The sequence below is a fragment of the Lygodium microphyllum genome, chromosome 22 (genome assembly GCF_053477565.2).
Source record: "Lygodium microphyllum isolate KBCC chromosome 22, Lygodium_microphyllum_v1.1.10, whole genome shotgun sequence".
Classification (NCBI taxonomy): Eukaryota; Viridiplantae; Streptophyta; class Polypodiopsida; order Schizaeales; family Lygodiaceae; genus Lygodium; species Lygodium microphyllum.
In genome coordinates, this window is record NC_141156.1 from 75,993,702 (window position 1) to 76,065,790 (window position 72,089).

The window sequence follows — 72,089 nt, forward strand, 5'->3', positions numbered from 1 at the left end:
ACCCCAGATGTTGTCAACTAGCAACAGGCTCTAGCATCTCCCAAAATGGTTAAAAATAAGTCAAAACAGGGTTTTGGACAACTTATTCAAGTCCCAAACTCGGTCATCGAAGTCACAGATTTGGTTGTTCGAGTGGACTCTTCAAGGTATCTAGCTGTCCGAGTGACCAAACTCAGAATCGGATGAGGGCTCCCCATCCAATCATCCAAGTGGCTATATGAGGCCCCAATTTTGGCCGTCCAAGGTTGAGTGATTAGACACTTGTCCGAGTTAAACATCCTACTGGGTCTACTTAAGTGACTTGGGCATCCAAGGCCTATAGTCATCATTCGAGTGGTGCTCAAAAGCCCCTAGATGGCACAAAAATCATTTTTTTCGGCTTAATGCTCACTATATTAATGCACAAGGATTCCAAAACAATGCAACAATCAATAATAAGGAGTTAGACATACCTAGAAGGGTTGAATGTGTCAATGGCAAGGGTCGTAGGTGTTGTAGCCTGTAGACCTGTCACTCCCCTTGTCTCTCTTCACAAGCTCTCTCTCAATCTCATTGAATGCAAATGAGCTCTCTCTTCCCCTTTTTTCACCTTTTTTGTTCTCTCTTTCTCCCTCCCACTCTGTTTTCCTCCTTGGACATAAAAAACCTCTTTCCGTTCTTCCCCAGTTTCCATGTTTCCTAGTTATCCACAAAGTTATCTTTTCCCTCTTAATCCTTATTTTCAAAACCTTAATGTCTCTGTTGGGGGTAAAGGTGCCTCTGCCTAGCCACCCATGTATTACTACACTGACAATACCCTCACCTGCACACTGCATACGGTGGGTACCCATCATTGTCACTTCGTTCTTAATTCTTTTAGTGACATTTGAATAAAGGTAAGGCTGGTCACACATTGTGATTGTTGGAGTTCCCACATTGTGTGTGTCTCTCTCTCTCGTGCTCTTGCTCCTTCCACCATAGCTCTTACTTCTGCTTGTACTTCCACTTCAAGTCTTACCTCCCTTCAATTGGTATTAAAGCCTTCTTCATCAAGCTCTTGAGCTTGGTTGGGCACACATTTAGCATTCATTCGAACACCTATAGCTTGGTCTTCACTCTTGGCAACCATAGCCACACCTTCGAGCTTCCGATCAATCTCATCCTTCTCGAGCTCGCATTGGGTCTTATTGGGAACCCTCATGGAATTCATTTGAAGGTATTGGAGCTCTCTTTTGTTACTTTACTTTAGTTCACGTGGTATGAACAATAGGGCAGTCATTCCTCTTTGCTTCTTGTGAAGCATACACCTTCCCATTGCATTTACCCTTAATCAAGAGGAGGGAGCTTCACTGGGTCCTTGGGGACCCCCCACACCTAGCCAAAGCTTTGTTGCAACTCCCTAGCCCCTCCAAGATTAAAGGCACCATCAAGGTGGTTGATCACATGTCACTTCTTAGCTTCACTTTGGTCCATAGCAACTCTCCCTAAGCCTTGAGCACCTCAAAAGGGTTCATCAAACACATATAAGCATGCCTAGAGCTTAGCATTGAAGGCTTTGATCATTATCATTGGGTTTAGACTGGTATACATCAATTCCAAGACTATTATAATAGTCCATAGGTAGTTTATAGGTAGTGCTACATTAGCATTTGATGTTTATGCTTGGTTGGCACTAGTTGTTAATGCCATTTGGTACCTAATTAATGCCCAAATGTCAGGGAATGCTATGCATATGTTATGGGAATGATTTGGACCTGATTTTGGTCCTATCTTATCTCAATGTAGTAGTGATTTTACTATTGTAATACACTAGGGCTGAAGCTTACTTGGTCACTTTATTCTTTGCCTATTGATCATGGGTGCTTCCCAAGTGATTCATATGACTACACGGATGTATACAGAGGTTGGCACATGTCTTGTATTGCTCCGAAATTCCTTTTGAAGTCAGAATTTGATTGACATTGGTCTACAGTGGCATGCTTTGTGACAGTCATTATGCATATGGTCTATGCTTGACCCTTTGGTACATGCTTTGAAGCATATGTCAGAAATGCATGCTCCTTACATTGTCTATGTTTGATTGCCACTTGGAGCTTCAATTGGGCTTTCATTTGCATACCTTTGGAGCTCTTGGATGCTTATTTGGGTTGTTAAAGATTTGACATTGATTGTTACATGATGTCTTATGTATTCATGTGCTATCTTTGAGCTTGGTTGCTTGATTGACATTGATCTTTCTGCCAAGTGGGAGCTTCATGCTATCTCTCGATATTACAAAGCTTGTGGGTTATGTAGTTGAGCTTCTTGAGTATATGAGACTAGGATCTCTTACATGTCTATGTTCTTGATAGATACTTGTCTCGATTGGATGATTTTGGGATAATTTGATCCTCTTTGAGCATACACCGACCTTTTTCAGGTCCTCTCAGTTAGGCATACACCCATAGGCATACACCCAGCTGGCTTACTCTCTGCATTCTTTATGCTAGGGGTTGTATCTTGCTACTAACATCGATTGCTTTAACACTTTTAGGTATTTGGCTCATGTTTCTTGGGGCTGCTACAGTGTTTATTGCATGCTATTGCATGCCCACTTTATGCAGGATCTGACCTAGCAGTCATAATTGACTTTGGATCACTATATTAGCTCATTGTTTGCTCTCTCCCTATTGTGATTTATTATAGCAAGCTAATTTATGCAGACTGTGATGTATTTATTGCGCTTAATCATGTCATTTTGATATACTTTTGGTATTATTTTGTGGATAGCTAGTGATTTAGTAGTTTCTCTTATTTTCAACTTGTTTTGGCAATGGTTTTGGCTTGTTCACTACTAATGACAGCAGCCTATTTTCTGCATAGTCTGCCTTTTTTTGACTCATTATGGCTAGTCATCTCAAAGATACGGCTTTGTTTAATATTGCCAAGTTGGATGGCACCAAATATGGCTACTAATAGTATCAAATATAGCAGGTTTTGGTGCAAAAAATGCATATTAAGCCACTAAGAAACAATGGTATCAAACTTGAGAACGTGGATGATGATGACTAGGCCAATTTAGATGCACTATGCAAGTCCACTATCATTTTATCACTCTCTGAAGAAGTCCACAATAATGTTGTTGAAGATGAAGATCGAGGTGCATGGAATCTCTAGGAAAAGATTCAAGGACTTTATGCAAAATAGAGCCTTGCTTTACAAATGTATTGGCATGGATCTCCACATGAAGGAGGGGACCCCATTGTCTACTCACTTTACCCAATTTCATTCTATCGTGAAGAATCTGCTTCAACACGGTATTGAGTTTCAGGATAATCTGCATCCTTTGTTTCTACTTGGCACTTTACTTGAGTCTTGGGATGTATTTTGCATTGTAATCTGTGCCAACAAACTTGATGGGATGAAATTGAAAGATGTAGAGAGTGCTCTTTTGATGATTGAAGACATTAACATAAAAAACAATTATGCTTCCCGCAGTTCACATGCTTTATCCGTTAACTGTGGCAAGAAAGATAATTATCGTCATGGGATGGACTCTCAGAAGTCTCCGTCTAAGTCAAGTGGACATAGCAAGTCCTGTGGACGTAAGTCTTACATTATGCCATTATTGTGGGAAAGAAGAACACATACGGCCTCAATGCCATAAGATACGCAATGACAAGCGCAAAGAATAGGGGAAAGAGAAAGTGCTAGAGAAATCCAATGATCACAGTATTATACCTACAAAGTCCAACATGTAAAAAGAGAGGAGATAAATGTCAAGCAACTTGAGGAGTACAATAGTGACTACATATTAGCAACCTCTTCATGTGATACCTCTTAGTTGGCGGAGGCTTGTAAAATATTACACGGCGCAATGAACAGAATCTGAGAAAGAGATAGAGAGTACACAACAGATAAGAGGAGAATCAGTAAATTCTTTAACTCCAAACAACTGATACAAAGATGACTTTGTCCACCCGTGCGCTTCCACTGTGTGAAGCTTAGATGGCGATCTAGACAGAAGATAGGTGAAGAGCTTAAGGCTAGTTGGAACAACAACTCTGACTGGGTGAAATATGAGTGATAGATGGCTGTGAAGGGGTTTAGCTTTTATAGCCTACGAAGGTCGTGAGGTTGGCCTGACCGACCTACCATATAAGCCTCCACTAGTCGGCCAGGGAATATTCCCTTTACCATCGGGCCGGGGGCGCTGCCCCCGGACCCTCGCCAGGGGGGGCCCCTGGACCCCAAAATAGGGGCCCCTTTTAACTCCCTTACCCCACAACTCGATGCAATGCGCCTCGAGTTGCTACCAGCTTAACCACTCCGTCTAACCCAAAGATTAGACCCACAGCGGTCACCTTTTTGCCATCCGGTCACATTGACCTCATCTGATATACAAGTCAGGAATCAACCAATGTCCGGGCTCACATTTGGCTTCTCCTCATAATGGGGGCCTTACAACTTTGAGCACCATGAATCATTGGTAGCACCTAATGAGGGTGGGGCATTGATCATATCTAACATCCCCCCTCAATGTCCACCCATAGGTGAACTATCTCCTCGGCCCAATGCCGAGTCTCTGAAGATGAACTTGAAGCAGATCCTTCGTAAGTGCTTTGGTGAAGATATCTGCTCCATTCTCCTCTGTTGGACAGTAGACCAGTTCCACTATCCCATCCTCCATCAAATCACGCACATAGTGATACTGGATCTCTATATGTTTGGTGCATGCATGAAACACTGGATGTTTGGTAATGGCGATGCAACTCTGATTGTCACATCTCAGCACAGTTGGTTCTTCATCCTGCACTCCCATATGCCATAGAATCCTTCTCAACCATACGGCTTCACATGCAGCAAAACAAGCTGCCTTGTACTCTGCTTCGGTAGAAGACAATGCCACTGTTGGTTGCTTCTTACTAATCCAAGAGAAAATTCCTGAACCCAAAGAGAGACAATAACCAGAAATTGACTTCCTGGAATCAATGTCTCCTGCCCAATCTGAGTCACAGTTTCCCACAAGAGAAGTTCCGAAACTATATGTGATGCCATAGTCAAGAGTTTCCTTCAAGTATCTAAGCACCCGCATCCCAGCCTTCCAATGACTCTCATGAGGTTTGTTTGAGAACCTGCTCAAAATACCAACAGCAAAACTGATATCTGGTCTGGTGTTGCACAAGTAGATCAGACTGCCCACCAACCTCCTATACCTCCCAATGTCTGCTAGTGCTGATGTTAGAAAATTCCTGAACCCAAAGAGAGACAATAACCAGAAACTGACTTCCTGGAATCAATGTCTCCTGCCCAATCTGAGTCACAGTTTCCCACAAGAGAAGTTCCGAAACTATATGTGATGCCATAGTCAAGAGTTTCCTTCAAGTATCTAATCACCCGCATCCCAGCCTTCCAATGACTCTCATGAGGTTTGTTTGAGAACCTGCTCAAAATACCAACAGCAAAACTGATATCTGGTCTGGTGTTGCACAAGTAGATCAGACTGCCGACCAACCTCCTATACCTCCCAATGTCTGCTAGTGCTGATGTATCCTCGACGGATAACTTTGCATTCACCTCCATGGGTGTAGCTATCTCCTTGCACTCGATCATGCCAAATGCCTTCAAGATCTCCCATGCATACTTCTTCTGAGAGATGAAGATCTTTCCTGGCTCTTGCCAGACTTCAATCCCCAAACAATAGTGCAGCAAGCCTAAGTCTATCATTTCAAACTCAGAACTCAAAGTCTTTCGAGTTTGGTTGATCATATCTTCATAGTCACCTGTAATAAGAAGGTCGTCCACATATAGGACAATCACTACAGACTTTTTACCATCCCTGTAAACATACAAGTTAGAATCTGAGACACATCTTTTGAAGTTTAGGTTTAAAAAGAACCTATCTATCCGTTACCATGCTCTATGGGCTTGTTTCAGCCCATACAATGCCTTCTTTAGCTTACACACTTTGTTCTCAGAATGGGGGGCCTCAAACCCTGGTGGCTGAGCCACGTACACCTCCTCCTTGAGGTCACCATTTAAGAACGCTGACTTAACATCCATTTGGTACACTGGCCACTTCTTGTGGGCAGCCACTGCAAGTATCGTGTGAATAGTGGTCATTCTGGCAGTTGGAGCAAATGACTCTTAAAAATCAAACCCTTCAACTTGTGAAAATCCTTGGGCAACCAGTCTAGCTTTGTACTTTTCTAAGGTACCATCAGCCTTGTACTTTACTTTCCAGATCCACTTGGTGCCAATAATCTTCCGCTTTGCTGGTCGATCCACTAGCTCCCAAGTGTCATTCTTCATTATGCTGTCATACTCCGCCTGCATAGCAGCCTTCCATGATGGATCTTGCAAATGCTTCTTCTAAGTTAGTTGGCTCCTTTACTTCTCTCATAATCTCAACCATCAAGGCCATATTGACTATGTGAGCAGAAGCCCTCCTTTGCTCCTCTATTCTCTGAGACCTCCTTGGTCCGTCCACCTTCTCCTCAACAGATGCAGGCATAGGATTATTGTGGTCATAGAGCTACTTCACCCAGCGCGGCAATGGCTTTTTCGGTGGGGTGATGTCAGGTTGGTGAATTTTTTCCTCATCATTTGAAGATGATGCTTCCTCCTCCTTAAGGATAGGGATAACTCTCGGGACAGGTTCATAGTGGACTACTTCTTCGCTTGATGATAAAGTGGAAGAACTTGCCTTCTCCTCCTCCACTGTATGCGGCTCCTCCTTGAACACCACATCATGGCTCGTGATGATCTTCTTTGCCTCTTGGTCATATAATTTGTAAGCCTTCTGCTCATCACTATAACCCAAGAAGATACATTTTCTGCTTTTTGGTTTTAACTTGTTTCTCTTCTCATCTGGAACATGTGCATAACATTCACATCCAAAAATTCTAAAATGTGAGACAGATGGTTTCTTACCAGTGTAAGCCTCATGAGGTGTTTTTCCCTTGAGAGCCTTTGTGTAGCTCCGATTTAGAATGTAGACTACAGTATTAACAGCTTCAGCCCAAAAATGGTTAGGCAATCCCTTGCCCTTTAGCATGCATCTTGCCATCTCCACAATGGTGCGATTCCTACATTCCACAACACCGTTCTGCTGAGGTGTGTGAGGTGTCGTCAATTGACGCTTGATCCCTTTGCTCTTGCAAAAGCCTTCAACAAACTCCTTTGAGTTGAACTCACCACCACCATCTGTTCTAAATTTCTTCACACTTTTCCCTGTTTCATTCTCAACAAGTTTTAGCCATTCTTTAAACTTACCAAAAGCTTGAGCCTTACCACGAAGGAAGTACACCCACATCTTCCTACTGTAGTCGTCGACAATCAACATAAAATAAGAAGATCCCCCCAAGGCCTGTGTAGGCATCTTACAACACAAGTCAGCATGCACCAACTGTAGAGGACCTGTGCTCTATTCTTGCTTTCTTGTGGAAATGCCTTTCTCTATTGCTTGCCCATCATACAAGCTTCACATGGTTTCTTCAATTCAGTTATTGTAGGTAGGTGAGCAACCATACCTTGCTTTTGCATCTCCTTCAATACTGCAAATCCGATGTGTCCAAACCTTTCATGCCAAAGCTTACTTGTGCCCACTCCAGCGGTGGCTGTAAGAGCACTTAGCTCATACAGGTTGTTCCTTCTTTCTCCTTTGCCAACAATTGTGCCAGCACTATCAATAATTTCTGCACCTGTCTTTTTGAACCTCACTTCATGACCAAGATCGGTTATGGCACCAAAACTGATAATAGATTTCTCCTGATTTAGGGAACATACAACACATTTGAAAGCTTTTTGACTTCACCATTTGCAGCAACAAAAGAAATAGTACTTGTGCCCGCAACAGGGCATTTAGCATCATTTCTAACCATCACAGTGATGGATTCTTGTAGAGGCTGCATAGAACTGTATAGACCTTTCTTGTTGGTCATGTGACGGGAGGTCCCACTATCCAACACCCATGAGTCAGTGGTAGATTCTTCTTGCACTAAGGAGCACACTTCCTCAATGGTCGCCATGAATAATTCCAGCTCTGCTTCAGCCGTATTGGCTGTCTCTTTCCCTTTACTTTTAAGGGTACCATTCTTTTCATCTGCCTTCTTGACACGACAATCTGCAATTGCATGTCCTTTCTTCTTGCAGTAGAAGCACTCTCCTTGAAACTTCTTCTTTCCGCCCTTCTTCTTTTTGTCACCATCATTTTTTGTGAAGGAACCACCTTTGCCTTTTGCATTGGCAGAGAATGCAGCATCTCCAACAATGCTTCCTTCTCGGGCTTTCAGCCTCAACTCCTCCTCCATTAATAATGCACAAAACTCCTCAAAAGTCAAAGCTTGAGGTCTCACCTGAGTATTAAGGGCAGTTACTAGTCCATCAAACTTTTGTGGACAAATTCGAAGACACCTCCGAGCTAGCTCTTCGCTAGTCTTTTGTATCCCAGCGCCAGCCATCTGGTCACACAGATTCTTAATCCGAGTGATGAATGCTTCAACCGTCTCTCCTTCAACAAACTTCTCTGCTGCTAGTTGATTCTCCAAGTTTTGAATCCTTGTTTGGTTTCGTATTTCATATTGACTCCTTAGTACATTCCAAGCCTCTGACGCTTTGGTTGTATGCTGAATCAAAGTCAGAACACTGTCAAAACAGCTTGTAACTAAGGCACACAATGCATCTGCATTCCTTCGTTTCCAAGCTCGTAGAAGATCTGCATTCAGAGGAATCATCACACTAGGATTTGATGGGTCGGGGGTAGGCTGTGGTTCTGCGTCAGTCCCCAACACAGTCTCCAAAAGCTCATAAGAATCAAGGATAGTTGTAATTTTGAACTTCCACAAGGTGTAGTTTGTACCATCTAACTTGCCTTCGCTGAAGGTTGGTGGACGAATCCTCAGTGTTTGAATAGCCGGTACAGCAGCACCATCTCCTGCACCGCTTCCTGATGCGCCAGAACCGCTTCCGAAAGTCGACATAGTTCCTCTTTGCTGTTGAAGTCTTTGCCTCTTGCACACTCTTCGATCTCTAGAGCCCCCTGGGCTCTGATACCATGTAAAATATTACACGGCGCAGCGAACAGAATCTGAGAAAGAGATAGAGAGTACACAATAGATAAGAGGAGAATCAGTAAATTCTTTAACTCCAAACAACGGATACAAAGATGACTTTGTCCACCTATGCGCCTCCACTGTGTGAAGCTTAAATGGTGATCTAGACAGAAGATAGGTGAAGAGCTTAAGGCTAGCTGGAACAACAACTCTGACTGGGTGAAAGATGAGTGATAGATAGCTATGAAGGGGTTTAGCTTTTATAGCCTACGAAGGTTGTGAGGTTGGCCTGACCGACCTACCATATAAACCTCCACTAGTCGGCTAGGGAATATTCCCTTTACCATCAGGCCGGGGGCACTGCCCTCGGACCCCCCCAGCCAGGGGCCGCTTCCGCGGCCCCCGGACCCCACAATAGGGGCCCCTTTTAACTCCCTTACCCCGCAACTCGATGCAATGCGCCTCGAGTTGCTACCAGCTTAACCACTCCATCTAACCCAAAGATTAGACCCACAGCGATCACCTTTTTGCCATCCGGTCACATAGATCTCATCTGATATACAAGTCAGGACTCAACCAATGTTCGGGCTCACATTTGGCTTCTCCTCATAATGGGGGCCTTACAACTTTGAGCACCATGAATCATTGGTAGCACCTAATGAGGGTGGGGCATTGATCATATCTAACAAGGCTAAGCCTCTATGCATGCATAGTGTTGGCTCTTGGATTCGAGTGTATATTTTCATGTGACCCCCTACCATGAGTGATTTTATACCTATCGCAATGTATCTTGTTCTGCGCACTTAGGTGATGATCGGTCTCTTGCTATTGTTGGCATTGGTGATGTCACTCTATAATTTTCCTCTAGTATCACTTTTGTTCAACATAATATACATCATCTACCTGCATTGACTAAAATCCTTATGTCTGCTCTAGGAAGCTTGATGATACAGGTTAGAATATATGCTTTGGTGATTCTACATGGAAGATTACTCATGGTTGGCAGGCTTGTTCTTGCAAGAGGTGCCAGCTCTGGCAGCCTCTACTCCTTAGTTGTATCTGGTACTATTGACCATGTTTTGTCAGTGGGTTCTATCCCACATGTATCTCTCTAGCATACTCGTCTTAGGCATATGTCGCTTAATGGAATGAAAATGTTTAGTGCTTTGCAATATATTCCACCTCTTTTGACTGCTCACATTTTGAGGCATATGATCACTATTTATATGGCAAGCGGACTAGGAATTCACATAAAAAGTTTGGTATTCCACGCATGGGTGAGCCTTTGGCTCTTGTGCATTCAGATGTATGTGGACTTATGCCCTGTCAATCATTAAGGGATATGAAACGCTTTATCACATTTATTGACAATTATTCATGTCAGGTTTGGGATTATCCCATAAAGCCAAAATCTAATGTCTTGGCCATCTTTCAGTGTTGGCTTGCTCTCACAAAGAATCAATCTGGGCATACATTGAAATTCCTAAGCATCGATAATGGGGTTGAGTACATCTCACGTGCCTTTGAGCAGTTTTGTGACAAGCGGGGTATTAAGTGCCAGTCGACCACCCTTACACCCCTCCCCAGAATGGTATGGCTGAGCACATGAATAGGACTATCTAGGAGAGGGTCCACAGTATGCTTAGCCAAGCAAGCTTACCACATCATTTTTTAGATGAGGCAATCCCTACTATTGTGCATCTCATTAACAAGTTACCTTGCAGTGGTATTGACTTCCAGGTTGTAGAGGAGATATGGACATGAAAGCCTCCCTCATATGCTCATTTATGTGTCTTTGGATGTGAGGCCTTCTACCATGTGCCCAAGGACCAACACAATAAGATGGCTCCGAAAAGTGTGAAATGCATTTTCCTTGGCTATGGAGATGCAGGTGAGATGGGTTAGCATCTTTGGGATCTACATGCATGGAAAGACATTCGCATGATGTAGTCTTCCATGAAGACAAGATGCATAGGCAGCTTGAAAAAATGGTTGAGATACCCAGGGTTATCTTTCAAGAGGAGCCCCTTGCTCCCACACATCGCCAACTAGATAACTTGCACCAATAGCCAATGCTCATGGCCAAGATATTAGACAAGATGTTGGACAGGCAACACAGCCTGTGATGAGGTGTTCTACTAGAGATAGACAATCTCTTGACCGTTATATGCCCTCCATGGATTATTTATTGGTTATAGATGTAGAAAAGCCTCTCACCTATTATGAGACTATGCACAAGGGTGACTATCACTCCTCGGAGAGGGCTATGCACTCTGAGATTGACTCATTGCATAACAATCATATGTGGGACTTGGTTTCCTTGCCTAGTGGCAAGAAGGCTTTGCCTTACAAGTGGGTGTACAAGTTGAAGCACCCCTGGCCGCCCCAAGTTGACATACAAGGCTAGATTGGTTGCTAAGGGTTTTAAGCATGAACATGGTGTTGACTTTGATGAAGTCTTTTCTTCTATGGTCAAGATGACTATCATGTGCTTAATCTTGGCTTTGGTTACCCCACTTAACTTGGATCTTTATCAATTGGATGTCAAAATGGATTTCTTATATAGGGACTTGCATAATGAGATATACATGGTGTTAAAAATGCGGGATCTAGAGCATGACATAACCGGAAGCTATGGAGGATGGAAGGAGAAGTGTAGACTCATGATGGAATGGACACTGTTTGTTACACAAGTGAATTAGGTTCCAAGATTGAGACTTGGACTCATAAACACAATCTTGTGTATGTGGACAATGACATTGACACTTTACTGAAATGAAAAGAGTACTATCATTGCATTAAGAAAGGAAGCAAGTACAATGCTTTATAGGAAAGTAGGAAACTGCAGTAGGCACTATTGTGCATATGGGATAAGTTAGCCTGCATATCCTTGACCCTGAGATTCCATACAAAGAGGCTGTTTGAGTGTGATTGCTGATTCTCAACACCCCTCCTCAATCACAACTAGGAAAGGCACAAAGTGTGTAGAGGCTGTAATGAGAACCACCTGCAAAGTGTGGGCATACCACAGACATGGCAGAACACCAGAGGCTGTTGCAGAAAAAGCTAAGTGTGGGTATCATAAACATGGTGGACATCCAGAGGCTGTAACAGGGGCCTCACAAAGTGTACAGGGACTGTAATGCCAAGTTACATAAGGAGTTTACAAAGCTTATGGCAGGAAACATTAGGGCAAGGAAAATACAAGGCTATTAAAACAGTCTATCAGAATTATGAGAGTACAAGGACTGATGAGTCTTGTCCTTCCGATCCTGGTGGTCTTCATCTTCATCTTCCTTTGCTTCATTTTCTTCTTCTTCTTTGACTGCGACTAGATAGGCCTTTTGGGATCTCTTTCTTGCGTGGCAGAACTTCTCGATGTGTCCGGTCCTTTTGCAGAAGTCACAAAAGAGCTGATCTTTCTTGCCTTTGTACCTGTTGCCAACATATAATGCATGCTCATCTCTAGAGGTACTTGGTTCTTCTTTAGTTTTTAGCTTCTTTTCTTCTTCTAACAGTGATGCCTGGATATCAACAAGTTCAGGATTTGGCATGTTGATTAAAGTTGTTGACACGTTATTATATTCAGGAGGCAAGCTCTTAAGTAGAACACCGATGCAAACATCTTCATCCATTTTAATGTTGATTCCTGCAAGTTGGGTTAGGAGTCCTTCCATGTAATTAAGATGTGTGGCAAGTGATGTGCTGGACTTCATTTCAAGCCTGAAGAATTCAATTAGGAGACCATACTTTGATGATTTAGATTGTGCACCGAACAGGGTGTCAAGTCTTTTCCATGTATCCTGTGAGGTCTCACAGTTATCCACGTGATGGATATAACTGTCATCTAGCTCCAATTTGATAATGGCCTGGGCTCTGTCATCATTCTTTTGCCAAGTAGTTGCAAGGTCCGCGTCCCGAGGTTTCTTCTCTTTGCCATTTGTGATGGCCCAGAGACCCTTCTTCATCAGGATGAGCTTGATGCGGGTTTGCCAAGTGTGGAATCCGACTCCTTTGAATCGAGCATTTGGCGAGTCTTTGCCCATGTTAGATTTACGGGAACAGTAGCAAATCAACTTCAGACTTTATTAGATTTGAGCAATAGAAGAATTGATTGAGAGACACAAGTGCTAAAAAGCACTAACTGAGTGTCAATGAATACCAAATCTGCAAAAGTCTTTTACTCCAAGTGATCTTCCCCTTCTTGATTTGATGCTGATGTCGTCAGATCTGAGTGACAGTACTTTAACGAACTTCAGAGAGTATTGCTCAGTGATTAAAATCACTGTTGATAACTTCAGTGAGAGAAACAGTGAAAAATGTCAAGATTTTGAAGCTTTTGGCTATGGTGGATTTAGGGTTTCTGAGACAGGGGCCTGGTTTTTTGCTTATTGCAGGAGCTACAGTGCATCATTTTTAAAACTTTTAACATATCTAGGAAGCTTATGTCATGGGCTACCAAAGCCCCATGAAGATTGTGCAGATCGTGGTCAGTATAAGGTGCGCAGGTGCCGCGAACAGATTCGGCGCAGATCTGGACAGCGTGGTCAAATTTCTGCAATGCTGGAGCCAGGGAGCATCAATGTCATTGATTGTTGTGCCAAGATGAAACGCCTTGAGCAGAGGAACAACTCTCCAGAAGAAATCGTGGGCTGAAATGGCCTGGTTGAAGAGTTATGGAAGCTCCAAGCAAGGTAGGTCCTGTCTGGCTATGGCAGACACAGAACAGAGATTTGGGATTTTCACAATGCTGAGCTCCAGATGGTCCAATGTCCTGGATTGATGTGATACAGAGAAGCTTTATGAGTTGGGGAATACTTTTCCAGAAGGAAGCTGTAAGAGATTTGACCTGTGGAGTGAGATATAAGCAGTTCAATCTGATAGGGTGCTGCTGGCTATGGCTGCCATGGAAGCTTCAGTGAGAGTAGAGTTGGGAGATGAAGTCATGAGCTGACATTGAGCTGGATGGAGGTTCAGAAGAATCAAGAGAGGCTAGAGAAGCAATGCCATGCCCAACTGGGCTCTGATACCATGTTAAAAATGCGGGATCTAGAGCATGACATAACCGGAAGCTATGGAGGATGGAAGGAGAAGTGTAGACTCATGATGGAATGGACACTGTTTGTTACACAAGTGAATTAGGTTCCAAGATTGAGACTTGGACTCATAAACACAATCTTGTGTATGTGGACAATGACATTGACACTTTACTGAAATGAAAAGAGTACTATCATTGCATTAAGAAAGGAAGCAAGTACAATGCTTTATAGGAAAGTAGGAAACTGCAGTAGGCACTATTGTGCATATGGGATAAGTTAGCCTGCATATCCTTGACCCTGAGATTCCATACAAAGAGGCTGTTTGAGTGTGATTGCTGATTCTCAACACATGGAGCAACGTAAGGGTTTTGCAGAGCGTGGTAAGAAATACCTAGTGTGTAGACTGAGGAAGAGTATTCATGGTCTAAAGCAAGCACCTAGGGAATGGTACTGCAATTTCGATACTTTTATGCAGTCACAGGGCTACATCCATAGTGCTACGAATATGTTCTTGTACACGAAGAAAGCTCGTTATGGTTCATTATTGATTTTGGTGCTCTATGTGGATGAATGCTTTTGGCAAGGAAAGCTTATGATAAGCTAGATGCTCCTAAGGCTCATCTCAAAAAGAGCTTTGATATGAAAGATCTAGGACATGCCTCTCATATACTTGGTATGCACATTACATGTGACAGGTCTTAAGGACTACTCTATTTATCATAGAAGGAGTATATCCATAAAGTCCTTGAACACTTCCATATGCAGGATGTGAAGCCTATTGGCTGTCCATTGCCTTCTCATGTGAAGTTATCACAGGTCAATTGTCTGCAAACAAATGTGCAAAAGGTTGAGATGTCCAAGATTCCCTATGCATCCGCAGTGGGCAGTCTTATGTATGCCATGATAGCCACCTATCCATATATTGCTTTTTCAGTTGGTAGTATGGCACATTATATGGCTACACTTGGCAAGAGGCATTGGAATGTCGTAAAAGGTATCATGAGGTACCTGAAAGGCACTACTAATATGTGCTTTGTTATGGCAGCTAGGATATAGGAGTCATTGGGTACACTAACTCTGACTATGTAGGACATGTAGACAATAGTAGGAAGTCCACTTCTGGCTATGTGTTCACTTTTCCTAGAGGTGTTGTTTCATGGATGTCCAAGGTGCAAAAATGCACGGCCCTCTCTGCTACAGAGGCCGAGTATGTTGCAACCACCACTGAGTCGTGCTAGGAGGCCATCTAGTTATAGTCCATTTGGTTGATGGCCATGGTATGACAAATATTATCCCTATATTGGATTTAGATTCTCTAAGTGCTATCCAGTTAGCCAAGAATTCGGTCATCCATGCAAAGACAAAACACATTGAGGTGAGGTATCACTTCATTCGTGAGGTTGTTGAGGACAGGATTGTTGATCTTGTCAAGATCTCGATTGACCAGAATCCTACAGACTTGCTTAGAAAAGTCTCTCAGTGGAGCATTTCGCCTTCCTTAAGAAGATAATGGGCATAAGTGAGATGACGTCTTTCCTCACCCTATTGAACCTATGTATACTTGTTTTTTCTTTCTTTTTTCCCTCCTCACTAAGGGAGATTCACCTTTAAGTGGGAGGTTTTTGGGGTTAAAGGTGCCTCTACAACCACTCGTGTATTACTACACTGATAGTACCTGCACTTGCACATTGCAAGCAATGAGTGCCTATCATTGTCACTTTGTTCTTTATTCTTTTAGTGATATTTGAATAAAGGGAAGGCTAGTCACACATTGTAACTGTCGGAGTTTTCACATTCTCTCTCTCTCTCTCTCTCTCTCTCTCTCTCTCTCTCTCTCTCTCTCTCTCTCTCTCTCTCTCTCTCTCTCTCTCTCTCTCTCTCTCTCTCTCTCTCTCTCTCTCTCTCTCTCTCTCTCTCTCTCTCTCTCTCTCTCTCAAGCTCTTGCCCCTACCATACCATAGCTCTTGCTTCCGCTCATACTTCCACTTCAGGACTCACCTCCCTTCAATCTCAAATCTCATCAAAATGCATAACTCTTACTCTAACCAATGCACAGAAAGCTTCCTAAACCTAAACTAATCCACAAAAGGGATCAAATAACCTTCGACTCCCTTGCTTCCTACCTAAAATCGAGTGTCATTTTGGATATGATCTCTTACTTTGTCACTCAATTTGGAGCATGCAAGCACTCAATCTTGAATATGTCATCCCAACAACGAAATCAAAATGTCATCACCCTCATGGGCAAACCACCAAGGCCCACAAACCACTTATTGCTTCAAAGTGTTTCAAGTCAAGAGCTATGGCTACCTCTCACATAGTCATGCACACTCTTCCACACACCAATGTAGTGAGCTTACCTTTTAATCTAATTGAGTACCTCCTCCCATGAATCCACTGATGGCTCCATGATTCAAGATTCGACCTCAAGAAAAATCCATCCCCAAGCTCCAAGCTTCGACCTCCATAGCCATGTGTGCAAGAAGGGGAAAAGAGAAAAAGATGAAGATGAAGAGAGGAGAACAAGAGCTTCTCCATAGTCCCTCACACACTCTCTATCCCTCTCTCACACTCCCGCTCTCATCATGCACAATAAGAAGGTAAGAGCAAGAAGCAAGAAGAGAGCAAGTTTGGCCACACACAAGAATGAGATTCTTTATTTATTTCTTGACTTATATACATACCCTTATTCCTTCCTTAGACAGCCATCCCCTTTTTGTTCTTGTCCATTCCTCTTCTCTACTTTTTATTTATCATTCCTATTAGCATAGGCCTCAACCCGCGCCTCTCATTCTTTACAATTTGCATGGGAGAGAGCCTGGCACTCTTTTACAAAATGAATTGAAATGCACCGGACGCTTTTCTTGCTAGCATATCATGGTGTGCTTACTATTGTATATGCTTCCTTTTATGTTTGAGGCTTTTTCCTACAGTTCATGTCTTTATATTTTTCAGGACGCACCTTTCTCCTCTGTCTTCCTCTTTCCTTGGGATTGTCTTCCATCTATGATTTTTTGGCTTTTCCATTTTGGTCTTCCAAGGGTGTAAAATACTTTTCTCCGTGCACTATAACACGAACTCCCAAATGATAATACAGCCACCTCTTGATCAAAAATATTAGATCTAATGATGACAAGCTTTGTTCCAAGTCATCCCCACTATTAGGTAGACTCCTTGATCATGTATTGATCTATGAGCACTCATAAGATCACCACCACATAAAATACAAAATTGCTGCAACAACTCACGATTGAGGTCATCTTATTCTTCTGCTTCCTCTCATGATGAATAGCCCCTCAAATTTTGCTAAGAGGTTAGCGACCTCCATAATGCACACCAATAAGGTAACCACTTTTCCAAAAAATATGTACAAGCTAACAGTGACTAATAGCTCCTCCAATATTGCAGCTAACTTCCATCTATCAACAAGCTTCCTCAACTAGCTCATATATATACTAGTCATCTCCATTAGTCTTACCAAATCCCTCTACAACAAGAAATATCTTAATGCATCTATAAGCTTGCACAACCCTCCTTTCAAACTCCTGCTCTGTCTGCCCTTTTCTCTAGTCAACTCCCAAAACAACACCCCCCTCCCCCCAATTAATAGCCATCCTCTCAAATGATACCTAGGTCTATGTTTTAGATCTTTAAAAGATTTTTTTTATATTTTCAATAAGACTTAATAGCCTTAACCATAAATCTCAATGCTTTTCTACTTATAGACCTTTGCTTTTCCAATAGCTCAAAAAACATATATGCACTAGAGTGTATTTATGCCAATGTGGGCATCTTAAAGATTGAAACACTTTGTCCTTGAAAACCCTAGTCTTGACTATGTAGATAATGTCCTAATTTCTTGACTAGTGGCCAAGGATTTATTCTGCTTGAGAACTTGAGAATAAATCCTTGGCCACTAGGATGTCCTTGAAAACCCTAGTCTTGACATCTTAAAGAATAAATCCAGAATGATGAAAAAGACAATTCCTAATTTAGGCAAACACAAAAAATTGCTAGAAAGCAATAAGACAAACAGTCAGACAAACAATCAAGCACAAAAATTCCTATCACAAGATGCATTACTAGGGGTTTTTAGTTCACACAAAAATGTATGACATCAAATGTGTACCCTTCCACAAAGGACTATAAATGCTATAGCCCACATGATGAATGCGATGAATAATGTTTTGAGAGATTACATATTGTAGCTTACTATGCCATTTCTTGAGATGATGTGCCAATTAAGGGTCGTGCAATGGATGAAAAGAATGAGGAGTTGGATGAATATCATTGCAGGTTGTTTATTGTAATTCATATTGCTTATTGTGAAAATATTTTAACTTGGTTAGAGGAAATTCATTTAATGCTATATGGGTCAAAAGTCTATATTTGGTGCTGAGGAGGTTTTGATAATAGGACTCATATGTGGACCCTATGGCAAAAAGCCTTCACTAGCAAAGATTGATAGTACTCACACATGTTACAAAATACTTGCTCCAATGTGTAAAAGATCAAAAGGTTTTTCAGTGTATGTATTTTTTTATCTCATATGGATTCCTCACTTTGCACATGTGACTGATGATCTCTCTCAATTATTGAGGAAATGGCAAAAGTTTCATTGGGAAAATAAGCGCATTAAAGAGCTTGATCCATTTTCATGTAATAGGGATCCTCAATGATGTCCCATCCAACCCACTAAAAGAATAGATAGCATTGTCATGTACATGTCTCACAACATACAAACAAACCACTACTTCAAGATCTTTTGAATAGCACTGTGCTGATGCTCGAAACTATTGTCATGAATCAACACCCAATCACCTTTTTGCATTGCCCTTGGCCTGAGTCTGTGCGTCTTGTTAAACATTTACTTGTTTTGAAGCCTTGCTGTCTACAACCCTAAAACTGATGTCTCAATATCCTTCAACAAATTTTCTAATGCACAAAGTCAATAGTTTGTCATGACTTGACTCTTCTTACCAAGGTAACACACTCCATGTAATAGCCGATTCCTCAATTGACATAATAGGTTTTTGAACATACATCAACTCAGCAGGTGTAAAACCTGTCACTGTATTATGTGTCATCTTGTCAGCCCATAATGCATATAGTAACATCCATGGCCACTACTTTATCCTAACTCTACATGACTTTGCTAATGTTTTACTATGATCATGAGAGGCTATACCTCAAAAACCATTTCTTGGGAATGAATTTATAGTGAGTCCACCTAAAAATCTCCAAATATACACAATAGGAATGACAAGGGCATTGATAAGACATGTTTGTCAAGATGAAACATCAAGTGTCTATTCCTTATTCACGATCAAATAAGGCTATTTTAAATTATTGCAAGTATGTTTATTGTGTAGTCCTTGGAGTTAAAAAGTTTTTTTATCATGAAGGAGAATGATTACTTGGAAAGTATTAGTTTTGCATTTTTTGTTGATGCTTGTTATAATGATGAAATTAAGTCCTTGAGAGGAGGATTCTTGCTCACTTTAAAGGTTGTGGGACTTGTTCAGATGGATGGATGTTATATGGTCACGGCTCTACCTCTATGGTCCACCCTTGTGTCATGAGGTGTGACAATGAACTTAGAAGGGCACTACTCAATACCCTTGCTAAAGTTAAAGTGTTGAGAAGGCCACTATGAAGAGGAAGGTTCTCTCCTATGGCAACTTCACAGCTAGGGACACCTAAGATATTTTCACCCTAGTCCTTTGATGGAGAAGGGCATCTTAGTGCATCCAATGCATAGGCACTGGAAGAATCAATTCTAGATAAGGTTGTGAATCATTTAAGGACTCGACTATGATCTTGAGAGTATTAGTATATCTATATGGTTGGATACCTATCTTGGAGTGGCAAAGTTGTATAAGCTATATAAATTTGTTTTCAAGAATTATGTTCTAAAACGATTGTTTCAATTATATTTGTATATGTACTCTAATTTATGTGAAGGAACCATGTGTAAAAAGATTAATTAAGGAAGCTGAATTAGACAACTAAAGCATACACTGGTATATGTGAGTTGGAAACTAGAAGAATGCAACCCTCAACGGGTATGTGTTATGGAAGGGTGGACCCAATCGATCAAGTACTTTCTAAATACATTAGGACAAGGTTGAATGAATTGTTGAGATATCGAGCTCCACTCGTGATATGCCAGGGTGACCGTTGTGCATTTATGTCACCGACTTGTCAGTTGCAGATGCGGTTGGTACACCGCCCATGAATAATAGCTAGATGACAGCTATCCTTATCTACTCTAGTTCGTGGCTCAGTTAGTATGCCACCTTAGTTAGTTGAGTTTGGTTTGAGACCCATATATAGGGTTGTTCTATTTCTATGTACTAGAGTTCTTTTGGCTTACACAACTAAGAAGAGGAAAACTGTTTTCAGCCTTCACCTTTGTGTGTATTCCCCCATTGTGCAAGCAAGAAAGCTACAAGTGAGACTCCTTCCTTCTCTCCCACAATCTTGACATGGTATCAAAGCCTTGTTCGTGGTAAGGAGCTCAAGAAAGCAAGCCAATTTGCGGTGTTCTGGTAAGAGAAACAGTGTTGCTTTCATTCTTCTGTTTTGGGAGCAAGTCTCTGCAGGTAGCATAGCCGGAAAGTGCAAGAGTACATTGGTTGAGACGCCCTTCGCGGTGAAGCAAGAGGACAGTATATGCTGTGGGATAGGGCTTTAGCCCTTGGTGACCCTGTTTTTTTTATTTGAGGCCATTTCGGGGCCTGATTTGGAGGCGGAAGTTTTCTGCACGCACTTAGGAAAAGAACCAGTTTTATGCTGTGCGACCACTGTTCTACAGGTCGGTGAAAAGTTACTGTAGAAATTGCATCGTATGCCTGTGCGCAGAGACATTGGGAGTTACAGAATCATCCTTGTTGCCTGTTGATGCAAAATCGTCACTAGGAAGTGACTGTGTGGTCAAATACCACTTTCGTCAGTTTTGCAGATTTGCCTTTGTGAGGCTGAAGCTGTGTTCTTTGCAGTGACAGAATTTTTTGCAGTGTTCTGTAATGGCGTCTGATTCTCTTTCACAGATTTTCACTGAAAAGCTTGACAAGAACAACTTCCAAGCATGGAAGTTTAGAATGACAAATTTCCTTATGGGAAAAGGATATTGGGAATTTGTTGCAGGAAATGAAGAAGAACCAGTTCTTCCTGATGTTCCCAATCAACAGCAAATGCAGGCATTTAAAGCATGGCATGAGAGAGCCAGGAAAGTTATGTACTGGCTGTCTATCAGCATTTCAGACTCTATGATTGTGCATATTCAAGATGCAAGTACGCCAAAGGAGGCATGGGATACTTTGTCAAAAATGTATAGCACAAATACGCAAGCCAGGAAAATGCAGCTCAAGCAAGAGTTGCATAATGTGCAAAGAGAAAATATGAGCATCAATGACTACCACATGAAGGTGAAGAAGATTGCAGATGCACTTGCTTCCATTGGGTCGCCAGTGGAAGATGATGATTTAGTTTCTGTGACCTTGAATGGTCTAGGAAAGGATTATGCACAGTTCCGAACATCCATTTCCGTCCATGAAAGATTTCCTGTTTTTGATGAGTTGATTGCTCTTCTAATTTCTGAGGAGCAGAGAAATGGTGGTGCTTCTTCTTCAGGAGGAGCTTCAAAAGAAGTTGTCTTCTACTGAAATGCTGGAAGAGGTAGAGGCAAAGGTAGAGGAGGCCGATCTAGAGGCCGTGGTAGAAATCAAAATATGCAGCAAACTCAAGAAACCCAGTCCTATGGAGGAGGACGTGGTAATTCTAGAGGCAGGGGGAGCCAAAGAGGTCGTGGTGGATGGCAAAGAGGCCAAAATGCAAACAGTAATATTGAATGCTACTACTGTGGTAAAATGGGTCATATGGCTAAAGACTGCTATAAAAAGCAGAATGACATTATGAATGGAAAATTGCAACAAGGGAATTATGCATCTTCTAGTAGACAGGGTGATGACAGAAATGAGCATTTGTTTATGGTGCAGCACATGAACAATTCTGTGACAAGTACAGAAAAAAGCAACGATATATGGTATGTTGACTCAGGTACATCAAACCACATGACAGGTCATGCAGAATGGATGGAGGATGCAAGGAAAATGGAAAAACCAGGATTTATGGAGACTGGTGATGATACTGCACATCCTATTGTGCAGATTGGAAAATTTCCTTTGTCTATGCAGGATGGGAAAAAGAAATACATGTCCGATGTATTTCATGTCCCGAATATCACCAAGAATCTGGTTTCGGTTGGTCAAATGGTTGAGCAAGGCTTGCAGGTCAGATTTAATCCTCATGGATGCTTTGTTGAGGATATGAAAAATAAAGGTCGCATCTCTTGGAGGCTGTCATTATTTTGTCACTTTTATTGATGACTATAGCAGAAAAGTTTGGGTGTATTTTATGAAAAAGAAAAGTGAGTTTTTTGGCATTTCAAAACTCTTAAAGCTATGGTTGAAAAAGAAACAGGCCTGCAAATAAAATGCCTAAGGTCAGATGGAGGGGGAGAGTATCTCTCAAATGAGTTTGCAAGGTTCCTGCAAGAGCATTGCATAAAGCAGCAATATTCATGCAGTCATATCCCACAACAAAATGGAATTGCAGAAAGGAAAAATAGGCATATTGGAGAGGTATCTCGTGCCATGCTCAATGAAAAAGACCTGCCAGATTTTTATTGGGCTGAGGCAGTTGCTACAGCAGTCTACATAATGAACAGGACTCCCACTGCAGCAATACATGGGATGACTCCAAAGGAGAGGTATACTAGTAGGAAACCAAATATTTCTCATTTGAAGATTTTTGGCTGCATTGCCTATGTTCATGTGCCAGATGAGTTGAGATCCAAGTTGGATCCAAAATCTGAGAAGTGCATCTTTATTGGTTACTCTTTGCAGCAGAAAGGGTATAGATGCTATAACCCTTCTACTCGTAAGTTTACAGTGAGCAGAGATGTTGTTTTTTATGAGATGAGTAGCTGGTATAAACCAGTAAATGTGATTGATAATGTAGATGCACAAAATGGTAATGCTGCACAGAATTCACAGCAGCAGTCACAAGATATTAGTGGACCTCGAGCGTCCTCTAGCAGTGGTTCACATTCTTCACCATGGATAGGCAGATTGAGATCAGGAGAATCTTCTCAAAGCAATGCAGATAGTGGTATGCAGGTATCACGAAAAGGAAAAGAGAAGGTAGATCAGCCCATGTTTGATGTGAATGCAGGTCACTCTTATGTGGATGGTGAATCCAGTGGCTCAGAACAGAGCATTGATGATGAGTTGGGTATCCCTTCTATTGTTAAACCTGGAGTAAGGAAGACCAGGGATGTTTTGAGAGCACCTGGAAGTGAGCCTACTTTGCGTAGGTCTACCAGAGCTAGGTATCCTATGGATAGGCTGAAATATGATGGATTTACAACCATTCACTATGCATATATGGTCAAAGTGATACAGGAACCAGAACCCACTTCTTTTTAGCAATCCATGGGAAAAGAAAAATGGGAGAAAGCCATGGATGAAGAAATGGATACCTTGGAAGCAAATGCTACATTATAAGGTGAAACACAATGCAGATGGTTCTGTGAATAGATACAAGGCAAGATTAGTAGTCAAGGGGTATGCACAAACATATGGCATCAATTATGAAGAAACATTCAGTCCGGTTGCAAGGATGGCAACCGTAAGAGCAGACATTGCTATGGCTGCATCAAAGGAATGGTCTTTACATCAGATGGATGTAAAGAATGCCTTCTTGCATGGTGATTTGCAAGAAGAGGTATATATGGAGCAGCCTACAGGTTATGTGCATGCTGTTCATCCTGAGTTTGTTTGCAGGTTGAAGAAAGCATTGTATGGCTTCAAGCAAGCACCTAGAGCATGGTCTGATAAGATAGGACAGTATCTTGTCACTATTGGCTTTCAGATTTCCAAGGCAGATTTCTCACTTTATGTGAGAAAAACAGAGAAAGGTATCATGCTACTTGTTATTTATGTTGATGATTTGATTATGACAGGTGACAGTGATGAAGATATTCTTCATGTGAAAATGGTATTGAAGCATAAGTTTGAGATGAAGGATTTGGGAGAGCTGCGTTATTTCTTGGGCATTGAGGTGATTAGATCACCAAGTGGGATACGGCTCTTGCAGAGGCAGTATGGATTGGACATGCTGTCCAAATATGGGATGACAGGCTGTAAGCCTATTTTAGTTCCTTTGGAGCAGAATGTGAAGCTGAGCACAGATGCAGGTGAGCTTCTGGAAGACCCTACTATGTACAGACGCATAGTAGGAAGTTTGATTTATATGACTATCACCAAGCCATATTTGAGCTATGTTGTTGGATTGGTAAGTCAATTTATGCAGGCTCCAAGGAAACCGCATTTGGATGCGGCTAGACGCATATTCAGGTATGTGAAGTCCACATTGCAGTATGGACTATTTTATGAGATTGGGGTTCAGATACAGTTGCATGGATACACTGATGCTGATTGGGCTGGTAGTATTTCTGATAGACGATCTACCAATGGATATGTGTTCTCTTTTGGGAGTGTTGCAGTCACTTGGAGCAGCAAGAAACAGCCTACAGTTGCCTTGTCGAGCACAGAGGCTGAGTACAAGGGTGCAGCAATGGCTGCATGTGAGGTAGCTTGGTTGCATAAGCTACTTTATGATATGCATCAGCCTACAGATGGGCCAGTTGTCATTTATTGTGACAACATGAGTAGTATATACTTGGCAAATAACCCATTCTATCATGCTAGAACAAAGCACATTGAGGTGCATTATCACTATGTGCGGGAGAGGGTTTTACTAGGTCTTATTGATCTAGTTTATGTCAGCACAGAGGATTGGGTAGCTGACATATTTATGAAGGCATTGGGCGCAGAGAAGCTGCGCAAGTTCAGAGACCTGCTTGGTGTGAAGGAATTGGGATTGAGCTCGAGGGGGAGTGTTGAGATATCGAGCTCCACTCGTGATATGCCAGGGTGACCGTTGTGCATTTATGTCACCGACTTGTCAGTGATGCGGTTGGTACACCGCCCATGAATAATAGCTAGATGACAGCTATCCTTATCTACTCTAGTTCGTGGCTCAGTTAGTATGCCACCTTAGTTAGTTGAGTTTGGTTTGAGACCCATATATAGGGTTTTTCTATTTCTATGTACTAGAGTTCTTTTGGCTTACACAACTAAGAAGAGGAAAATTGTTTTCAGCCTCCACCTTTGTGTGTATTCCCCCATTGTGCAAGCAAGAAAGCTACAAGTGAGACTCCTTCCTTCTCTCCCACAATCTTGACATGAATATGACTGCCTAGGTAAAAGAATTACAATCCTAGGTAATACTTTTTTAAGGGACAAATGTGTGGCTATGCTTTGGCAAAGGGGTTGATGCATAGCTCCTCTTCCTCTTATGCTCAAATCAAAAAACATGTTGCCATGCAAAAGGGGCATTAACAACAAAAGGGTATTTGGTTTAAAATCCAACCATTGCTAAGAAGAATTTTCCTCCCCTACTTACTTTACACCCTGCAATCACCATCCTTAAACCAAGCATCCACACACAGAGAGAGAGAGAGAGAGAGAGAGAGAGAGAGAGAGAGAGAGAGAGAGAGAGAGAGAGGAGACAAAGGGTCCAAAGGCATCCTCTTGCTCCATCAATGAATTGTGCTCTTCTATTTCTTGGCTTCAACTAACCATCACCACCCTACCTCCACCTCACTTTGCTTGGGTATCTTGTAGCTCATTGCCGTGCTTCCTTTCCACTTAAACAACATCGCTATCCAGCCTCCCACCCATCCTTGATACTACAAATAGCCATGGTGCCACCCTAACATCTCCTCTTCATGAATGTTTTGACCCTTTGAAATGTCTTGAATGCCCTCTTGTCAAAACATCATCATCTTTCCCTATCATTTCATTGTTATTTATTATCATCCTTTTTAACCTTGTTCTTTATATGTCACCTTTTTTGGCTAGTAAGGTTATATCCTCCTCTTCATCATCATAGTTTGATTTATGACTATCTTTATCCTTGTGGTCTCCTTTACTATCTATCTAACACCGATGAAGAGCTCATTGAGGGGATTGCTAGTTATGAAGCTTTAGGAGTGTACAAGATGGAGCCCAAGAGGAGAGTCCAACAAAAAATAGGTGGTTTAATACAAGCAAAATCTTTGGCATGATCCTTAAATTTTATACGAAGTACTTTAAGATTGTTAGCAATCATGTGTGTCATGCATAGTCATCTCCTACCTGTGAGCCTTAGTCTGAGTGAGACAAGGACATTAGGAGCTTTGACTCTACTTCTATTATGTGTTTTGATAGAGGAGGTAACTCTTTTTAAAGCATGCATTTCTTTTTCAATCAGATTTAGGAGTGTCCACACTAGTTGCTTATTTTCCAACTCATTGTATTTCTTTTTTAGTGGGTCTAGACTATGCTCACACTAGCCAGGATGCAACAACCAGCATTTATGATGACAATATACATTTTATTGATTATTTTATTATTATATACAAGTCGACCACTAGCACCCCACTAATCAACTTGACTAGTTTTTGGGTTATTTGGTTATTTATAGCATGCCCCATTAGTTGGATGATTCAATCTTGTAAGTTTTAGCAGACTTTAATGTGCAGGGACTCTTGTCCATCTTCTAGTGCTGCCTTTTATCATCAACCTGATCTAGTGCCCTCACTAACACCTTGGGATGTGTGCAAGAATTGGTTTATCCTCTTTGTAATCGGCGTTCTTTTGGAGTTCAATGCAAATTTTATCTTTCCATTCTCTTCTCTCATTGTAGTCTTTCTCTTGCCTTCTCTCTTTGTGTTCGTGTTTCTTCTTTCATTGCACACTCTCACTTATAAGTCCTTCTATAGCCATAATAGCCCCTTCTATTCAAGTACTCGTGCTTCCCTCTCTCCCCAAATAAAATTGACTTGATGGTGCAAACAACTCCCTTCGGTCTTGCAAAGTGGAGTGTATCCTTTGACACCTTCAACTTATGGGAGTATGTTACTACCCCAACCCCCCATCCAATGGAGGATCCTCGCATTGGTTCTATGATGGATTAAGAAGCCCTTTGGGATCGACTTAATTCTAGAGCACATGCACAAACTTTGGACTATAGCAGAGGTGTAGATGAAGCTCTCTTCCCTCTACCATCAAAATACCTTTGCCCAATATATCCCCATAGAGAAGAAACCATGAATGTTTTCTATTGATGACTCCCCTTCTATGCAAGATCACATCAACAAGATGGAGGAGCTTGCATCTATGTTGACAATATGATTTCATCAAAGGACATGATGGTGATTCTCATTAATCAATCCATCTCCCAAGTATGATGTATTACATACCAATTTTCTTAGTTCCAAGGTTTGAAAGACACTTATATAGGAAGAGCTAGCTCCACTTGTTTTGGAGCACAAAGCACAGCTCAAGGAGTACTAGTGGATCTAGGGTTATTATAAGGCTTTTAATGCACATTCAAGAGGGTTAACAAGGACCAAAAATCCAAGAACAAGAAGAAGCAGTATGTTAAATATTCAAAGTCTTCCCCAAGCTCTAACACAAATTCAAAGAAGCCCAAATGCTAGCACTATATGGGAAGAGCACTCATCCCAAAGGAGAAGTGTTGGAAGAAATACCCTCACCTTCATCCAAGAGCAAAGAATGGCACTAAAACATCTAAGATCTCCCCTACTTCTTTATAAGGTATTACACATGAGTCCATGTTCATTCACATCCTTAATGTAGGAGCCTTCTTCATTAGCTTCACAGAGGGCTTCGCTTATTGATAGTCATGCTTCATGTCATATGACTCCTTAGGGAGATTTGTTGTAAGAATTTTTCCCCATAGGACAATATCACTATTGGTGACATTTTTTTGGTGCCTATTAGTGAAGTTGGAACTTTGCCACTATTGCATGACCATCCATCAAGCTCAATTTGGGATTGCTTCATGTTTGGAACTTGGGCTTTCGACTTCTCTCTATTCATGGCCTTACTAAACTCAATGCCTAGGTTGTTTTCAAATTGAGTAGGCCATCTTTATTGAGAGGATTCTTCTTTAGAAGCCATTTTAGCAACTAAGTTGGCAAGAGAGAGGGCTTTATAGGATCCATTCCCCTTCTATTGTACAAGGTCCTCTGAGGTAGACTTCCCTAGCCACAACCATTCTAGTTTGTGCACCACCCATTCCACAAGTTTCATCCAAGGGGGTGATATCAATCATTGCAGGTGTGGACACCCTATCCCCTTATGTTTCAAAGGGGATTTCTAGGATCATGAGGAGCTTCCTCATCAAGGAACTTCATCAACTTTGGCACTTCTTCTACCACCCTTGGATCCATTTTGTCTTTTTTGACCTCCAACCACATCTTAGATTAGAGAGGAGGTGTTACTGAGCCTAAATTTGAGTAAATCTAGGATATTAAGAACTCTAGCACTTACTATGTCTTGTCTTTTGATGGAGGAGATAGCTCTTTTTAGAGCATATCTTTTGCTTTTAGTCAAATTTAGGAGTGCTCAAGGTAGCTAGTTATCTTCCAATTTCAATGGGTCTGGACTGTGTTTACAATGGCCAAGATGGGGTGACTATCATTTGTGATGGCAATCTACATTTTTTAATTATTTTATCGTTATATGTTGTCCGATCAATATTTATGGAACCCCACTAGTCAATTCAACCAATTTTTGGGTTTTTTGGATATATATAGCAAGTCCAATTAGTGGACTAATTAATTCACAAATTTAATCTTGCAAGTTTCAACACACTCAAATGTACAATGACTCTTCTCCATCTTCTAACGCTGCCTTTGATCATCCATATGATCTTGTGCCCTCACTAACACCCTAGGTTGCGTGCACGGATTGATCATTCCTCTTTGTATTTAGCATCCTTTTAGAGTTTAGTGTACATTTTCTCACTTCATTATCTTCTTTCATTGCAATCTTTCTTTTCCCCTTCTCTATCCATGCTTCCTCTTCCGTTTTGTGCACTCTCACATAGACTCCAAATAAACCACAACAATAACTATAAATCATCAATTGGATTATGAGCCCAAGAGGCTTGGGGTATCTAATGATTGGATATTTGTCTTAGCAAAGGCTTACATGAAGTTGTTTCCAAGCACTATATTCTAGAAGGATTGTTTTCAATGTATGTGCTCTAATTTATGCGAATGAAACTGATATGAAAGCATTAATTAAGAAAGTTATTTGTAGATGTTTACACAATGTGTTAGTGCTCAATTAGACAACTAAAGCATGTCTTGGGTATGTGAGTAGCAAGGTGAGAGAACGAACATGACTATGTACGTAACAGAATTAAAAACCCATATAATAGTGTTTTTGGGAGTTGATATGTGACTAAGCTTCTGTAGAGGGATTGATTCTCAACTCCCCCTCATTTCATACATTCTTTTAACAGAGTACAATGTTAATATGCTTTCATTATTAACTAGTCATGAAGTGGCCTTTCTTAAATGCTTTTGGGGGTCACTTACAAACATGCAAGTGTATGATGTGGGCTTGGGAGAACCCTTTTTTAGAAAATTTTCACACAAGGATATGGTTTAGTAGGGATACTCAAAGTTTGAATAGACAAAGGATGTATAAAATTCATTAAAAACTTCAAAAGTAAGGGATTTGTATACTAGGTCTTGGATGCACATGATTCAAAAAGTGTATAAAATGAGAGGGAGTTGAGCATCAACCCCTTTGCCAAAGCCTAATCACACATGGGGCCCCTAAAACAATATTGGCCAAGATTCTAATTATTCTACCTAAATGGCCACATTCATTCAACCTTGTCCCAGTGTACTTGAGAGAGCTATCCTTCTCCCCCTTTCCAACTCACACACCCATTGGGTAATTTATCTTTCGATTTAAGCTAGCATTTTATGTGAACATTTACAACTAACTTCCTTAATTAATCATTTTATGCAAGGTTTATTTGCGTAAATTAGAGCACAAACACCAATACTATTGAGAATATAGTTCTTGAGAACAACTTCAAGTAGCTCATATAGCTTTCCCCCCTCTTAAACAAATATCTAACCAATGAATACTCCAACCCTCTCAAGCTCATAATCCAATCCTTTCTAGACTCATACCCTCATCTAGAATTGGGTATTTTGATATGCATGCATTAGGTCTACTAAGGTTTCTTTCTCCATCATATGACCACCAACATTAGGTCCACAAATGTTTCTTTCCAAGGCCTCCTTAAGTATCAAGATACTATAGAAGTAAGCCTCACTCCATAGTGGCCTTCTCAAAACTCAACCTTCACTCACTATATCAAGCAATGCCCTTCGTGATTCATTGCCTCACCAATGACAAGATAGTGGACCATAGAGGCAAATCCAAGACCATATAACATCCACTCATCTGAACCAATCACAAGCTTCAGAGAAATCAAAGATCCTCCTTACAAGGATTTACTTTCATTGATAAAAACAACCAAAAATAATCTATTTAACCATTTATCACCACTTTCAAAAAGCTAAATTATGTTTGCCTTACAACCAAATCACTTAAGTTCCTCAATAATGAAACCATGAGAAAGCCTTGTGAGAAATTTGTAAAGAAATAGGAGCAAAGAGGAAAAACGTAATCTTCTCAATCTAATAGAGTGAGGATGGGGCTCTGAATGTTGATATTTGTGTTGCTCTTTGCGACCATTAGCCTAGTGGGACGACCTATCAACAACAAAGCAAAAGACTAAATAGTCTATGCATCAAAGTCATCAAAATCATTGAATCAATGGTACTCCATAACTCTTCAAAAAAATATACCAACACACCAAAATATGTTGGCTTTTGGGATTGACTAGCTAAATGGAGAAAAACTTAGCTACACCTTGCAAGGAGAAGTTGTAGATGCATACACACTCCATATAAAACTTGAACGTTGAAAATGTGCGTTCGTCAATAGTTATCAATGAAAGCACAAGCATCAACAATAGCTAAAAACTCCAAGTCACCTTGCACCATCTTGCACAGTCCACAAGAAAAAAGATCTAAAGAAAACCTCATGGACCACAATTTAAATTTACATAACATGTAACCCTAAAAAGAGCTATATTTAACCTTAAACACATGATGATCATACTCTAGCAAACAACTTGCACTAATTTGTGGCCTATAAACATGTTCATATTACATGTGGCAAATTCAATTATTCTATGATGTCATAATACCTCTATTGCCATGCTATTATATTGGAAATGTGATATACACTCTCTAGCAAAAACCAACTCACTATCGATGTAGCAATGATGTGTTAAGACTAGGTTTGAATCTTAGGCCAATAAAAGAGGACTTCTATAATTCATCCTTCACCTTAAGGCTTTGAGATTAGATGGCTAGTTGAATTATAAAAATCTTCTAATTAAACACGTATTGGCATGAACAATACTAGGATGGGTAACCTCCCAAAAAGGAGAGGTGTGCGTCTCCCCTCCTAGTTTCTAACTTGGTATCAAAGCTAAAGTTACTAAGCTTGGGTGACATTAGGACCTCAACTGAGATGTGACTTGAGGGGAGGTGCTGGAACTACAATCCACACTTCCTAAAGAAACCAGCTCACTACCACTACAACAACACTGTGTTGAGGCTAAGTTTGAATCAAAACAATAGAGAAATATTCCATAACTGAATAGACCTAAAGAAAACCAACTCACTATTGGTGCAACAACAATGCGTTGAGATTAGGCTTGAATCCTAGACCAATAGAGAAATATTTCTATAACTGGATAGACCAAAAGTCATCCATCACCTCCCTACTCTTTGTTTTAGACATGCTTCCCTAATTATCACAAACCATCCTACCATGAGTATTTTCTTACCTTGTCAATGCTTTTACATACAACTATAGTAGACAAGGCCTTTTCATATTCCTATCTCAAATGATTTTACAATTTTACTTCATGTTGTCTATCTAGTCCCATCAATCATTTGCACTAGAGAAGGGGGTTACTAGGATGTTGGAGATTCCAAAGAGAGATCACCAAGCTTGTTGCAGTTAACGTGTGCTCCTATAAAGGATCCAATTGGAGCTTATTATTGACATATCCAAGGCTAAGGATGGTTAAACAAATTAAGGGTCACATGTGACCTCTCCAAACATAATGCAAGCAAGGGTAACAAGGGCAATAAGCCTCATCCATAAAAAAAGATTTACTATTTCACCCATATAGGGATGCCTTCATAAGGTTGGTAACAATTCATAGCACTAGGTGAATAGTTTCAAAACATTGTTATAAAAATTGTCATATATAGTCAGCTTGCTTCAGTACCACTTCATGATTAACCTTAGACACAACTTTTTTAACTGCAGGGCTTGCAAGCCTGTCAATTCAGCTGGACGCCAACAGCCAAAGACAACATTCTGCCATGCTATCATCCAGCTTTCCTATGCAAGTTGTGTTACCATGTTATGAGACCCGCAGGTTTTTGGGATTTGAATTTCTTGTCCACGTGACACATACATACTCCTTACGCTACAGGTTTCTTCATTGTGCCCATGCACACAAACATGTATAAACACTTTTAACTATAACAAATAACACAGAACATACTCTGCTTTTACAAAATCAGCAACTTTTAAAGACATGGCTTGGAATGCTTTCAATTTACATTACAAGGAATCGAGCCAATCATCAAAATCCTCTGCTGCATCCAATGGCACTACATTATCAGGTGTTAGTGACTCCTTGTGTTTAACAATTCGTTGCATCATCCCTGTACTTAAATTTTCCTTTGATTCAGGTACAAGACTATCCAAAGTGTGCAGATCTGTGATCCTTGTTGAGCTTAAAAGCAGATCTCTGTTCATATCATGTGACTGTGTTTCATGCAATGTTGGTACTTGCGAGTTTGAGCTTTGAATGGGAAAAGCATGAGCAAACGAACCTTTAGAGGTTGTAGAATCCTGCAAACTACTGCTTTCAAGCATGTCAAGAAGGGCATCCAGCTCAACCTCTGCAGCTTGTGGCTGAAACTCGTTATCAGATATACATGCCTCTTTAGTCTGTACATTGGCAGTTTGTATGCCCAGAAACCCCTCTGCTGCAGCTGGTTCAGATTCTGTCACATCTGTCATATTTACAACTGAAGCTTCAGAATGTCTTGCAGTTGTGATAGAAACCATAGGGTCATCATCATGCACAATGCCTTGGGAATAAGCTGTTGCAGCAGGTAAGTATGGCAGACTTGGACTTGGTGATTTTACATGCAAAGAATCAGAAGCAGGATCCACATTACCATCCTTACAAGGAGGGACTAGCCCATGGCAAATGTCTGAACTGTAGGTGGATACATCAATGTTATGCCCATCAGAATAAAACGACAGAGTGTTCTCTGTAACCAAATCAAGATGTCCAGCTGCTCCTTCAGGTGACGCAGCATCCTCTCCACCAGACATGACACCTTCACTGCTGACTTTTGACTCACACTGTAAATGCATAGAAATGTCAGAAAATAATTGTCCTTCCTCTGCCCCTCCCTCCATCTTTCTCTCCACTCATGTTTCCATCTTGTTACCAACTGGTACATTCTTTTTTTCTTTTGTCGTCATGCCAAGGCAATCCCTTGGGCACTCCCTCAAAAAGGGAAAACTTAGAAGCAATATGGTTGCCAGCTTGAAGGGACAGTGAATTGGTTCAATCATTTGGCTACCCTTCACATAATCTTTTAGACTGCAACATGACAGGTAGGTCATAAAGTGGGGAACCACCTGGAGCTCTCTACAAAAGATTTCTAGCACTGCTGTGGGCTAAATAGCTATTAGGATCATCTTCAAAAGGCTATCTCTGCAGCCTCGTTTTTCATACTTATTACTCACCTAAAATTGTAAAATTTTCAATAGTTGACACAAAATTAATATCTCACTAGGTTGCCCACAGCATCTGCCCTAAAGCAGAATGCTTTTGGACATAATAGTAAAGTCTGTTTAGATGACATACTATGCTCAACCGTCCTCCCTCTTTCAGCCTTGAACTGTTCCACTAACCCTCTTGCATTTTGCTTCATCACGAGACATTCAATAGAAATATTCATCATGAATCACTGGCCTTCATATAGTAAATTTGCAAATGTTAGTTTTACAGTTTACCCAGATAATATACAAGGTATCATGGGATACTTAACAATAGAGTTTAATCCTGGCACGTAAAATAAAACATTTCACAGGTTTCATGGCCAGTGAAACATGTTTGAGGTGACAATACTCACTCTCTTCTGCCAGAATCCATATAAATTGCCAAAAAAAAAGCAAATAATGTTTCCAACACATTTCACTTAACATAGTGGTTTTAAACACACATGCACACACGGTGCACACACATATCATGAACAATGGGTTGAGGAATTTTCATACCAAAGAAGTGGGTATGAACTCTGGATCAATGAAAAGGCGCTCTGCTATATCCAACTTAGCAAGTTCCTCGCTGAGAAAAGCCAAATCCAATGAGAAATATGGCACCTACATCAAAGTATCTTGTCATATACATAAATGACACTAAACATTTAAACTACAATTGCACCAGTCAAGCAAACTTAATCACTTACGTCACTATCAGATGTTTCAAAATACTTGAAATCATTGTCAGCTGCAAGTCCCCTTGTCAAGAAATCCATCCCACGTACACACATCATGGATTTTCTTCCACTAGATAAGTCTGGGAAAAACATTTCAACTTTTACTAGATGAATGGAAAGAACCTCTCAACATTTACTGTGTAACAGTTGTCAAGTGTGTTAAAACTCTTATAATTGCAAAGTCTTCAAAAACACTTCAACCTTTACAAATAAAAATCATAAAACATTGCCAGAGTAAAGCTGCAAAGTTCAGTTACAAACTTGTGAAATATAACTAAATTTTTTGGCATCTGTTTGCCAAAATCATGACAAGAACTTTAAAATGAATTTTTTTGTTTAAAGGACAAGTCTTCCTGCTCATCGCTCTTGATTCTTCCTCCCCTATGCATCAGGATTGAGCACTCCTACTTCATTCCTATTTTGGTTTCCATTTACAGTCCCAAAAAGGCTTTATTTGGATCATTATTTATTGTTAGGGCACCACCTGAGAGAGCCAAGGCACCACCCCAAAGACTTCAGTGGGCACCACTCCAAAGAGTTGGGGCATTGCTCGAAACAATCTGTGCCTGTAAAGATGGCATTGACTTCCCTCGTTCTTCATCCCACACATTCATTCCTTGTGACACTATCACTCTCTTCCATATTATTATCTCCTTTCTCTATCCTCTCCACTACCATTTAAACCCCATGAGGAGGACATTACGGTTTGTGGCTTCTGCATCCATCTCCACTTGGCATTTTGCAGCCTATATCATCTGGTGTCCGCCCTCCTCACCTGGCATCATCATCAAGCTACATTTGCAGCAGATTCGTGCTCTTTATCTGCCCTACATCAGATACTTGCGTTTTTGTGTTTTCTTCACTCTTAAAGGGCTGCTCAGCACTTGCCTATTGCAGCCACTTACATGAAGAGACCTTCATCAAATATTTTTCATCTTCTTCTCCAGCTGGTTACCCAGCAGTCACCTAGATAGCAGCAATCATCTCGGAGAGATTTTAGTATATCCTTCATCTTTGCTAGCTCCTAAGCACTGCGTTTCACTCCCTCTATAGCTGGCTGTCCTTTCCTTCACCCTTCAGCATTTACCTTTGATATCCTAGTACCAAAGATCTACATTTCACTCCCTTCATTGTGCAAATTCCCTACAGGTGTTGCGCCTGATTCATACAAGACAATGCAGTTATCTTAAGAGTCTCAGCTCCACTGTATTAGCTTGATTCACTTAGCATGATATAGTGATTCATCATCATTCTTCTTCTTCTTCTGTGTTTTCCAACTTTCTCTTCTATCTCAATTTGTACACACTGTGTTTCTTCCCGTAAACCCTACTCTCTCTCTAGTCTACTTTCACAACAATCATATTTTGACATGGTATTAGAGCATACATGTTATTTCGACATGGTATCAGACCCAAAGGCGCTCAGAGAGCCAAGAAGATCCTTTGCACTAGAGAAGGCAAAGACACGTTGAGGGAGCGGCAACATCTTCTGATTACCCCCCCTTTCTGCTGCATTATTGGGAGTTATCATTATCTTCTTCTCCCTCCCACCCTACCTTTTCTAGGTTGACACTCTAGTGCTATAGCTTCTCCTAATGCACAATCCATTGGGTGCTCCTACTGTGGCAAGAACGGTCATACTTCCGAAGGCTGTTGACTTCGACCTTTGCTCCCCACACCACCAAAGCATACATGTCTAACACCTAGCACTTCTAGTGCCACATCTCTCTTCTAGGCCACAAAGATCGTTCTACATCGACTATTAGAGTACTATGCTCAAGGCCATAAGACACATCCAATGTGCACCAAGTCCTTACGAGCAAAAGAAGGATCATAGGCGGCACAACCTCCTAAAACCGTCGCAATAGGCCCAATGGCTTCCACAACCACAGCCTATAGTTCTACAGTCTGCACCACTAGCAAACAGTGATTGTTGGATATCGTCTTCTCATCAATCTAATGCTTTAAGAGACAAAAGCTATTCGACTCCCTCCTCTTCTTCGGCTCCTAAATCCGCTCCATTGAGAGACAATGACTGTTGTCCATCCGTAGCTCCCTAGGAGCTATCCATTTCCTCACCTCCCTTGTCTTGCTCCATGGACAATAACTTCGATGCAGACGTCGAGAAGTTGCTATGTAATACCCCTCCCTCCACTCCCTCTTCTACTCAAGTTCGAGAGGAAATCTTTGGGAGCTACCTAGCCTCTGTTCCATTGGAGCCCCAAATACCTTCTTCAACACCGCTGGTGGTATTTCCTTCATCTTTAAATGTTTCACAAGTCGTGATCCACGAGTTTCTTGATTCCCTATCTCTCTCAAAGGGGGGATCCCATTCCTTCGCCTTCCAAGGTCCTCTCTCATCTTACAATCCTTCACACACCTTGTTGACAACCCTTTGGGTGGTTCATATCACTATGCCACATCACCCATTTTCTCATCTATTTCCTCCTCCTCTTTTACCATTGACACCCAGGATCTACAAGTTCTTCCTAGTTTGGAGCTTTGGATATTTCCCCCTTGGCTTGGCTTGGCTTGCATATACCTTCCAGCATGAAGTAACGGAGCTTGTGGCTTCTCTCTTAAGGTTGAGTTTCCAGTTCTATCAGCTCATCATGTTTAATGTTCTTTACTTCACATTACCTTACCGATGGAACAATGGGATCCCTAGGTTCATCTTCTTCTCTCTCACATTGTTTTTCGCTCCTTTTTGGACTTGAGAGGGGTTGTTGAAAAACCAAGTCATTTAGTACATTTCCCCTACTTCATTCTTATTTTGGTTTCCATCTATAGCTCCAAAAAGACATCATTTGAATCATTATTTATTGTTGAGGTGCCACCCAAGAGAGCTAGGACACCACCCCAAAGACTTCAGCGTGCACTACTCCAGAGAGTTGGGGCACCGCACAAGAGAGTGTGCCTATAACTATGACATTGACTTCCCTCATTCTGTATCCCACATATTCATTTCTTCTACCACTTTGTCACACTCTTCCATATTTTTCTCTCCTTTCATCATCCTCTCCATGACCGTTCACACCCCGCAAGGAGTATATTATGGTTCATAGCTTCTGCATCTATAAGTGTGGGGAAGAATGTGAAAATGACAATACATTGAGCTTAACCAACTCGATCAATTATCACCATGAAAGTTAGGAGAGAGAGACAGAGAGAGAGAGAGAGAGAGAGAGAGAGAAGAGTCGATGCCACATTGAGAGGGAAATTGGCCCCTCCCTCTCTGTAGGAATTTATTGAGACAAAACCACAAGCACCAAGTGCTTGAATCATATACAAAAGGGCTGATTTACTGCAATTCTGAAAATTGGGATTTTGAAACCCTAATTTCTACACACTCAAGGTAGCAAGTTGATTTTCTTCTTTAGTGCTTAGATTAGATCAAGCTAAGTAAAAAGTATTTCTTGGATGAGAGAGAGATAGAAGAGTACAAAGTATGCAGCTGAAATTTCAACACGAGAGCTTGTTTCAAATGAAGAGAGAGACCTCCAATATATAGGTGTGGAGCTTTGGTACTCAAAAGTTAAAAGCAAAGGCTATAAATGACAAGTGTTTGTTGAAAATGACAAGTATAGGGACACTTATCTCTTCAAAATGATAGATGTCCTCTTCTAAATGTCACATGTCACTTTTCTAGAGAAAGAAGCTTCCAAACCTTCTACTCTAAAAATCTCTCAAATAGTTAAGAACTTGAGATAGCTGTTGCAAAAAAAATTATTCTTTGCAAAATTTCAAAGCCTTTGATACGAATAAAATTTCCATTTGAGCAACTTTCAAAAATAGTAACCTCCTAAATTTTAAGAGTTACCAAATTTAGCTTCTAGAGAGCTTCATTATATAGATTCACCGTTTTATAGTTTGTTTCTTTGATCATGAGCATCTAGTTTCACTTTTTGAAACTACTCATTATATATGCTTCTAATCAATGTGACTATCTTAGTGTAAAAGTCTTAGTCATTTAAGCTTTCTGGTCAATCTCGATGCCCAACTAAACTTTCAATTTCTCTTGGATATCTCGTCCAATGATGACCCAAGTATAATTATAGAGTGTTCTGGCCATTGGCCACCTTAGATAGAAAGATGAACATTTAGTCATATTTTAAAACACTTAATAATACAAATACTCTTTCAAAATACATGAGCATCAAATTAATTTAAAATCATTAAGCTAATATGACTTGGTAACAATTGATCTATAAAAGGTTTATAACATCCCTCCCTCTTAAAATCCATCTTGTCCTCAAGATGTTTCTTGAAGTATTTTTTATCCTACAACTTCTTCATAAGCTATAAGTATTTCTAGATAGTCTTTAAAATACTCTCCTAGCATCCATTTAGAATCTAAATGAGAGTAACTTTTAAATTTCAAAATGAATTTCTAAAAATGTTTTTTTCTCGTACCCTGATTATATGAAAGACTATTTGCTCTGATTGAAGTATCTCCTCATGTTCATCTACTTCAAGTGCATCCTCTATCACAAGTTCCAATGGTGGAAACCTCATAAGGCTTCAAAAAATGAATATGAAAAGCATTGTGAATTCTCCAATGCTCTAGAAATGATAGCTGATAACAAATATCATTAATCTTTTCAGTCACTTGAAATGACTCATAATTTCTTACTGCGAGCTTAGTGACTTGGGGTGAAGGCTTGTTAGTGCTTTTTAGATGAGCTTTGTGAAATTTCAGCCATACCCAATCTCCTTCTTGTAAAATCAATTGCCTTCGATATTTAGTTACTACTTTCTTTTGTTTTTTTTTAGATCTTTAAATAGCTCGTCTAACATGGGTAAAAGCTATATCATATCACGCACAAACTCATCAGCATGAAATATCTCCTTCTTGGTTTTGAGAATAGGTGATAAGAGTGGTTTTCTATATATGATCTCAAATGGTATTTTACCTATAGAAATATCAACTATATTGTTATAGCCATATTCTACCAAAGACAAATATTTTTTCTATTGTTGGTTGACCTCAGGGCAGTAGCTTAAACTACCAATAATAGTCTATATGTCATCATTGCCGTTTGTTGATTTTAGCAAGCCAAAAATAAAATCCATAGCAATGCTTTCCCAAGGTTCGCTCAGAATTAATAATGATTGCAAAAGCCCTACAGACTTTTGACAACAGACTTAATCTTTTGGCACACAATACATTCTTTGATAAATTGTTAAATGTCTTGTCGAAGACTTGGCCAAAAGAAATATATTTCAAGTGCCTTGGTTGTGACCAAAACACCACGATGAGCCATGTAAGGAGCCGCATGACATTCTTCCATAACTTTAAACTTGAAATATTTTATAACGCATAATTTATTCTCCATCAAAAAAAATCCATCTTTGATAACATAAATGTTTACCCTTTTTCCAAGTTGTAAACTCTTCCAGATGATTTTAAAATCGTTATCAAAAGCATATATGTCTCTCATACTAGTGAAATGTGTATGATGGATCATGAACAGTGCATGAATCTGAGAACTTCTTGATAGGGCATCAACTACCTTGTTTTGCTTTCCAAGAATAGGCAGTATTTCAAAGTTCAATTAAGCTAAACAATTGGCCCATCGAACATGCTTTTCAAAAATACTTGGTTGATTGAGAAAATGTCTCAAACTATCATAGTCCATCTCAATGAGAAATTCTCTATCTAAAAGATAGTGTCTCCAATCTTTTAAAGCTTGAATGATAGCCATTAACTCCTATTCATAGATAGTAGCATTCCTTTTTGCATTTTACAGGCTTCTACTTGCATAAGCAACTGCATGCCCTTCCTAGTTTAAGATTGCATCAATGCAGTCTCCTGAAGCATCATATTCCACAAAGAAAGATTTCGACAAATTAGGTATAATCAAAACAGATCCTTGGCTAATATAGAACTTTAGAGCTTCAAAAGCTTTCTTCTCTAGTTTGATACATCGAATGTCACTACTTTCTTAGTTAAATCATGCAATGGTCCAGCAACCACTATAAACCATTAAATCAATCTCCTGTAATAAGAGTATAATCTAAAGAAACTTTGAACTTCATGACCACTAGTCAATTCTTGCTATTCTACAATAGCCTTGACTTTTTTTTGATCCATCTGAATCTCTTCTTTGGATACAATATGGCCCAAGTAGTAATCCTCTTTTAAGAAAAATTTACTCTTTTTGCCAATCGCATAAAGTTTATGTTTGCGGAGTTCTTAAAATACTATTTTTAAATGTTGCTATGCTCTTCTTTATCTTTTGAATAAACCAAAATATCATTAAAGAAAGTACCTATAAACTTCTTATGTGTACTAAGATTCTTTCCATCATTCTATTAAAGTTTGCAGGAATATTGGTGAGACCAAACGGTTGTTTCATGAATATCTTAAGGAGCAACCCTTATCTAGTGGTAGCCACTCTTCAAGTCAATTCAGTTCAATACTTTAGATCCATCCAATCTATCCAAGATATCATCGATTCTTGGAATGGAAAACCTATTCCGAATTGTAATTTTGTTAAGGACCCTGTAGTCCACACATATGCACCAAGATCCATCTTTCTTTCTGCATTAAGAGAACTAGAGAGCAAAAAGGTGAGGAACTGGGTCTTATTAGACCCTTCTCCAAAAGCTCGTTCATTTGCTTCATAATCTCCTCTTATTGTGTTAAATTCACACAATAGGGTGGCCTGTTTGAATGTGAGCTCCCGGAAATGAGATCAATGTGATGATCTTTTAGCCTCTCTGATAGTAACTTGCCAGGTAAAGTGTCTGCAAAACAATCTTCATACTCCTTTAAGAAACTCATTTAGTCCTTGCTCATATGTGAGATAGACTCTTTAATTCTAAACTCTTTAATAGAACCTTTGACAAAAATCAAGTACAAGGAAATAGAATTTTTCATTGCTTTATAAACTTGTACATGGGATAAGATGAAAACAAAATTTACTTTCATTCCCACATCAAATGCTTTGGTTCTTGTTTATCTGACTTCTTTTGGTCAAACATCTTGAACTTCTTTCTTTGTGGTTCTTCTTTTGAGGCTTTACCAAGCATCCATGGCATATGCAGTCCTTCAGTTTCTAAGGCCGCATCTTGGGCTCCTTCCAAAGTATGAGGCTTTGTCATCTTGACAACTCGCCATACCGTCAAATATAATCCATGGATAAACTTTCTCATCTCCGTATTGAAAGAAACTTCATTAAGAGATGTAAATTTAAGAGAAACTGTTGCAAACGTGCTAATATATGTTTCAACATTGTCTCCATAGCTTTGCTTCAACTCATCCCATTCTCGTTGCACATCGGCTTTAAAGGATGAAGACAGAAACTTTTTGTTGAACATATCCTTAAACTCTTTTCAAGACTTGGGTTCCTTTTCCTCTTGAACAACTTTAAGCCACCAATTCAAAGCGGCATCCCTCAATTGCATTTTAACCTTTCTAATTCTCGATTTTTCTATATAATTTTCACCACTAAAAGCAGCAATAAACTGTCTATAAAAAACACAACTTTTTGAGAATCTCTCTTACTATAGAAAACATTAAACTTGGCGCTCTTCTCTCTACGCTTGAGGTCTCTTTTAGCATCGTTTTCTTTTGCTAAAAGCATGTTTGGAGATTCAACTACAATGGAAATAGCCGGTTCTTTGACTTTCTTTGCATTCTTTTCCATGGAGGAATTCTTAGGACGAGGAGGAAGCTTATGTATGATGAGACTTTGAAGTCACCACTTGGGTGGATCCTCAAATGATAGGTGATATGTTACCTTTTATAGACTTAGTTGCATCAATAACATTGATACCTTTCATGGTGAGATAAGCCTTTGCAGTTGTAATACCATCTATGTCAAGAGCCCTCTCGATAAGAAAATCTTTCAAGACCTTCGCTTTAGCCCGTCCTTTAGCCCTTCTCTCCATCAAAGCTTGAATTTTTTAAACGGCTTCCAACTCCTTATATCTTTGTATCTTCTCATAATCAAAGAAGCATACAGATACGGAGTGTCAGGAGCCTTCCAATTATTCACTAAAATTCTCTTATTCACCTCTTGACATGGGGAGAAAGTTGAGCCCAAAGATCATCACTCAGAAAAGTTCTTGCAAAGAAAAAGTCTTTGCTCTGATACCAATGTAAGCGCAAGGAAGAACGCGTAAATGACAATACATTAAACTTAACCAACTCCATCAATTATCACCATGAAAGTTAGGAGACAGAGAGTGAGAGAGAATAAGAGAGAAAAGAATAAACACCATGTTGAGAGGGAAATTGGGCCCTCTCCCTTTTCAAGAATTTATTGAAACAAAACCACGGGCACCAAGTGCCTGAACCATATAAATAAGGGCTAATTTACTACAATTCTGAAAATTCGGGTTTTGAAACCCTAATTTCTATACACTTGGGATAGCAAGTTGATTTCCTTCTTTAGTACTTGGACTAAATTAAGCTAAGTAGAAAGTATTTCTTGGATGAGAGATAGGTAGGAGGATACAAAGCATACAGCTGAAATTTCAACATGAAAGCTTGTTTCAAATGAAAAGCAAGACCTCCAATATATAGGTGTGGGGCTTGGGTACTCAAAAGTAAAAGACAAAGGCTACAAATAACAAGTGTTTGCTGAAAATAACAAGTATAGGAACACTGGTCTCTTCAAAATGACACATGTCCTTTTCTAGATGCCATATGTCACTTTTCTAGAGAAAGAAGCTTCCAAACCTTCCAGTCTAAAAATCTCTCAAATGATTAAGAACTTGAGATAGTTACTAAAGACAAAACTATTCTTTGCGAAATTTCGAAGCCTTTGACGTGAACAGAATTTCTATTTGAGCAACTTTCAAAAATAGCAACCTCCTAAATTTTAGGAGTCGGCAAATTTAGCTTCTAGAGAGCTTCATTATGTAGATTAACCAGTTTATGGTTTGTTTCATTGATCATGAGCATCTAGTTTCACTTTTTGAAACCACTCATTATATAGGCTTCTAATCAATGTGACTATCTGTGTGTAAAAGTCTTAGCCATTTGAGCTTTTTGGTCAATCTGACTGCCCAACTAAACTTTTAATTTTTCTTGGGCATTTTGTCCAATGACAACCCAAGTACAATTATAGAGCATTCTCGCCATTGGCCACCCTTAGATAGAAAGATGAACATTTAGTCATATTTTGAAACACTTAAATAATATAAATACCCTTTCAAAGTACATGAGCATCAAATTAATTTGGAATCATTGAGCTAATATGACTTGGTAACAATTGATGTACAAAAGGTTTGTTACAGCATCCATCTCTACTTGGCGTTTTGAAGCCTATGTCATTTGGCGCCAACCCTCATCACCTAGCGTCATCATCACGCTACATTTGCAACAAAATCAGGCCATTTACAACAAGTTACACCCTCTTTATTAGCCCTACATCAGATACCTGCGTTTTTGTGTTTTCTTCACTCTTGAAGAACTACACAACAATTGTCTATCTACAACCACTTACACAGAGAGATCTTCATTAAATATGCTTGCATTTTCTTCTCCAACCGACTACCCAATAGTCACCTTGATAGCAATCATCATCTCGAAGAGATTTCAACATATCCTCGTCTCTAACAACTCGTAAGACCTTCGTTTCACTCCCTAAGGTCACCCTACATTTTGACAAGATCGTTTAATCGCAAACAAGGGCACCTGCTTGGTCCCTCATATCTTTCACCTGATTTCCTCCTTTCAACATCTATTTCTCAGCTAGTGAGTCTGTAAGACAGCACCAACTATATTAGAATTCCAATCTACAATTATGCTAAGCCTGCAGGGGGCTAGAGTCTCACTCTCCGTGCCAAAAATAAATAAAGAAACCTATAATTCTGAAGTCCTAGGAAGTGGGACAAGAAGCTTGTCTATACTTAGGCAAAGGAGGTGAGTAGTACCCTTGCCCCTATCCGGTAAATATTCTTTATATTCAAAAGAGTCATTGTGGATGGAAGGGCTCTTTAGTGAGAACTGCACATGAAGGCACATGCTGCAATTTTTGGTCAAAGATGTGCTTAGCCATTCTCAAACTTTCAATCTAACAGACCACAAGTTGCAGCAAAGGAAAGAGTGGAACATTTTCATCAAAAGTTTCTAAGTCTATGATAACTTGCGTATTGCTAATTTCAGTAGATGAGAAGGCCTAAAGACCACATATTAGAAGTGAGAGAGTCGAAAGAGTACTCAATAAAACCAATCTACTACTGCAAAAGGTAAGGACAAAAATAAGTACCCTGAATAAGGTCCTATAAATCCTAGGAGTCCAAAACACGCTACATTAGAGTGGAGCGAGTTGCTAAGTTCGACCCATTGAAGCAAGCCTTGTCACTAATACAATTGGTCAATTTTGGACATACGTGCACGCAGAGTCTCTCTCTCTCTCTCTCTCTCTCTCTCTCTCTCTCTCTCTCTCTCTCTCTCTCTCTCATTTCCAACAATTAGTACCAGAGCTAGACACAAGGATTCCAACTTCCATCTCACCACCACTCAACAAGTGCCATCCACACTTAAGTTCTCTCAACCAAAGAAATAAGGGGAGCTACTATTTTGAAAGAGCTATCAACCTTGGTACCAAGTCTACCTATTAATTTTTCCGCCTACATACAACCCTACACACAATCTCAAATGCAACCCTACATAGAATCTCTCTCAGCCCTATCTACAGCCTATCTCAACCCTATCTGAAACCTCTCTCAGCCCTATTTGCAACCTCTCTCAACCTTGCCCACCACCACTCTCAACCCTACCCTCCATTTCCGAAGCCCTACCGTTTTTGCACATCTTGAAAAAAAAACTCTCAAAAATCCTAATTTTTAAATTGGGGATTTTCAAATATTTGTACAATTCCCGATCTATCTTGGCCATCTCAACCATTTTCAACTACGCAGAAAATGTCAAAAACCCTAAAAGTGCAATGACTCTAATTTTTTAATTTGGGGCTATTTAGAAATTTGTGTAATTTTTTGTCCACTTACTCGCCTCATCTTGAATTTCAAAGAAATTTACAATTTCACATACCCAATACCTATAAATTTAAGGGTTTTCAATTGACCTATTTGATTTCAAAAATTTCTTTCCATGAAAAGGAGAGGGAGGGAACAACATGCTATTGCCCCCATTGTTATTACAATTGAGCAAAAGAGATGAAATTCTTAAGATGCACAAGCAAAAGAGATGGAATTCTTGGGATGCACAAGCTTTGTCATTGATAGCTCTATCAATGAAAAGAGTTATAATACCTCACATTCGGTCCTTCAAAATCTTACATGTAACTTGGGATATCTTGGAGTAAATGTTTACAAGCAAGAATGAGAATTGTATCTCTTTTTGCTTGTGAAGAGTATTTGTAAACACTCACATAAGTAAGGGTGATTGTTTGACAAATCACCTCACATACATTCACGGTTTGCATAAGCAACTACTCAACATTAATAAGGTGATTCTAAACATTGAGATGGTGAACATCACCTTGAACTCTCTTCCAAAGTCATACCTTGGTTTCCATACTTCACTAAATTTGGCACTGGGGGGGGCTAAAACATCCACCTAGGATCGAATGTACACATAAGACTTGACACAGGCTATATCCACCAATATGAAGGGACTAGACATCAAACTCACCTCCTAGCCATAGAGTCAAACGGGCTCACCCCTGAGCCTAGGAGCTAGCAACACTATGGGTCACAACCATGTCCCAAGAGCTCGCATTCCATACTATCAATCCATACCATCCCAATGTACAGAAGAGTCAACCTATAGGCCAAGAGTCCAAGAGTGGTCATCACACAATGATGTGCACAATAGGGTCTCAAGTCTTATAAATAAAACTCTCCTATCCTAACCCTGAAGTGTTCTTAGTGTGTTCACACTGCGTCATTTCATGACCAGTCTAGCCAATGCTACTAGTGCTCACCTAACTGTTCAAGGATGTAACACTTCTCCCCTTATGAATTACTACCATCCTCAGTAACAGTCTCAGAAACGAGGTGGAAAAAACAACTTTTTATCGTATCTGCACACAGTAACAATACCAACACTGTTCTTGCCCACTCTCTTGGCTAATTTTTGGAGGAAAGGCACCTCCCTTTTGGGCATACAGATGTACATGTCTTATCTCAGGGGCCATTTTCAAAAACAAACCTTGTATCTAGGGCAAAGAAAAAGCTTATATTTTACTGCATGCCATCACTACACTTTGGAGGAATCGACATTAGGGACACAGACAGGCAAAACTCATAGGGAGCCGGAATTTGCACACGCACCGGCAATGGAAGACGATGCGCTTGGTGAGAGAAGCTCGCGATAATCAGCTCCTTTGCTCTTGGGTAGAGGAAGGCCATCTGTTCCTTCTTGCAATTCTCTTCCTTCTTCTTCTTCTTCATAGCGGCTCCAATTAGAAGGTAGCTGCTTCCCCTTTTTGCCAGGTGCTTCTGCTGCAGATTTCTCTTGTCGTACTGAAGATAGTGATGAGGACGCGGTGGACGATGAGGATGCTGCGGCGGGAGCAGGCTTAGGCGGGTGCGGATGCTTGGCATGGCGAGCCCGACCGCGCTGAGACGAAGCGTGCTTGGATCGCGCCGAAGCCTTTATGTCCATGGCTGCTGGACTAGGCTAACTTCAAGACTTCACTCTAGTGTGACCATCACACTAGGTGTGAGCTTACATAACACCATAGACATGACTCCTTTATAGATGGTCATGCAAGAGAAGTTCGGAGGAAAGACTTCAGCTCGAATGTTTAAACCAGTAACTTGGATTTTGTCACTATAGATGGTGTTAAGAGGGGATTCCATGATGCAAGTGGCATCTAGAAATGTTTTCTTCATACCATTGCCTAGATACATGAACCCCCATGTCAATTTTTAAGAGGATATTTTGACCTTCAAAGTCCCGAAGTTCAAAGCCATTAGTGCAACACTTCAAGAATTTGAAATAGATGAGGAGCTTCACGATCTACCAACTTACGATCAAGCAACCAATCCATAAAAAGTATGATATGCAGACTCTTACCTTAACTAATAAAGCTTAAAATCCAACCTCATGGAGTAGGACATTTGGCAACAAAGTGCATCCCTCATGATGCATTAGGTCTAGGCAAGAATCAAATGTGCATCTACAACCTAAAGCCAAACTCCCCCCCCCCCCCCCCAATAGATTTCAAAGGTATAAGGATAACTCAATAGCAACCTTGTGAAGATCTAGTGGCTAGTTCATGAAATCTTGACAATTAGATATTGGATTCTTTGATGCAATGTACACATTGTAACACTCCTATAAGACACTTGAGTTAGATGTCTCTAGTTTAAAAAGCTCATGTTTCAAGGCTTTCATTAGTGTATGGCCCTTCATAGTTGCATCTAGAGTCAGTGAATCTATTCGTTTTCTTGCAACTTGTTAAACACTACTCTAATATTTGTGTAAGTGCTCATTAGCATCCATTTGTTGCACTACCTTTTGTAAATAAAACCTACCACTCTTCAACATGTGGATTTCTTTTTTGGTTAAATTTGTGCCTTGGGCCATTGGCCATACCTTTGGGACTCTAAGTGGTGTGTGTTGAATGGAAGAATATATGTTCCACACTATCATTGTAAAACCATATGAAGTGGTGCTACATTTCATGTTGATTGCTAGCTTTCCCTCTTGAGTTGGATCACTCCATGATGCCCCAAAAGCCATCAAAATTTAATTTTCTTGTATCATTTCTTCTAGGTTGCTTTTCAATTATATACTTAGACCTATGAGAGGTGTTTGCTTCCTCTAACCCCACTTTCCCATCAACCTTTTGTTTCCTCACTATAGTTACATTGTCGCCTCTAAAATCAAGTTGTTGATACATTTTAGTTCCAACTGACATCTCCACCATCCTTACTACCACTATTGGTGTTGGGCTACTCTCTTGTTGTAGTTGATTTAAAAGTCTCTCTACACTAGGTCCCACACCATAGAACTTTCGTCCAATGAATCCATGTCGTTTTGTGCTCTATAGTAGAGCATTGGCTAAATCACTAGCACATGCATCATACAACCTAATAGTCCGTTTGAATCCCTCAGTATAGCTAACTAGTTTGCATGCACTGGCTCTACCAAGTTTATGGTTGGCATATGATGCATGTCCTCTACCACACGCACAAAAACTGACATGAGAATGTATGGAGTGTGAGAAAATAATTACATCACATATCACATTGCCTACTCTTACGGATTAGACATGCCTCCAAAGTGGATATTTGATATGCCAACAATCCATCGCTAGAATCTTGCAATCCGTAACTTTGTCTAAGGCCCACTAGGCCCAAATGAGTTGATACTATGTTGTTGCATTATCTTATGTGAATGCACATCTCCACATGCTACATAAATGCTTGTGCTCATCTTGGATTATGTTGTTCGGACACTGTTTGGATTACCCTCCAATTGGCACTTGTCTTATCTACCATGAGCCCTCAGAAATTAACTTTTGGGTGGGCACACTTCTCTATTGCTCCATTCAACTTTGACTATAAGACGTGTGCATCTATATCTTCTTCATTCATCTCACATATTACCATAATCAACTCTTGTACATTAGAAGTGATAATCCCAATTTGAGGGTCAAAGACAATATATTCTTTATATTCATGTTATGATGACAAAATGACACAAGAGGAATTACCTTGGGTCATTCCCATGCGTTGCCATGGTGGTCCAATTCATTAATATGATACACATACTTGAAGCATATTCAACTATTGCATAGGTTTTTGGCACTATTCCTTTGCATGCGATTCACCAAGTCAACCCCTAACATTGGCCTTGTCATTGACATTTTGAATATGATGCACCTGCTATCATCATTAATAACTTGACTAGAAAATAGGCTACCATGGAAAAATCCATATGCACAAATTTCTTTAACTTTAGAAGATATAGGCACCTCATGTTTGTATGTGCCTTGATGGATGAACAATGTTGACATTGTGCTTTGTTAACATCACATAATACACTACACACTTGCACTTGGAGAGCAAAATGGGGGGCTACTTGCAATAGAAGCATACAAGGCTTCCAAGACCATCAAACAACATTTTAACGACCAATATATTGGTACTAAGTCTCCATGCATGGCATGAGATTATACCACAATGCTTTTTAAAAACCTTGCAAATGAAGAGTTTACACTTGTTCATGCCACACGGTTTGGTAATCTACAGATTGAACGACAAGCACAATTTCTATTTGGACACTCTAGTTCTCCAATGTATTTGATTCAACAAACTATACTAGTGAATGCCATCAATGTTGATATGGGCTTTGTCCAACAATTGCAAATGTGCTATTGCTCTATACCCACATGACGCATGTTGTTTGCTATCCTTGAAAGCTCATATGCCACATTAACTTTGTAGAAAACTAAGCTTTTCTCCACTCTCTCTAGAACACTCCTATTATGAAGCAATCAATGTAAGACTCAATGTTGCCCTCTTGAAGACATTATGTACTCAAGAGCACTTGTAATATGAGAGGTTGACCCTATCTCCTCCTATTCCACATCAGGTGTGATTGGGATGACCTTGCTTTGGCATATTTGGGGTTGGTAAGCCTTCCACATCGATAGTTGTTTGTGTTGGGGGTAAAGGCGCCTCCGTCTAGCCGCCCGTGTATTACTACACTGACAGTACCCACCATTGCACACTGCAGCTGGCAGGCGCCCGTCACCGTCACTTTATTCTTTATTCTTTTAGTGACAGTTTGAATAAAGGAAGGCCCGATCACACATTGTGACTATTGGAGTTCCCATTTCTTGTCTCTCTCTTTTCTTGCTATTGCTCTCCTGCCATAGCTCTTGCATGCAAGCTTTGATCCTTCTCACCTTTCAACTGGCATCAGAGCTCGGCTTCCCGACTCTTGAGCTTGGCTCGTGGCATTCTTAGCTTCCCATTGACTCCCCACTTGCATTGGGTCTCCTTCCCGGCAGCCATATCCGACCTTCTCGAGCTCCCGTCACTCCCCGGCTTCTCGAGCTTCTTCCCAACCTATTGAGGCACCCTCAGGGCATTCAAGCAAAGGTATTTGATCATTTTCTTCAAGGTTTACTTCAGTTCTCAGGTCTCACAGGTTGTAAACAAGATTGGGGCAGCCACCATTGAAGCTCCCTTGCTTCATTTCTCACTTGCCTTTGAATAAGACTTGTTGGGGCTCATTGTGGGCCACCATTGGCTACTTCTCTTGCCCCCCTCAACACCTCAAACTTTAGCCACGTGAGCAGCAGCCCTCCCTTATAGATCTGGACAGTTTGTGTCATCTTCTTGTAGCTTGTGTACAGCACCAAAGTAGCCCCCTACTTCCTAGTGGTCATTGGCATGATGTTTGGGCTTCATAATGCACTTTTGACATGGTCTATGGCTTGGTCTTGAAGGCTTGAGCATTGGACATTGATTTGGGGCTGATTCAAACACTGTTTGGGACTGTTTACAGCAATTCACAGTCATATTATGTTGATGCTACATTGACAATAAATGCTATGCTTGTCTAGGCATACATAGTCAACCGATTTGATACCTATTGGATGTCGATCGACTTGGGGATGGATTGCACATGCTATGCCATCATTTTTGGACTGATTTGCATACTGAAATTTCTCAGTTTTGATAGTCATTCTTGGCTGTAATAACAGTGGGTTGAAGCTCATTTGATTGCTTTGGGTTATGCCTATTGATTCCGAGTTATGTCTTGGATATATGCAATGAAGTATTGATCTTCGGGGTACGACTTCGAGCTTGGATTCCATTCTGGATGCTTTTGGAAGAGCTTTGACATTACGCACTCATTGATATGGTTCATGCTTGACAGTGGTATATGCTTTGACAGTGATGCTCTTTGGATCTATGCATGCCCATTGCCTACTGCTTGATGCTCATGTCTCGGTTGATTACCCTATGCATATGTTGAGCTTGAGTGCTCATTGAATCTCTATCTTGGATGCATTTTGGATTATCTGGAGTTGTCTTGGATGTTACTTGGCTTGTCAGAGTTTATTGGGATGTATGTCTTACTTATGGACGCTACCTACAGATGCTTTGTAGCCGTCATGCTCTTGGGATGCTATTGAGGCATTGTCTTGGTCACCTGTCTTTGGCATTTTGACTTGGTTTGATTGAGCTGTTGAGCTCGTTTATCCACCTTTTGTGCCAGGGGGAGCATCTTGTATGCTTGACCGACATTGAGCAGGAAGTTTATGCTATTTGAGCATTTTGCAGATACTTGAGACTTTGGAATCTCTTACACTTGGATGTTGCATGGTTCATGCACTAATGTCTTGGAGTTGCTTTTGACTTGAGCTTGGGCTTTGCACTCTTGTGAGAATACACCTACTGGTGTCAGGTCTTGCTAGTGTTATGTATACTTTACCCTATTGTACAGGGGGTATGCCTACTCACTGACGGATGCTTTGGTGACATGTTTGGGTGTTTGCTCAGGGTCTTGATGACTGTTTGGTGCTGATTTATGCCCGTTTATGGCTGGTCATGTCTTGGCTGTCATTTATTGACTTGGTGCAGTGATTTGGTCAGCAGTTGACTCTCACAGTACCCTGCTGTCATTTATTACAACAAGCATATAACTTCGGAGTGACATGGATTTTTCATGCTGAAATATTCTGAAATGATGTACTTTCACTAGTACCTGGTGGGCAGTAGTTTTGGTTATACTTTTCTCTCGATTTTTGTGATTTTTTGGTCATTTTCTATAGTAAACAGCAAGCAGTTTTGAATTGTCTATAGTCTTCCAGCTTGCATCATGGCGAGTTTGTCCATTGATCATGCTATTTTCAACATCATTAAGCTTGATGGTATGAATTACTCTTATTGGAAGAGCCAGATTTGGTAGGTATTGGTGTAGAAATCGTAGATCAAACCATTGAGGTTCAGCGGACAGCCACTTGCAACTATGCCAAATGAGGAATGTTTTTAGCTTGATGAGTTATGCAAGTCCACTATTGTATTATCTCTCATAGAACATGTTCATTACAATGTGTTTGAGGAAGAACAGAGTGCATGGCAGTTGTGGAATAAAATGAAGAATCTCTATGACAAGAAAAGTCCAGTGAGTCAGATGTATTGGCTGAAGCAACTTATGGATCTGCGCATGAAGGAGAATGTGACTATGTTTGCTCACTTGAGCTAGTTCCATGCTATACTCAAGAACTTGACTTCACAGGACATCACTTTTGTAGAGGATTTCACTCCTCTTTTCTTGCTTGGTACTCTTAATGAGTCATGGGATGTATTCCGCACTGCATTATGTGCCTCTATTGCTACCTTGAAATTATCTGATGTTGAGAGTGTTCTTCTGCAGGAAGAGATTAACCGTAAGAATTTGGATGCCTCTCGTGTGTCGCATGCGATGTCAGTTAGAGGCAGGAATGATGGATATGGAAAGCATGGCAGTGGCAGTGGCAGTGGCCGTGGACGGGATTCTCAGAAATCTCAGTCCAAGTCTTGTGGGAAGTCACGTAGCAAATCCCGTGGCAGGAATGCAGATGTTACTTGTCACCATTGTGGGAAAAAGGGCCATATTAGGCCACAATGCCATGAATTGCGCAATGAAAGGCGCAAAGATAGGGGGAAAGACAAAGTGCAGGATAAGTCTTCTGATCACAGCATAGTGCCTGCAAAGTCCAGTGTTAAAATTGAAGAGATCAATGTTATGCAGCCCAAGGATATTGATGATGATTATATCCTTGCAGCTTCATCTAGTGCTTCGCAAATGACAGAGATACACTCTATGTATGCACAATGTTGGCTTTTGGACTCAGGTGCGTCCTTTCATGTGACACCTTGCCCGAGAGTGGTTTCATTCATACCGTACTGTTTTGGGTTCTATGTGTTTGGGTGATGACATGTCTCTTGATATTGTGGGCATTGGTGATGTTAAGCTGCAGTTTCCTTTTGGCAGCAGTTTTGTTATGCAGGATGTACGTCATGTCCCTGCTTTGACACGCAGTCTCATGTCAGCTAGATAGCTTGATGACATAGGATATCATGTATGTTTTGGAGGCTCTGCATGGAAGATCACTCGTGGCAGACTTGTGATTGTCAGAGGTGCTAAGGTTGGCAGCCTCTATCCCTTGATCATGTTTTGTTTGCGGGTTCTATCCCACATGTATCTCTTTGGCATGCCCGTTTGGGCCATATGTCTTTGAAGGGAATGAAAATGCTTTTTGATTTGCAATACTTACCGCCCCTTGATTATGCATGTTTTGATTCATGTAAGCATTGTCTTTATGGCAGGTAGACTAGGTCTACACATAAGAAGTACGGTAGGCCACACATGAGTGAGCCCTTGGGATTGGTACATTCAGATGTCTGTGGACCCATGCCTTGTCAGTCTATGGGTGGTGCCAAGTATTTTGTTACTTTCATAGATGATTTTTCACAAAAACTTTGGGCTTATCCCATTAAGCTGAAGTCTGATGTCTTGGCTATGTTTCAGAGATGGCTTGCATTGGTTGAGAACTAGTCTGGGTCTAGGCTAAAATGCCTAAGGACAGATAACGGGGGTGAGTATGTCTCATGTGCTTTTGAGAAGTTATGTGATGAGAGGGGTATTGAGTGTCAGTTGACCGCCCCCTACACCCCCCCAGAATGGTTTGACTGAGCGGATGAATAGAAACATCCATGAGCGTGTACGCAGTATGCTTAGCCATGCAGGCCTACCACAGAGCTTTTGGGCTAAGGTAGTTAGTACAACTGTGCATGTCATAAACAGATCACCTTCTAGTGGTTTGGATTTCCAGGTTACAGAGGAGGTATGGACTGGAAAACCTCCCTCTTATACGCATCTCCGTGTCTTTGGATGTGAGGCATTTTGCCATGTGCCCAGGGACAAGAGAAGTAAGCTGGATCCTAAAAGTGTCAAATGCATTTTCCTTGGTTATGGGGATGCAGGCGAGATGGGTTACTGTCTCTGGGATCCGCAGGCATGGAAAGTCATGATGTAGTCTTCCATGAAGACAAGATGCATCGGCAGCATGAGAGAGTTGTTGAGATTAGCAGGGTCATATTTCAGGAGCAACCGAGAGCTCTCGCACAGCCAGTTGGACAGCCTACAGCTGCAACAGATGCTCATGGTCAGGGTGTTGGACAGGCAGCTGGGTAGGTAGCAGAGCCTGCCGTGAGACGGTGGTCTACTAGAGACAGATGTCCACCTGATAGATTTCAGCCCTCAATGCATTATGTCTTGGTTACAGATGCAGGAGAGCCTTTCACTTATGATGAGGCTATGCGCAAGGGTGACAGTCATTCCTAGGAGAGGGCTATGCAGTCTGAGATAGACTCCTTGCATAAGAATGACACTTGGGATTTGGTTTTCTTGCCTACGGGCAAGAAGGCTTTGCAATGCAAGTGGGTGTACAAGCTGAAAAGTACCCCTGGACACCCCAAGCCGGCATACAAGGCTAGATTTGGTAGCAAAGGGTTTTAAGCAAGAGCATGGTGTGGACTTTGATGAGGTCTTTTCTCTTGTGGTTAAGATGACCACCCTGCGCTTAGTCTTGGCTTCGGTTGCTCAGCTTGACTTGGATTTATACTAGATGGATATCAAGACGGCTTTTTTACATGGGGACTTGCATGATGAGATTTATATGGAGCAACCTAAGGGCTTTGCAGAACCTAGCAGGGAGCACCTAGTGTGCAAATTGAAGAAAAGTCTTTATGGATTGAAGCAGGCACCTAGGGAGTGGTATCATAAGTTTGATGCCTTTATGCAGTCACAGGGCTACAACAGGAGTGCTATGGATCCGTATCTTTACACGAAGAAAGCCCGTGATGGTTCTTTATTGATTTTGGTACTCTATGTGGATGATATGCTGATAGTAGCAGGGAAAGCTCATGATGAGCTAGATGCTCTTAAGGCTCAGCTCAAGAAGAGCTTTGAGATGAAAGATCTAGGACAGGCCTCTCACATACTTGGTATGCGCATTAGACGCGACAGGCATCAGGGACTCCTCTACTTGTCACAGAGGGAGTATATTTGATGCCAGGAGGCATATTCCACGGTGGATTCTGTGAGGTTTTACGGTGGATTCCGTAAACTTAGATGACCGGGGCTCATACACAAAGAGGATTCTTTGTGCGAGAAGTTGATGGGGACGCCTGTCCTTTTCGAGCGTTTCATTAATTTAGTGTGTACATGGGTGATTCCATAGCGGGTGATTCCGCAAAATGCATATTAAATTAATAAACGTTTATGAGTTTAGAGTGCGCACTCGTAATAAATTAAGGTTAGGATTTATTTCTAACCAGTTGATTTATTTATGTAGCTGAAGACTGCTAGGTATTCACTTTTGTCGGTTTAATTGTGTTATTTTACTAACGATTGTGAATGCTTCAGTTGATGTGTAGAGATAGCAGCAGTGGTGGAGGAAAGCATTGGAGTCTAGCGGGTTTTCGACTCTTGGACTAGATTTTGATAGGCGCCACGCCTATATTTTGTTATGTCTATTGAGACATCGATTATTTATTATGATTTTGTATGCGCTTATGCGCCTGGATATGTTATTTCTATTTGGACATTGAGATTGGGCGTGCCAGACACTATGGGCACCGTCCATTAGCTTTATTTTCCTATTTTTGGTAGAAAGCAAACTCAAAAGCTAAAAGCTTGTCATATTTTTGTAATTGGGCTATTATTGAGCATGAAGATTGGAAATATACATAAAATACATGCTTTGTGAAGCGCTCACACAAGGCATGGGGGAGATTGAACCCAATTTGTCTCTTGCCTCTTGTCGTGCTTGCTTTTACATGGGTTTTTGTGCTAAAAAGTAGAGTACTTTGTTCTTGGGGACCTTCCGGGATTCACCACGTGAGCTATCTGCGACCGATCTGCGCACCAGTGGTATCAGAGCAGAGCAGAGATCAAGAGCTTCCAATCGCTACCAATCTCGGGCGAAGGCGGAGCTCCAGGAACAAACGGCCTCTATAGTCAATCTCGTCGCGAACCGTCGATATAGGCAGACTTCTGGCGATCAAGAACCCCTGTTTCCACTGTCAGATCGCGAAGGACCAGGCTCTGCAGGCGGAGGACCACGCAATCATCTCCTTCATCAAGTCGTGAAGAAACAGTGAGGAAATTTATAAATTTATCTTTTTCAAAGCTTAATTACTAAGCTTATAAGCTTAATAAGAAGCTTAATAGCTTCACGACTATTCGACGTAGTCTCTGAGGCTGTCCGAAATTCGCGCGACGTCATCAAACACATCCTCTTGACCTCCACGATCTGCGCCGAATACTGACGATTTTTCCCCCTTAATAAGCTTTAGTCATTAAGCTTAAGCTTAATTCCTTAAGCTTAAGTCACTCAACTCTTATCAAGTCACACAGGGCAGAGAAGTCGATAAACTCTGGGTCTCGCACTCCTGAAGTCAAGTTCCGTAAGTCGACGGTAATCAAGTTTTGCAAGTTCTGCAAGTCGGCCTAAGTCCAGCAAGTCAACAACTCTACAAGTCTGTTAAGTCTGCAACTCTGCAAGTCAGACTAAATCAGAACTGACTAGTGCTTAAAACTCATAGAAGACTTGTTCGTATGCAAAAACTCTGAACTGGAAAGTTGTTCGCAACAAGCTGTTCTACCTATCTACAAGTTTGTTGAAGTACTTTCAGCAAACAGAGACAGAAATATTGCAGAATTTCTGAAAATTGAAGAAGAAATACCCAAGAATACATAGCCTTGTAACCCTAAATTTGAGCTACGCTCATCCCGCTAACTGATTTTGAGTGAGAAAGGTTTGTTGAGTTTTACAGGATGACTACCCCACATATGGATGATCCTATGGCTGAAGACGATCTACCCGAGCCTACCATGGAACAAAAGCTGGATCTTATCATGTTGCAATTGGAAGAAGAGCGAAGAGCTAGGCACGCCTTGCAAGCGCAATTGACAAAGCTACAAGGAGCGTCAACTGATAAAGAAGAACCGCAAGCTGAAGATTTGATTCGCCGTACCATCGACGCCACTCTTGAAGCACAAACCATTCGCAAGGAATCCAAGATAAGTAAACGAAGTTTCAAGTTCCGCACTTTCAATGGCATAAGAGAAGGAAAGACTGTTTTATCATTTATTAGCCAGTTTGATGACTATTTCCATGAGGAAACTTATCCCGAGAAAGATAAAATCAAGTGTGTTACTAATCATCTGATAGACAGAGCATCACTTTGGTGGACTGTAGTCCGCAAGAGCATAGAATGTCCTGCTACATGGGAAGATTTCAAGAAGAAGTTCATGCAAAATTTCCTACCACCGCAATTTCATGAGAAGGCTATCAAGTAATGGGATTTACTTCAACAGCGCGATCGTGAGCCTATTCCACAGTATACAGAGCGTTTTTGGAATGCACTCCTATAGCTACGCATGCTTGAAGACGTACCAGAGACGACACATAAGCGCAAGTATATGTCTGGACTTCTTGGACATTACTACGCTGAAGTGAACATGTTCAAGCCTGCTACCCTTGAAGATGCCATCTCCTTAGCCCACGACACTGAAGATAAGTTACGCGGAAGAGATCGACGACCACAGCCATTCCAAGCAAACCGTAATTATGGATCTAAACAATTCAATTCCAATTTCAGAAGGTTTAATCCAGGTCGTTTCTCATCACCATCTTTCCGCAAGAATTGGCCTAAACCACCTGCATTACCATCCACTGTCAATCCAAATCCTAAGCCTATTCCACAAGCAAATCCAAATATACCCGAACTCCCAGCCATTGCAAATAATGTGACCAAAGCCAAGTCCATCGTATGCTACAAGTGTCACCAGCCAGGGCATCTCGCAGCAAATTGTCATTCAAAGAAGCCATCATCACATATCAACTACCTTGGAGCCATGGACGAAGAAGAGCATGAGGATATGCCAGATTTCACTGAAGAAGAGGATGATATTACTACTACTTCTGACACTTTACCAGGTATGCCTACTTCACATTCATTGTTGACTATGAAATGTATGGTGCATGGAAAAGAAAGAACTATATTGCATGATGACGATAGTACCCATGACTTTATTTAAGCAAAATTGGTAAAGGAATTGAAACTGCATACTGTACCTACGCACTATTGCATAAAAGCTGCATTTTTAGGCACTAGGTACAATGGCACACAAGAAGTTCAAGATTTAGAAATTCAAATTGGTCCATATATTGAAAGAAGAAATTTCTTAGTTGTCCCATTACAGTCTAGCGACATTATTCTAGGAATGCCATGGAGACACCAACATAATCCCAATATAGATTATTCCACATACACAATGAATATAAATTTTCAAGGAAAATCTATTACATTATTTGGTATGCATGCATCTCATATGTTTCCACTGCTTTCGCATACTCAAGCAAAACGTGCACTACGTAAGAATACTAAATCATATCTCATTTGGGTAAATGAATTGCACGCAAAAGAAACTCATATGCACCCTAGGCATAAGGAATTTCTCGCATATTTTAAGGATTGTTTTGCAGAAGACCTACCACCAGGTTTACCACCATCCCGTCCAGAAGACCATAAGATTGACCTAATACCTGGCACACAACCACCTTGCAAAGCCCCATATAGGCACAATCAAATAGAGCAAAAAGAAATCCAGAGTCAAGTTGAAGAATTACTAAATAGAGGCTTAATTCGACCTAGCAGTTCTCCATTCGGTGCACCTGTGCTCTTAGTCAAGAAAAAGAATAATACTTATCGGATGTGTATTGACTACCGAGCATTAAACAAGATCACTGTAAAGAATAGGTATCCTATACCTAGAGTTGACGACCTTATGGACAAACTGCAAGGATCCTCTATATTTAGTAAAATTGACCTTAAGTCTGGATATCATCAGGTGAGGTTAGATAGATCCGACATATTTAAGACTGCATTCAGGACACAGTTTGGCCATTACGAATTCTTAGTCATGCCATTCGGATTAACTAATGCACCTGCCACTTTCAGTAGAATGATGAACCGTATTTTTCTAAAATATCAATATTGTGTGATTGTTTTCTTTGATGATATTTTAGTATTCAGTCAAAGTGAAAAAGAGCATTATGAGCATTTGTCATTAGTTTTTCAATTACTCAAAGAAAATCAATTGTTTGCAAATCCTGACAAGAGTGAATTCTTTAAGACAGAAATAGAATATCTAGGTCATATTGTATCAAAAGAAGGAATAAAAGTTGATCCTAAGAAAATTGATGCAATATTGCATTGGCCTGTTTCTAAAAATGTACATGAATTACGCTCATTCCTTGGTCTTGCTAGTTTCTATAGGAAGTTTGTACGTAATTTCTCATTACTTGCTTTACCATTGACCAAACTTCTTAAGAAAGGCATTGTTTATCAATGGACTGAAAATCAGCAGAAATCCTTTGACTTACTCAAACGTGCATTAACCAATGCCCCTGTTCTACAATTGCCTGACTTTAACAGACCATTCTTTTTAGTTGTGACCAATGCTAGCGGATCAGGAATAGGAGCCGTGCTAATGCAAGACAACCATCCAATAGCATATTCTAGTTCTAAGCTAAAACCCTCTGAGCTTAAATATTCCACTTATGACAAGGAACTCTTAGCAGTTGTCCAAGCATTAAAACAATGGAAGCATTATTTAATGGGTTCAGAATTCATGATAAAGACCGACCAGCAAAGCATTAGACATCTACTTAGCCAACCCCAAATTTCTGACCGTCATATCAAATGGGCTTCATTCATTCAAAGTTTCCATCCTATCATTCAATACCAACCTGGAAAAGAAAATGTAGTTGCTGATGCATTGAGTAGAAGACCTGCAATTCATAACATTTCTATCATATCTTTTGATTCTTTGATTGCTATGAAAGGCACATATCACCAGGATATTACTTTTCATTCTGATTGGCAAAAATTAGTTCAAAATAATTTCATTCCTGTTGATTCATTGTCATATAATGATGGATTCATGTTCTTTGAAAAGAGACTGTGTGTTACTATTCCATTCCGATCTTTTGTTTTGAATGAAATTCATTGTCCCCCATATCAAGGTCATAGAGGTATCATTTCTACATTACGCATGTTAACTGAAGATTTTTATTGGCCGCATATGGATGTAGATGTATCTAATTTTGTTTCTGAATGTTTGATTTGTCAAAGAATAAAGAGACATCATGGTAAACAGTATGGACTATTAATGCCTTTATCTATTCCATCTAAACCTTGGGAACATATATCTATGGATTTCATTACTGGTTTACCAAATACTAAATCTAACCATGACATGATTTGGACAATTGTAGATAGATTTAGTAAGCAAGCATATTTTATTGCATGTAAGAAAACTTTAACAGCATCACAAGCAACACAGTTATTTTTGAAAACTGTTTTTACTAACCATGGATTGCCGAAAGTGATTATTTCAGATAGAGATTCTAGATTTTGTAATAATTTTTGGATTACTGTTTGCAAATCTAGGCACAAAGATTGATTTCTCATCTGCATTTCATCCAGAAACAAATGGACAAACAGAAGCCACAAATAGCACCATTCTAGATCTTTTACGTGCATACACTATCTCTAAACCTCAGACATGGGATACTCATTTACATTTATTACAGTTTGCATATAACAATACACCGCACACATCTACAAAGAAAGCACCTTTTGAAGTTATTTATGGACATAGATTATCTACACCTGTTGCATCTTTGTCTAATAGAATACAAAGTGCCGATGATATTGCTGTTATGCATAACACTATTTTTGATGAAGTAAAGGATATGATTGCTAAAGCCCAACAATCATATACCAAACAAGCCAACAAGAAAAGACAAGCCATGAATTTCAAAGTTGATGATTATGTTTGGCTTAGAATAGAAAAGCGTAGATTGCAAAGTGTAGATAGACATCCAGTTGTCAAATTAGCTCCTAGATTCTACGGACCATTTAGAATCATTCATAAGATTAATGACAATGCATTCAAGTTAGAACTGCCATCTCATTGGAAAATTCATAATACATTTCATATTAGTTTATTGAGACCATTTAGAGGCCAATTACCTATCCACCCTGTCTATGAAAACCCACCTTTACTAGAAGAAGAGACTGAAATACTTGAACCAGAAGCCATTATAGACACTGACTACATGACCACTAGAACTGGCCGAAGGTATTCTAGATATCTAGTAAAATTTAAGAACCATCCTGTAGAGGAAGCACAATGGATGCACGCTAGAGACTTAAATGCTTTCCCCACTTTGTTAGCTCCACATTGAGCTAATAGCAATTGAGGTCAATTGCTATCCCACCCCGGGGGTATGATGCCAGGAGGCATATTCCACGGTGGATTCCGTGAGGTTTTACGGTGGATTCCGTAAACTTAGATGACCGGGGCTCATACACAAAGAGGATTCTTTGTGCGAGAAGTTGATGGGGACGCCTGTCCTTTTCGGGCGTTTCATTAATTTAGTGTGTACATGGGTGATTCCATAGCGGGTGATTCCGCAAAATGCATATTAAATTAATAAACGTTTATGAGTTTAGAGTGCGCACTCGTAATAAATTAAGGTTAGGATTTATTTCTAACCAGTTGATTTATTTATGTAGCTGAAGACTGCTAGGTATTCACTTTTGTCGGTTTAATTGTGTTATTTTACTAACGATTGTGAATGCTTCAGTTGATGTGTAGAGATAGCAGCAGTGGCGGAGGAAAGCATTGGAGTCTAGCGGGTTTTCGACTCTTGGACTAGATTTTGATAGGCGCCACGCCTATATTTTGTTATGTCTATTGAGACATCGATTATTTATTATGATTTTGTATGCGCTTATGCGCCTGGATATGTTATTTCTATTTGGACATTGAGATTGGGCGTGCCAGACACTATGGGCACCGTCCATTAGCTTTATTTTCCTATTTTTGGTAGAAAGCAAACTCAAAAGCTAAAAGATTGTCATATTTTTGTAATTGGGCTATGATTGAGCATGAAGATTGGAAATATACATAAAATACATGCTTTGTGAAGCGCTCACACAAGGCATGGGGGAGATTGAACCCAATTTGTCTCTTGCCTCTTGTCGTGCTTGCTTTTACATGGGTTTTTGTGCTAAAAAGTAGAGTACTTTGTTCTTGGGGACCTTCCGGGATTCACCACGTGAGCTATCTGTGACCGATCTGCGCACCAATATTCATAAAGTCCTTGAGTGCTTTCGCATGCAGGACGTAAAGCCTATTGGCTGTCCATTGCCTTCTTATGTGAAGGTATCACATGCTGATTGTCCACAGACAGATGAGCAAAGGGCCGAGATGGCCAATATTCCCTATGCATCCACAAGTGGACAGTCTTATGTATGCCATGATCGCCACTCGTCCAGATATTGCCTTTGCAGTTGGTGTTGTAGCACACTGTATGGCTACACCTAGCAAGAAGCATTGGGATGCCGTGAAGGGTATCATGAGGTACCTGAAGGGCAGTGCAGATATGTGCATATGCTATGGTAGCCAGGATACAGGAGTCGTGGGGTACACTGACTCTGATTATGCAGGATATGTAGATAGCAGGAAGTCCACTTCCGGCTATGTATTCACCTAAGTTGGAGGTGTTGTTTCTTGGATGTCCAGGGTGCAAAAATGCATGGCCCTTTCTACTACAGAGGTCAAGTATATTGCAGCCACTGAGGCTTGCAAGGAGGCCATTTGGTTTTGCTGACCTTGGTATTGATGCTATCCCTACACTGCATTCGGATTCTATGAGTGCTATATAGTTAGCCAAGAATCTGGTCTTCCATGTGAAGATGAAACTTCATACGTGGGGTCGTTGAGGACAAGTCAGTTGACCTTGTCAAGATCTCAACTGACAAGAATCCTGCATATCTCCTCACGAAAAGCCTCTCTACAGAGCGCTTTGCCTTCCTCAGGAGGTTGATGGGCGTGGGATGAGATGACGTCTTTCCTCATCTTGTTGTACATGTGTACATATTATAATGTCTTCTTTTTTCCTTTCACTCCTCACTGGGGCAGATTCGCCTTTAAGTGGGAGGTTGTTGGGGATAAAGGCGCCTCTGCCTAGCCACCCGTGTATTACTACACTGACAGTAACCGCCACTGCACACTGCAGGTGGCGGGCGCCCGTTACTGTCACTTTATTCTTTATTCTTTTAGTGACAGTTTGAATAAAGGAAGGCCCTATTACACATTGTGACTATTGGAGTTCCCATTTCTTGTCTCTCTCTTTTTTTGCTCTTGCTCTCCCGCCATAGCTCTTGCGTGCAAGCTTTGATCCTTCTCATATTTTAGTTTGCCCCATGCTATAAGGGCTCTTGGTGAGGTCTATTATAAGGGAGGGTTACAACAATGAAGGTCCATTTCCTTGCTTATCAAGAGTCTTGGGAGGAGCTTGAGAGACCAAATTATCTAGAATATATACATGGCTAGCCTCATGGTCACTCTTGCAATGGATTGGTGTGCTTTATATTTAGTTATTCATGTGGGTAATAGCAAGAACACATTTGTTATTGTCAATGTAAATGTCTTTCTCCTTCAACATTAAGAACAGATTGTTTATATACTACATAATAGGTTTGGCAATGAAAGCGGCTATGAATATATAGACCTCAGTCCCTGCTTTTGATGTGGCACTTGATGATGAGTCCATTTCATAAGCAATCTACATATGTATAAAGAGAGAGAGAGAGAGAGAGAGAGAGAGAGAGAGAGAGAGAGAGAGAGAGAGAGAGAGAGAGAGAGAGAGAGAGAGAGAGAGAGAGAGAGAGGGAGAGGGAGAGGGAGAGGGAGAGGGAGAGGGAGAGGGAGAGGGAGAGGGAGGGAGGGAGGGAGGGAGCGAGGGAGAGAGAGAGAGAGAGAGAGAGAGAGAGAGAGAGAGAGAGAGAGAGAGAGAGAGAGAGAGATGCACCAACTTGTGGGAATGGTTGAGCCATGGAGGTAAGGGATCTTATATTCGGATGTAGCTAATCCACAACTTGAGGGGGGGAGGGCCTTATATAACCACTTCGAGTGAGAGTAAGCGAGGGAGAGAGATGCAAGGGGGGTTTTGGATATATTATTTATTAATTGAAGGTGGGGTGTTGAAAACCTCTTTTTCGACGATAAAATAATCGAAGCACACACACACTCTCTCTTTCCCCTTCCCTCTCTAAATAATCCCAATATCTCTATTTTGCCTACATTCTCTTTATATCTATTCCCTCCTCTCACTAAATCTCTCAAGTGCTTACCTTCTCTATATCTCTTTGTCGTCCAAAAATCCCCTTTTCACCAAAAAGTAAACCCTAGATACACACCTCCTCTCTCTCTCTCTCTCTCTCTCTCTCTCTCTCTCTCTCTCTCTCCATTAAGTAATAGGCTATATTAATAGTTAATATTAATTGTTTATACTTAACATTAGCTGATTGTTAATATTAGTTAGTTATTAGTTAATATTAAGTAATTAATAGATCATATTAGCTAAGAATTAATTAGTTAATCATATTAATAAATTAAATATTTATTATTATCGATACCAATAATGAATACTTAATTAGGCACTATAAGTAATAAGTTATAGTATAAGGAATTTATTAATGATAATATTGAGAATATATAAGTAATAAGTTATAGTATAAGGAATTTATTAATGATAATATTGAGAATAGATAATTAAATAAATAATAATTAGTTAAATAATAATTAATTAGCTATAATATTAACTAGTTGATCTAATAATTAAAAATGTATATGTTATTATCATTATTAGTACTTAATACTTAAATAAGCACTATTCATTAATTATTATTTTTAATATTTTTATTTAATAGTTATTAATAATTATTATTATGTTTTAATCATTAGTGATCTATAAGTTACTATTGTTGTTAATAATTATTACTTTGTTGGACATTATAAAGTAACTATTACTTGATTTAAAAACTTTATTAATACCTTGCTAATTAATTTATTATTAAGTAACTTATCACTTAGTTAATAAATTAATCATTAATAATTTTTAAGCTAATCATTATATATATAGAGTAGGTGACTTGCTTTGAATTTCTTTTTCATTGGGAAGGGGGTTACTAGCAACTCCTTCTCGCGGCAAAAAGAAATTTCACAAATCCTCTCCCCATATCTCTAAGGGGAGTTGTGAATTATTTTTTCAATGAATAGGGGCTGTTGATAACCCCTTCTTGGCAAAAAAAAGTTTCATAGGTCCCCTCAAAGAGATGACGAAGGGGACTTGTGAATTTTTTTTCATCAGGGGAAGGGGTAACCAATAGTCCCTTATTTGGTGAAACAAAACTCACAAGTCTCCTCAAAGAGATAATGGAGGGGAGTTGTAATTTTTTTTTTCACTGAAAAGGGGTTGCTAGTAATCCCCTTCTCGACTTAACAAAACTTTAAAGCAAGTTGCATAATCTCTCTCTCTCTCTCTCTCTCTCTCTCTCTTTCTCTCTCTCTATTTGTGATTAATAGTTAGAGAGAAAGGGAGATGATGGAGGGGAGTTGTGAAAGTTTTTTTAACCTAGAAGGGCACTTCCCTCAAAGAGTGATGGAAGGAAGTACTAAATTGTTTTCATCGGAAGAGTGTATCTAGCAACCCTCTTCATAGCAAAAAGTGTTCAAATCAAGTGCTTCCTCCTTGCTCTCTACCAGGTATCTACTCTCCCATTCTCATTCCCTTTTCTCTCTCCTTTGCCTATAAAAGCACTTCCCCCCCAAACCACATTTCAATTTGTCTCCATCGACCTCGAGTATGTGACTCTATCTCTCTCTTTTTCCTCTCTCTCTCTCTCTCTCTCTCTATACATACATACATACATACATACATACATACATACATACATATATGTATATATGCAAGTGTCTATAAAATTGTCTTTTTATTGCTCAATCACATGCATGCTCTCTCTCTCTCTCTCTCTCTCTCTCTCTCTCTCTCTCTCTCTCTCCACCGACATGGTAAGATCGGATTTAGAAGGCAAGATCATGTCATGCTTTTCAAGGGTGATCAATGCATAGGAGAAGTCTTGGTCCGAGACAGACAATGACCTCATAGGGGTTGCTCCTTGGACGTATGGGAGTTCTTACCACCATTGTACATCAAAGAGGTGTGAAGTGCTTGGCCATTGATATTCTCTTAATTTTTCATAAGTTTGTACACATAAAAACTAATTTTTTCTAATATTCCCCCTTATAATGACTATTTTTCATGAATTTTCTCATGTACTTCAACATAGATTATTAATTTTTTCAAGATTTCTAATTTGTATGACTTATAAAAAGTGTGATCCATCAGTATATTGAATTTTATTCCATATAAATATCATTTGAACCCAAAAACCCAAAAAACAATGTCATTTTCTATGAAATCTCATGTTTTGGGTTTTGTTGTTTTAATTTTTTAAATACAAAATGGAAAATGAATAATCTTTTGACATTGCAAACATAAGCAAATATATTTCAATCATTTGCAACCATTTTCTAATGAGATTGAGTTCCAAGGAAATGCAATTGTGCAGTGCACAACTGAATTAATAGTAAGTACGTCCTTTCTTGAATTAAATTATTATGCTTTACCTCCTCCTCTTACTTTTTTTTGGATGGGTGCATGAAAGATATTGATAACCTAATGAGTCTTTGGAGGAGGACACAAACTTTGCCCCATGAGTTAGAGCTAGACTTCTTGTGGTCACACTGAAAGCACATAACCACAAAGGGAGGGATGCCCTCTAAGGGGGGGGGGGGGGGAGAGAGAGAGAGAGAGAGCAAGTCAAGAGTAATCACTAACATCCACAAAGGTAGAGGTAGTCATTGCACTTGCATGTGAGAGAGGAGCAACCTTGGAAGCGGTGCACATGCTTCGATGAAGCAAACTCAAAAGGGAAAGAGAAAGCTCATAATATTAAAGAGTGAAACTAAAGAGACCGAAGCATTGAATCAATCAGTGCACAATAGGAGTATGGTTGCACATGGAGCCAAAAGACATAGAGGCAAATAGGAAAGGAGCACATGATAGTAGTTAGGGATCCGAGGAGTGAAAAGGCTATTGTTATGGTCATTTGTGACAAGTGTATTGTACAATCTTGCATTGAGGACCAATCAAAAATATTGGTTGTGAGTATTTGTAAGAGATATGATGTGTTTTTGTATGTAGCTTTTTCATTCCACATTATTCCCAATATTGCTATGTTTTAATGTGTAGATGTGGACATCCATCCCTTTGCCTCCTATCACATTGGATTGTTTGGTCGCCATGCACACTATAAGATAAGTGACAATGAGTTACAAGCAACTCTTGGAGACCTTTTTTAGCAATGGCTATGTTAAAGGGATTGGTATATTCATAGTTTCATTGGAGACTCTAAGGCACCAGTGCAAATCAATTGATGAGTCAATTAAAAAGGAATGGGAACCCCATTGGTTGAAGAAGCATGAGGAGTTCAAGGTAGGGATTACCAGTGTCGAGTGGGCCTTTGTGTCGAGCTCTATGTTCTATGTTTAGGAGGGAAACCATTGGCTACAGCTTGGATAAATGAGATAAACACATGTGAGCATCTCTTAATGTCCATGAACCTCTAATATATTCCAATGTGCATGTCTTTTGTATTACTAACATTTTTAGTGGTTCCTATAATAGCCTCTCCAAATAACATAAGGCAACACATATGTGTAGATTTCCACTTAGTGAAAGTGGCAAGTGTGGCTGAAGGGGAGACTTTGTTAGCAATATCTCATACAATGAGATATATAGAGAATAACTTTTTTCTATGCTTGGATTGCTTTTATCGATCGAGTGAATTGATAGAATGAAAATGCTTGAACCCTAAACTAGAATCTACACAAGTTTGCACAAAAGGGGATTGTCCATACCTTGTATCGAAATCTCGTATGAGAGTGAGAATGTTGGGGTACACTAACCATGTATCTATGTTTAATAAGTTGAATGAGGATGCAAAGGCATGGTTGCAAGTGTACAACAAGCCATCACCCATTCCCACATGGTACAAAGCATGGTTGATTGCTCTTGCCCACATGGAAGGTAGTTTCTTCAAGCTTATTTTGTGATTCATTTTACTGTCAAGCCCTAAACCTCAATGTAGCAACATTCATATAATTATAATTTACTAACCACATGATGACTATGATATGGTTGTATGGCTAATTGAACAAAAATATGCACAACTCTCTGACTTTGAATTTAGTACCAAGTGGAGCAAGACTTACTATAGTTTTAATGAGAAGCTCATAAAGAAGACATGACATTTGTTGAGAGTCAGTGACCCAAACCTTGTGCATTCAAGCCACATTGATCCAAAATCGTAGTATTCTTTTGCATTGTAGAACAATCTTATGCTTGGAGTGGGGCTTGAAGAGACTGATGGTGTTCTAAATGAGGAGAGAGTATACATATTAGCATCCTCAACGTTGAATGAGCCAAACCATGTCAAGATATTAAAGGCCATGGAGAGTTTTGACAAGAAAATTCAAACATTAATGGTTATGCTTGAATGTAGGTTCATCTCTTAAATTTAGAACTGATGTATTAGAATCTGAACACATTATTATTAAATGACAAAATTGTGATTTGAGAAGATGGAAATGTATCATTTCAAAATTAGGTGAGACAAGAGACTTTCTAGGCCTTGCTACAAGATGGTGAAAAGAGATTACTTTCAAGTTAGGAGGACTACTACAACATTTGAGTGTTTCAAACCAAATGATGATATTGAGTCTCAAAAGTCGTGCAAGCTAGTAGCGTGGAGACTTCTCTACAAGCATAACATATTATCCTTTTATAACAACATATTTGTGGTGCTATATTTTCATTGTGTTCTCCATACATAATAGAACCATATATGACAAGTTCATGTATAGGCAATTGGAGAAGGGGGTGTTGCAAACTTGGAGAATGCAAGGACTGGGTGAACTTGGAGAAGGAGCAGTGTATCTATAAAAATAACTAGATTGAGTACTAGTGGGATGAGCAAGTGTACCGGAGATGTCCTATCTTCCTCAACTACCATGAAGGTGTATTCCCCTCCGATAAGAAAGCATCATACCGAAAATTGTCAAAGAAAGAACAAGTGTAATAATCACAAGGATCTAGAGCCCGTAATTTCACATGTATTCTTTAGAATATGTCACACTTTGTTATCTTCTTCTAAAGAGACTATGGTTGATCATAAGAAAGTCATATCGGCATTGTGGCTATTGCAAAAAGAACATAGAAAAGCAAGCGAACTCCTAGTATTGACCAAGAAATTCCGAGTGGAGATTGATTCTCATGTCTAATTTGGTTTTTCCAATCCCTAGATGTTTAATACATTGCAATTGGCAACCAACACATCTCATGTACTATAGTGGAAATATATTGCCAAACATAACTCGTAACTACAACTATATATGCCTTACAATTGAGACCATTGAAGAGCATATCATAATTCCATCCATGCAAGAGATAGAATAAGAGAGAAATAGATGTATGGAGATAGTTTCAAATTGAAAATTTCAAAGGTTTTTGATGTTCCATATTAAGACCCATTTTAAATGGACTTTTATTGCAATGGAAATTACAACTGATGCAGTCCATATCATTGGTATGGATAGAATAATGGAGGAAGTTTTCCAAGTATTGCATCAGAGATGCTTACCTTCCATACTATTGTACAAAGAGGTGCAACAATGGTGGAAAGTGTAGAGGGAGTACTGAGGACATAACATTACACCCCACTCAAATAAGTCTAGAGCACCAAGTTGGTAAGATTAAATGTGTTGTAGCTAGTGCAATGAACAATGCAAGAGGGTAAAAGATGTATGGAGATCATTTCAAATTGAAAATTTTCCATCTTTTGCATATTCATCGAAATTGTGTTAAAGATTCTCGATGTTCCATATTAATATATGTTTTAAATGGACCTTTATTGAAGTGGAAAAAATAAGCGATGTAGTATGTATCATTGGTATGGATAGAATGATTGAGAAAGTTCTCCCAAATCTTGCATTGGAGATGCTCTCCTTCCACACTTCTATACAAAGAGATGCAACAATGGTAAAAAGCCTAGAGGGGAGTGTTGAAGACATAAGATCACACCCCACTCAAATGCAAAGTCTGGAATGCCAAATTGGTAAGGTTGAGTGTGTCATGATCATATGATATGAAAGCTTTTAGACCTTCTTTCTCTTTACAATCTTAAACAACAATGTTTTGTCTTGTGAAGAAGAGAAAAGAATCCAAGAGCATAAACCTACAATACTAGAGGACTTGGCACTTACACATAAAGATAAAAACATATAACTCATAGATTTTATGTGTAGAAATATTTAAAAAGGAAAACATACGACTTATATTTAGCTTTATTTGTAGAGGGGGCCATAGTAGCATTCATGTGGGAGCACCCTTGCAAGACATTGTCTCCCATAGTTTTGTGATGGCAAAGGTGGAGTGGTGTACCATTCTCCGTTGACTTTTTTGAAACAAGAAATGTTGTATAAAGTGATCAGCCAAGTGAGGCGTTCTCTAATTGGTGGAGGCATTGGAGAAGGTTAACAAATGCAAATGGTTGAGATTGACAAAGAAACCACAAATGCTACATGTGACATCATTGTGGTTCATCTTCCTAGTGATAGTGATATGCATGGATTGGGGGGTTGAATTTCATCATGGGACTCCCACACTAAGGCAAAGTTAGTTGACATTATGCATCTAGTTGATCACTTGCTCAAAGACATGCATATGTTAATTTTCATTGCCATAGTACCCTCCATGGTGGAGCTCATTGAGGAGGTTGTAAAGAATAGGCATTGACAAATAGAGTTAGGATAAAGATGTTGGGCGCGTGACACAACTTTTTCATAGGGAGATGTCTATTTGCATTGTTGGAGGCAAAGAGATGAGTGGTATTAAGTTACAATGTGGTCATGCTACTTTCTTCAATAGTATCAAACTTGGTGGCTCCTTTTACTAATTGTCATAGCTAATATTAGTATTTTTGCTTGAAAGAAGAAGAAGTGGAAAAAGAAGAGAGAGAGAGAAAGAGATAGGGGGAACACAGAGAGAGAATTATAGAGAGAGAAAAGATAAAATTTAAAAGAGAGCAAGACACGGAAGAGAGAGAGAGAGAGAGAGAGAGAGAGAGAGAGAGAGAGAGAGAGAGAGAAGAAAAGCAGGGAGAGAATAAAAGGAGAGAGAGAAGAAGAAGAAAAAAGAGAGAATATGAAGACTAAGAGAGAGCATTATAGAGAGAGAAAAGATAAAATTTAAAAGAGAGAAAGAGAGAAAATAAAAAAAATTAAAGAGAGAATAGAAATGCAAGTACATACTCTAGCATACATTCACATAGATGTCAATTATATGGTAATGATCCCTTTGGAATCCATGAGACAAATGCTACAACTATCATTTCGTAGGTGTAAGATACAACAGGAGCCCCAATGAGAGGTTGGTAT

General features: G+C 40.0%; 1 protein-coding gene across 2 annotated transcripts; it reads right to left on the reverse strand.

Moving 5' to 3' along the window:
* Positions 1-32,459: 32,459 nt before the first annotated feature.
* On the reverse strand, positions 32,460-47,354 carry LOC148017304 (phosphorelay protein). Of its 2 annotated transcripts, XM_087663364.1 has the most exons (5): positions 46,922-47,353; positions 34,641-34,750; positions 34,450-34,554; positions 33,336-33,525; positions 32,468-33,167 (listed from the first exon to the last, which is right to left on the reverse strand). In XM_087663364.1, the coding sequence occupies exons 1-5, from the start codon at positions 47,253-47,255 to the stop codon at positions 32,710-32,712; spliced, it is 1,197 nt and encodes a 398-aa protein (XP_087519490.1). In that variant the 5' UTR covers positions 47,256-47,353; the 3' UTR covers positions 32,468-32,709. The 2 variants fall into 2 exon arrangements, with proteins under 2 accessions (XP_087519489.1, XP_087519490.1); XM_087663363.1 differs by having other exon boundaries at positions 32,460-33,525; positions 46,922-47,354.
* Between the last annotated feature and the right edge of the window lie 24,735 nt (positions 47,355-72,089).

What these genes read in the sequence shown, in the direction of transcription:
- LOC148017304 (XM_087663363.1), bottom strand. Translation starts at nt 47,255, where the DNA reads ATGGACATAAAGGCTTCGGCGCGATCCAAGCACGCTTCGTCTCAGCGC. An exon ending in CGCATCGTCTTCCATTGCCG is followed by an intron (nt 34,751 to 46,921) that starts GTGCGTGTGCAA and finishes TGTTTTTCCCAG; the next exon opens with ACTTATCTAGTGGAAGAAAA. An exon ending in AGTTCATACCCACTTCTTTG is followed by an intron (nt 33,526 to 34,449) that starts GTATGAAAATTC and finishes ATGCATTTACAG; the next exon opens with TGTGAGTCAAAAGTCAGCAG.